The following is a 72,089-nucleotide window of genomic DNA, read 5'->3' as shown; positions in this document are numbered from 1 at the left end:
TTATGTGGGGTAGAGCAAGAAAGAAAGAGGTAAAGCATCCTAGTAGTTACAGTTACATGACACAGAATCCAAACAGTCCTGCAGCTGGATCCAGCTTTGAATATTATTGAATCTTCAGTAAACAAGAAAACAAATAAAAGCCATTCTAGTTTAATCAGAACTTGTACCCCCATGCAATACCTCCTACAGGACCATTAAAAGACTTTTATTACTTCTTTTCCCAGCCTCTCAAATTACTCCTGCTACATCAAGCTCATGTTCCACTCCTGTAAAATTTTGCACTTAACAGCTGCAAACACTTCAAGCAAACTGAAAAACATTTGACTAGGAAGGAGCAATACAACACATGTGATAGGTCTCAGATTTCTCTTCTACTAGTTTCTGTTACTGGCAGCATTTGCATGAGAACAGATTTTGTTTGTTTGTTTGTTTGTTTGTTTGTTTGTTTTTGTGAACATCACAAAACTAATTATTGCTGAAAGGCTGGAGTTTCTCACAATTCGATGAGGTCCAAGCCGTACTTCCAGCAAGTAGCTGCAGTGAGGTTGGGAGCAGGCTAGAATCTCAACCTAGATCTGGATCTGAGGCATCTCTCTTGGTCTCATCTCCAGTTACCCTCTCTCCATCAGAGGACCATGAAAAATGGATAGTCATCCCCAAATCTAGCAAAGTGGCATGTACATTCCTTTTGAAATAATGAAGTGTTAACTGGAGTTTTTTAACCTGTGCCTGCCAGAGAGGCAGACCCTCTCTGTGCTTTTTCCAACCATTTGTCTGTAGTCTAATCTTCTGCTGCGTAGATATCACTCTGACAGATCCAACATGCAAAATATGGCTCGTATAAAGCACAAAGTACAACTGACTCTGTTTGGTTACTGCCATATTTGGATGAAAAATACTTAATTTACCTTCGTCCATCTTCCAAATGATTTCATATTTTCCCTGAACTGCATTCAGTCATCTCAGCTGGGAAGCAGGGACCTGGATGGTATGAATGGAAATCACAAGCTCAATTAGGATCATTCCATCTGGGAAATCATACTATTTAGGATTACAAAGCTAAATACTTTTGTTTGGCTCATCCAGAACATGTTTTAATACATTTGGATAGCTTATACTAGCATTTTATGGACAGAAGCTGGCAGTCCTTAATTAAGTAGAGTATCCCTCTGCCTCCAGAAGTGGATTTGCCTGAACGGGGACTGTGATAGATTGTCTAAGGGAAGAGTTGTTATATCCACTTTCCAGGCAGCACAACAGAGGAATAAAGAGACTAAGTCTGTTAAGACTTCGGAAACTGCATAAGTTACTAGCACATTTAGAAGACTCAAATATCCTGACATCTAATCCCTTGCTAGAACATATGTATAGTACAAAAGTTTTGTTTCCTTCCAGAAATGAAAAGTGTCACTAAATAACACTGTATTGTCAAATCTGACAAGCTCTGGAGACAAGATGTGGGTTTTTAGACTCCTCCTCCATAGATCTTTTCCATGTAAGTATTTATTCCCTGCACAACCAACTGTCTACCCATACGCCTCCTGGGCTTGCAGTGCTCACCTATAAGCACAGATTATTTGGCCTCCTCCTCTTTTCAGCATCACTGAGTAATTTCACAGAAGCAGTAAGGGAATTTCCCCATCCAGAAGTAGCCATCATTCTCCAGATCCTTCTCTGGCCCTTGCTGTTGTGTGAGCAGGGCCAGGCAGATACCCCAGCAGAAGGGAGGCAAGAAAGAGACAGCAAAGCCAAGCGAGAAAGGGACAGGAGTGCTCTGCTGTCCATCTGCACCAAGAAGAGAAAACCCAGGCCTTCTGCAAACCCTGAGGAAAAGCTTTCCCTGCAGAGTGAACTGGGCAGTGATGAGTTGTTCAGTTTTGTTTCCCCCCGCCAGATGGCATTTTATCAATGGTTGTCTAGAAGTCTTGCATCTCTAGATATAAAAAGGAAGAGTAAAGCACTGAAAGGAGTGTGTGAGAGACATGCTGCTTCAGTGATTAATGTGCTCATCCAAGCTGGTGGCTCACCACCCAGTCAATTAATCACTCTCTAGTGTTTTGGAAATCATTAAGTTCTATACCATATTAACGTATTTTTACCATTAGGCAGGTTTTCCTTTGAAGTGTGATATCACCAATTCTGAGTTCTTTCCTGCCTCATTTTATTTCTTCATTGCCTGCTAAAACATATTTCATTGTGACTACTGCTGTGCCTGGTGGGTAATTTCATTTTCTCACTATGACCTCTCTAAGGATGCACTCTGGCAAATGCTAAATATGTGGAGGACATTTTCTCCTTCATTTCAATTGTAGTTCCTGGGAGTTACTTACTCTTGCACAAGAGGTCCAGCTCCAACACACTGAAGTCTATCTCCATCCAGCTGTTGCTGGGAGAGAAGGAGTTGGTGACCAGCATCTTGCTATCCTGCCAGAGCAATGTTAAGGTGGAAGCTATATTTTCTTTATGCATGAGTGGAAACAGAGGTCTACGGTTTGATCCTGAAAGAGCTCCAGCAAAAGGGAATTCATGTCCATTTCTCTATCTGACTGCGAAGGAGGCCATATGAAAGAGGTGGACTGAAGGACCCCGCAAAACACCTTAGTAGGCAAGAGAGTTATAACAAAACTCAATAATCTGACCTGTTAATTTTCAGCTTTCCAGAGGACTTTACACAGCTTTTCTCTGACCTCACTTTTCCTTCTCTAAGTTTCTGCATTTGGCAAGCTTCCTACAAAAAAATAAATCTTCAGCTTGGTTACTCTTATTAATGATGTCAGGCAGGGCATTTTGCAATCGGAGACTCTCTGTGCTAGAAAAGGTTTTCAGCAGATTTGATAAGAAACACCAGGCAACAAGCTTTATTTTGAGAAGGAAATGATCAATCATTACCTCTGCAGAAAGAGAAACAGAAGGTTACTTATTTAAGTGAAGGCTATGAATAAAATAAGTACAGCACTTTAGCTGAGCAACCTTCTAGAAATGGGAGAAAACAAAATCAGTACAGGGTCATAAAAGGTGGATTTAGCAGGAAGCAACCAGGGCAAACATCACCTGGCAGAGGTGACAAGATTCATGAGACAAGTCTTGGGAACAGTGTACTTCATGTGCAGGTGAGATAAAATGGGGAAGACTCCTACCTCATCCTCTTCACAGAACCCCACCAGTCTCATGTAAACTTTAAATTAATATACATATGGGTATGCACACAAATGCATACATGCAAATGTATATGGTGAGTACACTCACCATTCTACCTTGTAATGCATCTGTAACTGGAATGCAAAGCAGAAGGAAAAGCACAATACTGCTATTGTTTATTCATGTTTTGCTCTCGTCTGTCTCTAATGTGAATGACTGAAGAAGTAGGAAAATGAAGCTTAGACCCGTGGTCTTAATCTCATCACATTCTGAACAATAACATTTTCACTGTCTTCAGCATCAGAGAACCTGTCCTTTCAAGCACAAAGAAGTAAATTCAAACAGCAATATCTTGCCCTTGGGATGCATAATTGTTCAAACGACTAGGTTATAAAGATTAAGTTAATGCTTTATGAAAGTATGTTGTGATTTAGAGTCAAAATGCCAAGCAAAATTTCTTATGGCTTAAAGTTAGTCTTTTTTCTCTTGTGTCAAGGAATTAAGCTATGTACGGGACTTTCTTCAGCACAGCTAGTTGGAACTCATCCCGAAACTTGAACACTTAACAAGCTCAGCATCAGGCACAGTAGTTCCACAGTGCAGGTAACAAGTGTTTAATCCACAAATTAGTAAACTATAGATAAAGATAGAAAGTGCTTTGATTTGATCATCAGATGCTTAGTTGTCCTCAATGTTAAGTACCATGAAAAAGACAACAGCTCCCCAGTGAATCATCAGAGAATTCAGGTAACAGTTAAAAAAAAAAAAAAAAAAAGATGCCATTCAAGTGGGAGAAGGGAGACCTGATCCAAAATCTCATGGAAGGCTTGAACCCAGGTGTTTAAAGAACATGAATTCAAAGTGAAAGTGGTTCAGAAAAGGGTAAGCAGAGAGTTTTCCATACAAAAGCACACAAAATAAGCTTTGGCTTCTACTCAAATCTAGCAGTATAAAGACTGAGAGATAACCTGATTGATGTCTGCATCTAGTCTAGGGGAGTACACAGAGAAGAGCAGGAAGGTGAAGGTGTCAAGAACAAATACAGATGCACCTTTGGGCAAGAATTTGAAAGTTTCTAAATACAGAAGCACTGAGGTTCTAAACCCACCTTCCAACAGAACCAAGGGCAGAAAAAAAACCCTTACCAGTTTTAATATAGACCCTGAGAAACTAATTAATGGGATTAACATTGCCGTCCTTCATTTCTCAGGGTCTGGTCTAGATGGTGAAGGCCAAATCTTCCAGGTTTGTAAAACCTAAAACCAACCTTTCCTTTTTCTGCACTACTCCTTCTCACACTTCTGGCACATAAGGGTGCAAAGCAGACCTTTAATTCTTAGGGCAGTATTTGTAACATTTCATCTTATTTGTCCAAGTGTGGTTTCCCTACACAGAGCCATGTTTTAAGAGAGATTGATTATATCAAGTTTCATTTGAAGCCAGCTCAGAGCAGCTGCGTGGTGGCTGGGACACAGGCTTGCCTTGCACTGACCTCTAGTTAAATAGCAACGTGGCAGCAAATTTGGAGTAGGTCACAGTCTACCTATGCTGTACCTACCCTGTGGCTACTACAGCCAGCTGTTTAGAATATGCTGGTTCGTTTTGTAAAAGTGTCTCCTTTTTTCACACTAGAGAGGTTTTTAGTGAAAGTGGTGTAGTCTATCTCTGAAGAAAAGGAACGTAATTACTGTGAAATGCTCTGTAATCCATACAAATGTGGTGTCCACACTGGTTTATATACAAATGCAAAGTAGTGGATAAAAATGGTTAGAAAGAAAAAAGCAGGAAGTCAGTAAAATTGAGATCAAAAGAGATACAGCTGTGGACTCCATTGAAATTAAATTGCTTCATTTGGACCTGTTATTTACATTATTTCATGTGTACCAGCACTTAGAACCAATGACCCATAGTTTTCTTCCAGGCCCAAGCAGCAGCCACCATGAGAGGAGAGCTCTCATAATCAGTGTCCTAGCATAAAACTGTTTAGATTCATCAGCTCTGAATAGAAGAAACCCCTAGAAAGAGATGGATTTCTGCTGCTGTTATTATCCCATTTTCTGGGTATTTTTAGCAATCCTGTGCTTACATCCATCATAGCTTGCCATGAGAGGAAAAGGTACAAGATTACCTCTCTTAGCACCTTCATTTTTAGACCCCTTGGACAGGGAAGCATCTGAGAGCAGATAGTCCCCACAAGAATACCTCTTGATGAGAAGTTGACAGGACATTGCTGGAAAGATGACTGTGTTACACATGTACTTGAAAATACCTCACTAACATGTCCCGCAGAATTTCTTGGTGCAAAGGAAGCATCCAAAAGAATTACATGAGAAAAAGTCCATACATCCTTAAGAATATAGAGACTGTCCAAGGGCCTCCATTGAGTTACAATTCACTGCTGCCATGAGTGGTGTAATTACCATTGTAGGCCGGGCCAGTAAGCGCCTCTTGGAGCTCAGGGTATCCTGGGTAGCCCAAACCTGTTGACTTTGCAGAGCTTTAGTTCAATACCTCCAAAGCTGCTAGAAATGGACAGGATTGGAGTCTGTAGTTCATAAAATCACTTTTGTGATTATCACACTGTTGTGCTAATAATCAGCATAGCACTTGGAGAAAAAACCCAAAAACCAAAATCAAAACCAATGAAACAAAACCCCTACAACTTAAAAAAAAAAAAAATCACTTAAAAGAATCACAGTAATGTATTTCAGTTTGAAGGAACTTGAAAGGGTCATGTAAGAAGATGTGGAAGTTCATGGCCACTTCCATATTTTACCCATTGTGCCCAGCCTTGCTCACATAGTCACCTGCAGGTAAAAGCTAGGGTGACATTACCTTGCTTTAAAAGTACACGGCTAAGATTTGAATGGAAAAGCCAGCCTCTGGCTAGCTCAAGCTGGTGCTTATTCAAAATCCTTTTAAGTCATTGCAAATCTTTCTGTTGACTTGAACAGGAGATGAATCAGACTCTTCAGCACTGAAGCGAATCACAGACTAAAACAAAAATACTTGTATGACTTTTATGACAATCGTATTAAAATGAGTCCCTTCTGGGTATCAGGATACTGAGGTACTGTTGAGGCAGTACCATTTCTGTCTGAGAAGTGGCTGGACTGTCTTCATGTATTTCCTAAATTACATTCACTTGGACTCATTCCTTCAGTCATTACCTATAGGTTCATCAGAGACGCAAACTGCAGCGTTACTATTTAAATAACTGAGGACCTGACTTTGATTTTCAGCTGAAGCTGCTTGGAAGAGTCAAAAATCTGTATCAGTTCAACGCATCTTGGGTCCCTGTAGGAGAGAAGCAAAATCACACTATCAGACATAGTCAAATATATGAAGCAAAGTGTCCCAGTGCTTGCTGAGAAAGTGCAAACTTGCTGGAAATACAAATAGGGACTTGTTTTTTTCCTTCCCCAAAATACTCTAACATGGCAGAAAGAATAAGGCTGACTTCACATCCCAACAGCACCTTTGGGCTGCCCCATGTTCTGCTGTTGGAGTCTGTTTATGGCCACTCTAGTGGGAAGAGTCATGGAGCACCTCAACAGACAGCACTCTTGAAACTATACATGATAATATACTCTATGCGCCAGTAATAACAATAAACAAATAATATTGTGACTTCAGAAGAAGTATTTTAAAGGTTGATAAAGTAACAATATAATCACAGCTAAAATATATTCAAATACTAAGAAGTGCAAGCAATTAAGGTTATCACTGCAATAAGGTGCAATAATAATACTTCCAGGCTCTATTTTTCAGAATATTTAGCACTTTTTTATTGCTCAAAGCTTAGCTTCTGTGACTGCTATACTAGCTATGGGCACTCAGGACTTTTCCTCTCTCACCACAGCTGTGTGAGGGCAGGCAAACAGAAACAAGGAACAAGGAAGAAAGCACCTGTGAAAAAAAGGCCATGTCCAATATCAGAGAACATCAGGTAGGACCAAGTCTAATTTCCCAGGAAGTCACGTAGTATATCTATCTTCTCTGAAACCATTTTGAGAAAGACTTTTCTATTTTTTCTGAAACATTCTGTGATCAGCAGATTATAAGGAATTATTGAGGGGTTTAAGAAATCATATACTTCATCCCTAGAGCTCCCAGGATCTACCATACCTAGGTCTATAGCTAGGTGTACCACCAACATCTTTAAAAGTTCAACAGGTTTTAGGCCATTAAAGAGTCCTAGAAAAAAAGCTCATCAAATTCAGCTTGTCTGAAAACATCTGACTTAAGGACAGAAAATCACAGAACTATAGGAAAAAATAGGACGGAGGGGACCACCAAAGATCTAGTACCTAGACCTAGACCTAGGTACTAAGATCTAGTACAACCCATTGCTCAGAGCAGGACTCAGAGTTAGATCAGAGTGGTCATGACCTTGCCCTTACAGTTGTTTAAAATCCCCAAAGACAGAGATTACTCAACCACTCCAGGTAATCTCTTATGGTGAATTATTTCTTCCTTATGTGCAACTACAATTTCTCGTATTTAATCTTTTGACCCTTGGGGTTTATCCTCTCCCTGTGCCCCCTGAGGAGAATCTGGCTCCACCTTCTCTATAAGACTGTAGTTAGATCCCCTCTTATTCTTTTCTTCTCCAGGTTAAACACACTCAAGGCCCTCCACTGGGTCAAACTCTCTCTCACACTCAAATGCTGAGATCTTTCTCTTTGTCAAAGATCAGTATGATAATCGCTTGATTGCATGCTGAACAGGCATTAAACAGTTCAGCCTTCTTAACATCATCTATTTATAGCTAATCTCCTTTAATAAGTAGTAGAGAATTTTTTCTGGTTTGGATTTCTTCTTGATCCCAGTATCCTTCTACACCATTTCTTGTTGCAGTTGGTGTCCCTTCTAGGTGAATCATTCCATTGGCTAATTTTTATGAGTTTGCCTTTATATGCTTTTGCGCTCATCCTTAATGTCCAATCCAGTTTCCACTTCCTAGATACTGTTTTTAAATCATTGACTTCAGCTGAATTATTCTTTTATTGCATTTCCAATATTTCCTCCATAATCAGAAAGAATTTGTGCCATTGTCAGTATGACTTTAGAGGGCTGCCAGGTTGTTTTAACTACTTTCTCCCCTTCAGTCAGCTTCCCAAAGGATCTTACAAAGCAATAAGCTGAGTTAATTGCAGTTCATCTACTTGAAATCTGTGGTTTTATTAACAATTATTCTGCATTCCTACTCTAAGGAGCGTGAGTAAATAAACATATGCTGATGCAAACACTTACCCTGGAAAAAGATGAAGTCCATCCATTATAAAAAAATAAAAGCACCTTAATTTAAACAAATAGGTAATCAAGTCAAAGCTGAAAGTGAGTCCTATCACACTCACTAGCATCTTGGTCCTTTACTTGTACAGATAAACAACAAGAGGCTGCAACCTGTGATTAAGGCAGCCTAAAAAGACAAGTAAAAGGCAATGAAGATTTACTGTTCTCAACAGAGAAAACTGAGGCACAGAGTAATAGAAGTAATCTGCACAAAAATGCGGACTATTTTTTGCAATAAAGTCAACACAGAACTGACAATCAGGAGTTCCCTGAATTGTATTCTCAGATACTTATTTGATATCTTCTATTGTTTGGGGAAATCACTTTCATTCATTTGAAAGGGAATTTGGCACTAAAATATCTTTAAAGTCTCCTGTGTCAGAATACTAAAAATCAGGTAGGCATCCATTTGGAAAGCACTGAGAAGATTTGAAAAGGCAGAAGAAGACAATGGTTAGATCATGTAAACAAGAAAATACCACCAATATTATATTTCAATTGTGCATGTGTATGTGTATTAAAAATAGCTCTGTATTACTTACAGTAACAGTCACTGTTATTAGCTGTGATGGATTCCTTCTAAAATTACTTCCTTTGTCTATCAAAAAAAGTTATTGACTGAAGAAAACTGAAGAAAAGTTCATGCCATTAAAAAAGCAAATGCAAATACTTTAGAAGAGAAATTAAATATTCTAATAAAAATATGCTTAAAGCATAAAAGATTCAAGGATGAAATTTAGTAAATAGACTTACTATAAGAATAAGCTTCAGGTTTGGAATTAGAATGATCTGAAAACACTGAACACATTAAACATGACCTTTAAGCTTCAATTTCGTGTGTGGGAGTGTGAGGTTAATGAAATAGCTGAAAGATCATATTTGTAAGAAATCTGCCTGCTGGTGGAAGTAATGTTAGTCTAGCCAATGCTGTTAACATTCTCCACAGTCAGTGGACTCTAAGGTCTGACATGTTATTTATTTGATGAAGTGTTTTATTCTTGAGTCCCATTTTTTATATTTCCTTTGTTTTCTTCATGCTTTCCATGATTTCAAGTGCAAAAATAAAAAGGTGACCTTTTGGCTAGGCCAAAACTGTACATTCAAAACCTGGAGAGCATTTGGACTGAAAGAAGTTGGTGCTTAACAACCTACATTGTTGGGTCTGTTTTTGTTTGTACCTGAACTGCAAGACAGGTATTAAACTTTCTATATTTGTGTACATAAAAAAATTAGTTTGTCCTTTCTTTCATCACTCAGTGTGTCCTATACATAATCTTTGCTCTATAGCTTTTAGATTTGTTTCTTCCTGGCAAATAAGTCTCTGGCCTCAAAGTCCAACAAGTAATTTGCTTCACTAGTGAATCTGTATGGTTAAATAACACCCCCAAAAAAGGAAGATGGGTGAAATACCAAAGCCATTGAAAAAAAATTTAAAATCTTATTGTGAAGATTGATACAGAAGTTGATGATTCAGATTGGGTTTCACAATATTTCCTCAATAGCATTCACTTATATATTATTGCCTCCAACAGGAGGACAAGTTGGCCAGAGATTTGAAGAAGGTCCAATTAGATCTTTTCCTTACATCAAACACTCCCAAAATGCCAAAAGGGGGTGAAAGACAGATTCCTCTGTGCTCACTGCATCCCTGCTGGCCAGGTCCTTTACTGGGCAGAGGTTTGTTGTGTACAGTCCCACTTGAGCCCTGCAAAAGTCATCCCATCCCAGCTGAGGCCTGGGAGTGCATTGGCTCTCTTTGCTCAGCGGACCTCCAGGCTCTGCAGTGCATCATCCTCCAAGCTTGCTGGCTTGTTTGTTTGCTTCTTTTCCATATTGCCTACTGCACCTCATTCACTGCTTTCTGCTCTCTGTACTCTGTCTCTTACCATACCTCACTGATCCCAAAGAGAAGAGCATTTTCCCCTTTCTGCCCCACTCAGCAGCAAGCACACATGAATCGGGAGTCTCCCTCTCCATTACCCATATGCTGTGATGCACAATATATCACATGCAAACAAGCATATCAAACATCACTACCTGAGCCATCATAAAAAAGCAATCAAGTAATACTAAGCATTTTACTGATTTTAGGGGTTTTACTGATTTAACTGAATGTCATGCTTTCTATTGGAACTGAGGTTGTTCATAGTAGAAGGTGAGAAAGACATACTATATACAGAGTACCTTCCAGTTATTTAGCAACTAACAGTGTAAAGTTCTTGTTTCCTTTTCCTTGTCTGTCCTGTATCTTATTGTTGTCTTGTACATCATAATCTTTTTTTAGCAGGAACTTTTCAATGTGCCATTTACCCCCCAGTGCTTTTTTTACACACATAGAAATACGTTAAAAGAAGATTAAGGATGTGCCAAAGACTTAAGACTGTCAGCATTAGCATTGCTTCTGCAGTTTTAATTTAGTCTCTCGTGTATACATGCTATGATGCAGCTGTTAATATTTTCCACAGAACCTCTGTCTCAGGCAATTCACAGGATGGACAGAGCTTACCAAATGAGAAGCTATACGATATCTCATTGTCTTTATTTATGGCACACAATTAAACTTTGGGTTTTATGCAAAAATATCCATTTTTTCTTGGTCATTTCTAGAATATTCATCATTACAGTGATTCTCTTGCACAGACATTCACAGACTTAGTGTTTGTAGGACAGAAAGCCTATTATTGGATTTTTTCCATAGGGTGATGAAAACTTGGGGGATCAAGTCTTTTAAAGAGTAGACTCAGTTGCTGCCTGGATAACAAAAGGAGTCTGGCATCTTCAGCTGGATTGGATGAGCCACTGAACGGCTTTTCTGATGAATTCTTATACCGTACATGGCTGTTCCCATAAATATATGACCATTGCTATTGATCATGTTCAACTACATACAATACATCTCCACCCTATGTGACCATGAGTGCAGCTGCAGGGACAGTTTCTCCTGACCATCTGTAAGTAACTTATCCATGTTTGAGTTTGACTTTCATCAATTCTGCAGCAGGAACTGCCTGGGGGATTCTCAATGACGGGCAGACTCTCAACCTAGGATAGTCATCAGCACACTGAAGCACACAAGTCATGCCCATTAGTTGGATTTAGACACAGCAAGAGCAGTCTGGGGAAAATATCCAGGATTGTCCAAAATTCCCACCTGGAGAGCTCCCGTGACAATTAGTCAAACGCTTCATTGTGAAGGCAGTTACTAGTTCAGACAATTACCTGATATCAGTGTGGCCTATATTCTCATTCTAGTCCATTGTCTCAGATATGCAAGAGATGAGCTGGGGACCATACAGCAAATTAATGGTTTCAGGTTGCTGGGTTTTGGGTTTCAGCCCTGATACTCAGCTCCACCAGCTCCACCACCGTTATTCATCTATGTATCTCACTTATAACTTAAGTCTCATAGCTAAGGTCACAACTCACAAACATTAGTTGCTTTCTCTTCTGCATTAGAAAACAGGTATGTTTTGGTAGGCATAGTCTCTCCTCATTCCTGCTGCCCCATCTCCTGCAGGCTATCCTTGGCCCAAGCCAGTCCTTGATTTAGCTCTTTCACTTCATTCTTCTTATATATTCCCTTGCTCTGACCCCTTCTCTTTGTGTTGTTCCAATCTGGGTGTCTAAGGTGTTCATATCAATCCACATCTGTTTGCATTACCACTCCAAATCTGTTTTTCAGGGATCCTCATTGCAGCCCCCAATTTCCTTTTATTTAAGTTTTTCTTTCTAGTTTCTCCACAGGCTCAGCACCCAACCTCCTCATGTTTATGTGGTTCACCTGAGACTAAGGAAGGGGTATTTTACCCCTTCCTCTGCCTGAAGCTAGCCTCTTTGTCCATCAGTGCATGGTATCCTACTTTTCCCTTAGCTCTTCATTAGGTTTTGGTCTCCTACCTCCCAATTCCATTTCTCATTTTCATCCCTTGCTTCTAATCTGTTTGTCCTTGAATCTCCTGCACCTTCTTAAGCTCCTGACATGGACTACTATTCCCAAACTCCTTATCCTAATCTACTCCCTCTGCCATCTCAGACATTTCCAGCGTTTTTCTGGTTTTTAGTCAAATATCTCGCTCCTTCCTACTGAAGGGGGCAGCAGTAGGAGAAGCACAGTTCATTCATGGAGGAGAGGCCCCCATGCCCTCCCAGGAGACCCAAGCAGCAGCAACAGGTCAGTTGGGTTCAGCCCACACAGCTGTGGTAGAGACATACACAGATGGGAGCTGCAGCATCGATATCCACCAGAGCCACTGCTGAGAACATGCAAGGGAAGATTTTTCAAAGGCCTGTAAATTTGCCAAGTTTAGGCAGTTTCTCTCAGGGATAGTGCAAGCCTCATCCTTGACAGAAGAACTGGACCTGACCAGCTTTTCAGCTCATGTGCCAAGACTCAGATCATCTTATTAAAAAGGTACCAAAGTTTCTTACCACAATGAAAATCTCCCCCTCTTCCCCTTCCTTTCATTCTAAGAAGCTGCAGAAAACGCTAATGTTAAAATTTTATAAACAAAAGCAAACATTCTGGTCCCAGCAGCTGGTAAGGAAAGTTCAGTCTTCACAGTCTAAGTCTGGCAAAGTTAAAAGAAAATGAAAAGAGAGAGCTGCGATAGGAAATATCAAGAAATGTGAATTATGGGCAGTCTTACTGACACCTCCTGTATGAAAAAAAACACAGTAATTGGCCTAGATTTCTACTCAGTTTTGATTTATGTTATTTTTTAGCGCTTTTCTTTACGCCCAAAACTCATAGATGCAGCAAAACTCACTTTGTACAGCTATCTATCTGTATGATTCTATTGAGAAAGAGGGACTGTGGCAGTGGACCTGGGCAGGAGCTGATGCTATAAAGTAACACTAACTATTGGATAGAGTAGAAATACAGAAAAACAGTTGTACAGAAAGCTGCACAGAGGTCTAAAAGAAAGTAAGTAAAATACCACCTTTTCTTTCTATTCTCTCTCTGTGCATGCTGTGCTGCTGCCTTAAGACTGAGTCACTCCTTGCTCCAGACAGGCCTATTGCCTCTTTAGTACAATTCATTGCCTGTGAAATGCAGGTGTTATTTCTAGAACAGTAGGAACTTTCATTCTACTATGGGTTTTATAAAAGCTGCTAACAGGGACAAATTCAAATGACTTCTTTGTCATCTATTGCTATCTTTCTCCTTTTTTTTCCCATTCATGATGGAAGTTTTCCACCTTTAAGGTAGGACTTGCTGCTACCACAGACATTGAGCTAAATTTGTTAAGCTGACTGTCCAGGCATAAATAAAGATCCTCCCTTTCTTGCTCTTATTTCCTAGATACATCTTGCCTTCTCTAATCCTCCTGCACTGGGTTTTTCTTTCTTCCCTTCCTCAAGCATCCCCAGATGCCAAAAAATTGTTGCCTTTGTATAACATCTTTGAAATCTCTTTGCAGTCATTTCCACTGTGGTCCCACTGGTGCCCACTCTCTCTGCTCACATGATACTTTCAATCAGTGAGCAAATTCTCCAGCTGTGCTGTTTAGCATGATGCAAAACAAGCTGATTAGTAACAGCAGCAACAGGAGTAATTAAAAAAGAAACAAGAAAGAATTACAAAAAAACCTCCTTCTGCACAGTTTTGCCGTAACACTTAGTCCTTCTTCTTTTTAGGAAGAAAATCAACATTTTTAAACTAAATATTTGCCTACAGACTTCCAGTGAATCCAAAATTCATCTTCTATGTAAAAAGCACTAGAAAAGAATAACAGTTACTGGATCTACTACATCTAAACAGCTGACAGATATGTGATGCTACCATTAATGTATAAATGTATTTTTTTTTATATTTCTGTAGCCTTTTTTGAAGACCTTGGCTTATTGCATGAAATATATTGAGTAATCAGTCTTTATTTATAAAGCTGTTTTCATGCATAGCACATCTTAAAGGACTGTAGAATAAAACAGATAAAAATATCAGTGACAGATAAAACAGAACTAACTATATTAAAAAAAATGTTTCCAGAAGAGTGAAGCTCATATAAATTATGAAAACAACATTTGATCAAACAGAGAGAGAACTTAAACTTTAATTTAAATGCATGAGCAGATGTGGCTGACCTAAAGCCATTGGAAACAACAACAACCAAAAAAGCCAGTCTCCAAAATATGCAGTAAGAGAGCAGAAATTTTTGCCATTTTCAGTGAGTCTGACTGAATTCCCTCAATTTGAAACAAAAGCCAAGGGAAGTCAATGAAAATATTTCTATGAAGAATACTGAGATTTGGACTGGGCACTAAGTGAAGAAGTGGGCTGTTAGGAGAAATGATACAAAATCTTGTCCAGAATACATATATAGAAGACCTTGTAAAAACTATTCATTCTTTCCAGATTCTAAAGATCTAATGTCTGGATTCCTTATGATCATGTATTTATTTCTGAAGATGCTCTGTACCGTATTAACTATGTACTCTTGCTATACTTTCTGAGAGGAAAAGTAAAAGGAGTGACAGAATGCAGTGAGACATAAAATGCAATATGCCCTTCAGGGGAAGGGTCCTCTTATTTCCGAAAATAAAGGTAGACATGCAAGAAAGAACTGAAATGTGGCTGGAGCAATGGGGAAACCTGAGGTCCTAATTCCTGAAACCTTGATTTTTGCAATGTTTTTAACCGGGAAATGTCTGAATTAAAAAAACATGAACAGTGCTTAGAGAGGGGCAGCTACCTTACAGCTGAGTGCTCTAGTCAGAGGGTTTGACCCTCTTTCTTCCAGGTCTCCTTTTTTCTCTCTGTACTTACATATTTCGCACTGTTTTGTATGCAGCATCAAGCACCAAACACAAGAAAGCCTGACTGCCTTTTACCTAACACCCCCTTGATGAGTTTTGAACAGAGCTCAAATCACTGCAGACCAAGTATTTCCCAACACCAGATCTTCTCCTCTCTTGCCAAGTCTTTTAGATATATCTACACTAATAAATGAAACAGGTCTAGGATGCAGACTTGAGCATTTGACCTAATTATCCATACCAGTTAGCTGCTAACATGTTCCCTGACACCTTTTGACCAAGCCGAGATTTCTCAGGTTTAGGGCTGGCATGGTCCAGATGTGGTTTCCAATAGTCAAAATAAATGACACCACCTTTTTTTCTGCAGGGAGAAAAAAAAAAAAAAAAAAAAAAAGAGAAGTTAGCCAAATAAATGCATGTTGTGACATGCCACATGCTCTTCTGGGCAAACGGTTGTTCTGGGCCGTTTTACTTAGTAGTACAGACATAGACAAAATCCCTCCATTATCACAGTCAGTTTAACAGAAATAGGCCCTGGCTTCCTAAGCCTATTTCTCAGTTCCAGCTTCACAGAGATACTGAATCTTACACAAGTATCTCAGTTCACATCGAGACAGGATTTTACATATACCTGTCTTTCTGGGGCTTCCTGTCGGGAATTACAATCCAGGCATTTCATTTCTCTTATTGAGCATGTAGGACACCTGGGCACTTACTCCCACATTTTGAACACCACTCCCTAAAGAGACGGGTGACAAACCTTCAGGTTGTACATTGCCAAGCTTTCTGAAATGCACACATCCCTTTTTAATTCTCAGCCAACGTATGCTGCTAGCCAAGCCTGAGTACTTGTAGCTTTGCTTCATTTCTCATCTGCTGTCATTCCTCCTCTTCTAGGTTAATTCCTTCCACCTCTCATTTCACATGCTAGTAGAAGCAGAATATCATCAGGCAGACATCACTGAGTATTTGTTTTTATCTCTTCACTTTGGTTGGTTGCTGTTAACAAAATCCGCTCAGGGTAATTTGAGAAGTGTCCTTTTACATCACCTTTATGCTATCACACTCTGGAAATGAACTGTAAGAGAATAATAAATAAATTCAGACAATCTCCACCCCACCCCACTCCCCGCCAGGTTGTGTAACTGCTTGTTTGGCTTGGGGTAATATATACAAAACACCCCAAGAAATACTTACATAACAGAAAAAAAAGGACATATTCTAAAATCATCTGTTAAGGACAAGGAAAATGTGGAGCTGCCTTGGCCTACTTAGTGACTATGTATTTCTGCATGTGGGAGCTGAGAAACGATGGGAGCAGGAAGTTAGATATGACAGCCCTGTCCCTATCCTGAGCTGACTATCCAGTAAGATCAGCCTGAGTTGCCAGTTTGGGAACAGAATCTGCCCTGCTTGTTAAGGCTGAGCTACTGGCTGTGCTTTGAGGGGGTATGTTTTGGTACTTGGCCAAAATAAATCACACCTTCTTTCCTTGCATCGAGTCTTCTTGCTCTACAGATCACCTTGCAAAGCAGACCTGTCATTTTCAGCACTTGCCTGTCTTCTTAATATTTGTGCCAACTGCTACTTTTGTCTGTGAGGACTTCATAGAATCATAGAATGTCCTGAGTTGGAAAGGACCCACAAGGATCATCGAGTCTAACTCCTGTCCCTGCATAGGACAACCCCAAAATTCGCACCATATATCTGAGGGTGTTGTCCAAATGCTTCTTGAATAGTCAGGCTTGGCACCATGACTACCTCCCGGGGGAGCCTGTTCCAGTACTCCACCACTCTCTGGGTGAAGAACCTTTTCCTAATATCCAACCTAAAGCTCCCCTGGCATATCTTCCTGCCATTCCCTCGGATTCTAAGTTTCCTTCAGAGTCCCACAGGACCCCACCTACGTCATTGATGATTACTTATTTGCAACTGTGGTTGCAAAAACTGTAGTCTCATTTATCAAATGTTTAACCTTTTAAATCTGTTCCAGTAACTGTAATATGTGGACTTTTTAATTGATCTCAAAACACTTCATAAGGAAGGTCATCTGGCATTTGTTCTATTTCTTTACAGACACTTGCCCAAGGTCACCTAGAAGGATAGTGGCAGAACTGGGAAAAAATACAGTTCTCCTGAGTTCTCCATCTTCTAGGCATTCCCCAGGAAAGGAAGAAATTAAGAAAAACTGAGAGATCTTTAATCTCTACCTGAAAAGTCACTCAGAGACATGCAAAAAGAAGCTGTATTTTAATAATGCCGGGGAAGGGTAAAGGCTCTAATTATAAATGATGCTTCTTTCAGAACCACAGAGCTCTGACTAAGGCCTGTTACTATACAGCCGGTGAAAATATTTCAGGTTTATGAGCTAGAGCTGAGACTGCTTGCTGTTCAGAATAACATTTATTTTTCAGCTAAAATATTTTGCAGCCGCATAGGTAAAAATCTATGCAGAAACTTTATGTCTTCATACTTTGATGATATGTAAAGGACATTAGAGATACTTTATGTCTTCAGTTAGATGCAGTCCAGAATGGCAATAGGTCCCTTAAGCATATAACATTAATGCAAATTGTACAGTCCTTTCTGGAAATGCATCCTGTGGACTATAGCCAGATAACTGAAAACTTGTCGTATTAGCTAGCATAGAGTTCCAGTCAAAGGGCTTGCCACCCAAATGCTCCCTTTCTTCCCCATAATAATTATCTCCCCAGCCATGAATGTGTTGTTATCTCCAGTGTATTGCTAGTCATCAGACACAAAGTTCCTGACTTGAGAAAGTGGGGTGGGACTGAGGGGGTGAAGAAGCCCATGAATAAGAAATGGGGACTCTGGACCTTCTGTTGTTAAAAGGGAAGACAGATACCTTGAGGTTTATGCAGGATAATTTTAAGCCCCATCTCTAAATTGTGCTTGATGCTTCGTATTGTTAAGAAAAGACTCGTCCTCCTGCATGCAGTTAACGTCCTTAATTTATTTTGGGGATTACACTGTTTCAGAATTGCTAAGTGACTCACAGTCAGCAGATGATGGAAATTGCATCAGTCTATGCTGTCCTCAAAACAGTGAAGTCACTGCTCCATTTTCTCACACCATTATAAAATACCTGAACTGTAATTAGGACTTGGGCTTGAGGAGCTCTCAAATGGGTGGAAAAAGATAGATTTCATAATTTTCCATGTAATGCTGGGCATCATTTTACCATTCTTATTACACACATACAGGTGTATGTCAGTCTGTCTCCACTGAAGCACGAGAAATCCTGGAACATATAAATGCACGAATACTAAAATACTCTAGTCCATTCTTGGTTTTCTTTCCAAGTAATAGGGTTACTTTACATTTTATTGATTGATGGATTTTTTTCACCACTTCAAAAAAATGAAGTAATACATTCCTTTCTCCATTTGTGATTTTTGGAGCAATGGTAGCCTCTGGCCACTTTCCTGTACCATCTACTGTGTATCCTGGGGACGTGTTGGGACCACTACAGACACACAGAATTTCAAAATACCTCAGGGATGCTCTCTATACACCCAGTATAGTCCTCTGTATTGCTCAGATATTTCCTCCAACAGGGCAGCCAGAATAACATAGGTTTGAAATGGCAGCTCCAAATTGTTCAACAAAAATGTTCCCCCATGTTAAAGGAAACCATTGTCAGTCTCTGAAGATTTCAAACCCACTCTGAGCCACCAGAAGGATGACAAAGTGACTTGTTAGAAAGAGAGATGAATTCCTGTACTGACTTACCAGCACAATGTATTAATGTGCAAGTTGCTTTACATGGTGAAAAACAGGAAAGATTTCTGTTCCGATTTAATTATCCTACAAACCAAGTGGTAATATTTGTATCAGAATTCCTACCAAAAGTTAGCATTTCTGAAATAGGAACCTTATGAACGATACTCAAGTTAGCTAATTTCAAGTATATAGGAATATATAAACTGTGCACATATGCATATATGCATGTGTGCATGTATGTGCTCTGTGATTAACAGAGTTGAAAATTGCCAAGCAAATTGTATTCACTAAACTAGAATTGACCAAATGCATGCAACATTTTTGAGTGCCAAGTAAGACTAATTACAATACTCAGCTGGTCTCCAACAAATGAATGATCTTAACTGTTTGTTTTTCAGCTGCCAGATGGAGTGAAGCAGAATAGTCTGTGCCATGCATCTAGGGATGAGAAAAATCTCTAAAAATTCAGATTTATGTTTGATTGTTTCTGACAAGAACATTTTGTACCTCCAAACCATGTACGTTTGTAATTCCAACTTTCAACTAAAGAAACAATTGTTCATTTCCCCAGCACTATCCTAAGGTAAGGCTGCATTATATCCGTTTCCCTAAAGGACACACTGGACCAGAGATTTTAACTGATTGAATTCTAGGTCACGCTACCTTGTATTTAAGTGGTGGTATCTAAGAGTCTCTGAGCTTTGCCTTAGCTTCACAAATAGCCCTGTTGATTTTCACTGATACCAGGAAGGGCAATATGGTGTGAATAAGGTACTGACGGCTCCATGCGGGATTTGAGAACCGCTCACGGTGCGGGGAGGGCTCGCAGTGCTACCTACCGTGCTTTGATCAGAAAATAGCAGGACCCAAAAGAGTTTATAAAAGGCTGTTTTGAAATTAGTGTTCTTAAGTTTGGAAGGAAATGCGGGGTTTAAATAAGCCCAGCTGGCAGCGCTGCTGAAGTGCCTTTTACGTCTGGCTGGCACCAGGGAGCCAGATCGTGATCCCCTGCCACAGCTGGACACCAAGCTCTCTTTGCGTGGGGGCGGTGGCACCACATGGGGACTGAAGTGCAAATGAAGTTACTGCAGTCTGACCCTTTTGCGTGTATAATTAGGGTGATCAGAGGGGAACAATACATTTGAAGTTGCAACTGCTGCTCCAGCCACATCCAGCTGATAGTTTGACACATCCACGAAAACAGCATGTGTTGTGACATTTGAAGACTAATAAGCAATCCCAGGAAACTCTTCAGAACAAGCTGTGTACATCTGTGTGTACGTGTGTGTATCCACTTTTAATTTGCATTTAAATAATTCTGCTTGTTATTTACTGATGCTTCCAATCCCTTTCCCCTCCCTCCACGTACCAGCAGGAGCTTGTTATGTAAGAGAAGTAAAAAAATCTGGTTTTCACTGCTGGAGGGTGAGATGTATACAAAATTCTTCTATTTACATCCTTATTGCTAGATAAGGACATCTGTAGAATTTACACAACCAACAAACATGAAGGATTTAATCTACCAAGTGTTTCACTGTGGTAGAGAACAATAAGCCCAATGAGAATAAATGAATAATAATTATCCTGATATAGGTAGAGCCAGAGAGTATCCTAATTTCTTTGCATAGTAAGACCAAATGTTTCCCAGCAATTCAAACAGAAAAATAAACCCCATGATGTTAAGGATCCCTGGATAGATGTGGGGTTGCTAAGTTTTGAGTGTTTCAAGCACAGATTTAAGGGCAAAGGTTAGTTGGCTTTGTAATTAAAGTGAGGGGAAAGGTAGAAAGACCCGTCAAAAGAGTTCTCATATGTATTTTACATTTTTTCCTATGACATCCAGTGTTAATATTTTAGCTCCAGATGACTGATTTCATTTCTCCTAGTGTAATGTAAACTTTCTTTCCATCTAGTTTGAATCAGGGTGTATACACTTACTAAATACAGACTACCTGAAAACCTAGATCAAAACCACCCCAAACCAAAGAAATTTCTGAGAATTTTCTTCTCCCTTCACTTGTGGATAAATGGCTTATAATGTCTGCCTTCAGCAATTTTTTGAAATAAGAGTAATTTTCTATACCTATGAACTCTGAGCATCCTATACCTACAGTTTTCCTTTTGTTTATCCCTACCCCCACCCCTGTGTGGTAATACCGCAAGTTTATGCTAAGCTTGACTGAAATTTGTTTCCTTGTGCCATCTGGTGGATATTATTTGTAAATGCGCAATACCATGTGTTCGAAGTATTTCGTCCACTGTTGCATGGTCAGGATTTTTTTGCAAGACAGTAATGCCTCTGGAAGAACTAATGCTAGCTAATGTAAATAGTTATGTATGCCTCACTTTAATAGCATGCTACATTTTTATTTCCTGTGAGAACAGAGGAAGACAAACGTTAATTTTTCACCTTGAAAAAACTATTCTAAAGCAGAGTGAAAAATCGTTCTGTAGTTTACAGACAATTCTGTATTTTGAGAGCTGTTACATTTACTTAAAGGATTTTTTTGTAATATTACTCCAGTGAAACAACCTTATAATAAACCAAAAATAGCTGATGATTTCAGGAAAACTTTGCAAAAATCACCAAAATGATAGAGTTGGTCCTTTGGTAAAAGCAAAACTCATTTGTTTTTTCTTAGTTGCTTCAGAAACTTCCATGTAGTAAAATGTCAGACAACTAAGTAAATGAATACTTTATTATAAAGTATTTTAAATGTATCTTATTTTCTTTAAAGTCACTAATACCGATATGGAAACAGTTATTCTTTAGACTACAGTTTGGGTTTTTTTCATTTACTGTTATATTTATATTTTTATATAGATAATGCAACTTGCTCCACTTAAACTAGTCACATATTATTTGTTCATCCCTAAGGCTCCCCACAAAACTACCATTCCATTATTTTTATTCATGGAAGTTATTTTTATTAGTCATAAAGTCCATGAAACTTATTTTCTAATAAGAGAAGAGAAAGGGTTAAAATGACTTGCTTACACTACAAGAAAATAATCCTTCAGGATTTTAATTATTCCTGTGGAATTTTCCCCTTGTTGGTCACTTGGGTGACAGCCCCAAGTAACATTGATACAGAAATTCAAGTTTATCCTGTAAGTAAAGTGATACCAAGCCAATTTACATTATGGTACTTCCAATTTTAAAATTAAAGAAAGATGAGAGACCTTAGAATTCAGTTCTCATTGAAACTACTTATTTTCCAATAAAATTTATAATTTTCAACTAAAGTTAGATGAAAACATCTCTGTTCAGAATATAAGCCTGCTGTGGATCAAACCCTGGTTTCTTTCTACATGTCATGAGTCTATTGTGAGAAAAAGTTGTATTTAGTTAGGATTTAACTTTGGCTTTCAAAGCTTAGATAAGTGTTACACTGAAAGTCTCCCATTTCTGTGCATTCACGTCTGCTTAACAATTAACCAAGAATTACTTTACCAACTGTGTCTAATTTAGCTTTTGTGCTTAATTTCTAGGATTAAATTAAAAACAGATGGCCCCTGAGTGGTAAAATGATCACATATTAGTCTTATATATTGAAATTAACATGGCAAAATATTAAAATGAAACTGAAGTACATTTTTTGCTGTGCCTTGCTTTTTATAAAAGTTAGCATGATGGTGCGTGTAATTGAGCAATCTTGCGCTACAGATCTGGAGCTCTAAAACTCTATCTGTCCAGACAGTCACTTCCTACAACGTGGGGTACTTTTCCACAAAATTACACAGAAGAATTTTCTGTTCTTAATTGCATACTCCATTAAATAAGACAGGATGAATATTAAGATTTAGAGACCTGCTTAAGCTCACAATGCAGTTTAGGGGTCTAGGCCCTATGAATTCAATGACATTTAAGCACTCTTTTTCTTTCTGCGCCCTATATGCTCTCATGCTCTCATCTCCGTCAGCTCCACACATAGTCAGCAAAAAGCTGTTTATCTCAGCATGCAAAAACAATCAGACCTTAAGAATTTAATTTAAGGAAAACCTCTTTTAATTTTCATTATTTGTCCTAGAAAGTCTCTTCAAGGGGAAGGTTCCCCTCTCGGACTTTCTTCCTAAGTTTTTGGCACAAGATAGAGAGATCTCCTTACTCTACATGTACTTCTTATGAACAAGAGTTGGGACAGACAAGAACACGACTTGTTTTTATGAATTAGTGAGACTTGCTTAAATATGGAGGCATGGACACAACATAGAAAACCTTCTGCTTGTTTAAACCACATTAAAGGCATAACCTAGCCTAAGTGAGACACATTAATTAATTAATTAATTAATAAGATGGGTAGGAAAGAAGGCTTAAAGGATTAGGCCAGCAGTATGAAACTTCTGTTATCATTTTGTAACAGGTGGGTAGCCCATTGATATTTCTTTTCTGAGGAACATCAAACACCTTTGAGTGTTTCTGGTTTAGCTCTTCCATTTGGAAGGGCTGAGAAGTACCTTCCATCTCCTTCATCTCATCAGTCCTATTTCTCCTCCCCTGATACAGTAACCACCAAACCATTCTTCAAAAAAGCTGTACCTGCAAGCACAAAGCAAAGTATGCACACAAATGAAGTCAACACAATTGGAGCTGATTTATTGCTGTCCTCAAGGCTTTTGTTCAAAGGACTCCTGCTGACGGTGGGGATAATAAAATAGCATTAGGCCCCTGGAATTGTGTCAGAATTAACCCTCTGACCCCAAGTTCTGTTTGTCCTCCTGCCTGACCCACACAATAAAAATGTTTTCCTAATGAAAAGTTATTCTCTTTTTATGTATGAAAATCAAATGGCATTGCTGAGCATTACACTGATACCTCAGCTGTGTGTCAGGAGAAAACCTATGCCACAGCACACAAAATCAGGGGGCACTAATGCATGTTTACCCTTGATTATCCCAGATTTTTATGTCAGTCTACACATACACCTCCTGTCCCCGTGTGACCAAGCTCTGAGCCACCTTGCCCAGCTGTGTTTCTGTTTGATCTCCCTCACCTGGCTCCTTCACCACAGCTGGTGCTACTTGCCTGGGCTCTGCTTTACAGAAGGGTGATATCTTCCTTCCCTTCCTTTGCCCACCAAAACCCCAGAGAAAGGGGTGCCCCACTCACTAGGCTGCAGCCTCCTCCTGACATCCTCCAGGGCCAAGCCTTGTCCCTATACTAAAATGAGATGGTCTTGGGAGTAGGAAGGTTGTAGTGGAGATGATTGTAAGGAAAGAGTGTCCTGCCCCAAGCCACAGTTTGTAGGTACCTCAACAACTGCTCATCTGATAGTGTCACCTTGTTCAGTTGTGTCATGACTTTAGTATCAGCACTGTGCACCAATAGTTTCTAGGATGGTGAGGTGTTTACAGCAAACAGGAGCACCTGAATATGAGTAAAAGTAAGAAAATTTTGCATTTGGTTGTGCATTGTGGTAAGTAGAGGCAATTTGTTTTCCTTTATATTCCCAGATTTTCTATATTTCAGAAAAAGAGGGAAAAGAGTAAAATTGCCCTTTTGCCACAGCACAGCTTCCACCATCCACAGTAGTCTTCTTCTGTTGTACTGATTTCTGCATTTGCCTCTTCTACCACTGCAAATCTAGGAATTTTGGTAATTGAACAGAATTCAAAAGACCATTTGTGCTGGCACACAGGGACCTCACTGGCACAGTGTTATCTTCTCTACTCTTTGCCCCCATTTCCCTTTACACCTGGCTTTACATAATTTGAAACCAGAGGGCCCAGCACTAACATAAGAACATCACAGCCTGCTGTGTTGGTTTTGCTTAGCATGTCCCGGTTTTGCTCAGCATGTCCTGTATGCCAGGCCAGGGGAATGGGAAGCTGACCCTGGCCTTCTGAGACCAGGGTCCCAATTCTACCAAGAGGAAGCTCAAATTTACAGAAAAACAAGGGAAGGAATGTAAGAAAGTGGGAAGTCTACAAAAATTCTACAAATGCTGATTTCTCTCCAAAATCAGCAGTCAATAACTTTGCCTGACCTGGAAATAATATTTTTAAGCAGAGCACGGATTACACATGGGCTCTGAGCACACTTTGTATTCCTCTAATACATCTGAACTTCCTTTCATATTTAACAAAACAGTATGCACTGCATATAGTACTCCATATTATGATGCATATACTATAACTATAGCTAAAGCTTACTGTTGAAAATTTAGTTTTTTGACATCTTTTAGTAATCATAAACCTCTGGTGTACTTGAACTATACCCCATTAGGCCTGAAGGGATCTTTATGATTAACTGCTGTGATGAAGAGGAATCACATTAATTAAAAAAGAAAAAAAGACCATCACTTAATTGCGAAAACCTTCCCAAATTAGGGATAAAGCCACAGAAGCAGATTAAAAGAAACAAGTCCCACATCCTTCTGGTGAACCTGGCTTGAACATGGCTCTTTTCTATGGTTTGATATATATTTTTCTGTGAACTTTTTCCACATTTCTTTTTTGGGGGGTGTTGTGTTTCGTTTTGTTTGTTCTTTTTTTTTTTTTTTTTAATTCTTGTGCATGTCTGGTCGGCCTACATCCAACATGTAATATGCTATGGTCCAAAGATCACAAGTTTGAGGCAGGTGCGTCTCTTGAGCTTGCTGAAAAGCTCCCTTGAGATGTGCTGTAGTGTCAGAGGTGAGCTCTCCTAAGAGGAGACCACTGAAATATTAGCAGGACCTAATCCATCCAGCTAGATTGAAAACAGCAGAAGAAAAGTAGTTATCTCCTTGTCAAATCAAGAAGCATAGAATAAAAGGAGAGAGAGAAAATAATTATAGTGTTTTTCAGGTTATACAAGCCCTTCACTTAGTGAAGAAATTCCAGGGTCTCCAAGAAAGATTCAGTAAGTGTGAAGTATCAACAAGTGCTTTGCCAGCAATCTTAAGTAGGCTTTGCTGGAAAACAGAAATTCTGTTTTCTGAAAGCTTTCAAGGACTTTTTCAAGGAATTTTTTTTTAGAGGCATCAGAATGTCACTTGAAAGGTACTAAAAATAAATGCAAATCAGTTAACAAATGGGGAAAAAAAATCCAAACATTTAAAAACCCTAGGGCAAGGACCAACAAGATCAGTTGCTTACTTCCAGTGACTGGTAGCACTGAATATATTCTTGAGACACACTGTGAAATATTTAGAGCATTTTAAGCAAGTGAGATAAAGTGATTTCACATGGCAAAATAGAGTGCCACATTTGAATATTTTGCCTTGAAAGTTATGCAATTTTCCAAGACAATGACTGTTTTCATTTAGTTCTGCTAAGATATCACCACTAACAAGCAATTATGAAAACCAGGTTTTATTTGCTATAATATCAGTGATACAGTACAGTCTGCCAAAGGGCAGATGACAACAGGCAGCTTTTGAAAAACCAGTGCTTTAGTCAGGTAGGAAATTTTTTTGCACTATCTAATTTTAGTCAACTTATTCAGGTACAGAGTGGCATTAGACAAGCTATTCAAGCCCTCTGGGGACATATTCTAGCACCTAGCTCAAGAGGGACTGAGGCAGCCACTTTGCTCGAGCAGGCAGTAACGAGATGGGGTGAAAGAGCTGAGCCCCGTAGCAGAGCACTGTAGGGACTGAAGGACCTGCTGGCACCAGACAGCAGGAGGGCCTGCGCCTCAGAAGGTTGCCCTTCCCAGGAAAATCACAAAAGGCTCTGTGAGGAGGTGTGCAGCCACATGCATGTCCATCTGAGCTGGCCATGTTTGAGTGGGTTGGGAAGAGAGGGGTGTCATATTTTCATATTTTTCAGATGCTTTGGCTGGAAGCTCTTGCTAGTCAAAGAGAAACCAGGACAGAAGCATGCAGACTCTGATCAACTCCTCAGCTCCAAGTGATCTCTGACTACACGTCCTTCACAAAGTACTTTTGCTTTCCCGTGTACCTCAGTTAATTTAGGAAGATAAATGATCTAAAGGATGCAGCTCCCAAACCTCTTCAAAGCAAGTATTTCCAGGAGAAAGAAACCAGGCCACGGGTCTTCTGCATGACTGAAGAACTGTGCTGCAGGCTGTCAGCATCCTTCCCGGCACCAGAAATGGTTCATTTCCTTCTGAACAATCTCACCACCACAGCAGGAGTGGTGATGCTTCCCCCTGCGTCCTGCCCACCTGGTCTGCCCACACAAATGCAGCTCGCTCTTTGGCATTTCTCAGCTACCTGCAGAAGAAAAATGACAGATTTGAACTCCATCTGTGAGAGACAGACCCAGACCTCAAGACCTAGGCTATTGATATGAAAAGAGAGTCCTCACTGCTGCAGCATGTGAGAGAAATCCTGCTCAGCTTTCTCAGGAAACAGGGTGTACGACTTCAGTTGGGGTTAGGTTCAGGTCTGCAGCAGTAGCCCTGGCCCAGGTGCCTGTGCTCTGGAGACACAGAATTTCAGACAAACCCCTGTGCATGGTGCTTATCTCTGCCTGTACCCCTTCTCAGCATGCAGTTTTAGCTTGACAGCCTAAAAAGTGTGGCTTCTGAGGCCATCCATGCATTTTATGCAAAGTACATGCTTATATATATCTACATATATATGCAATTTATATGCATACACACAAGTCAGTACTCAGTTTCCATCCCCTCAACCTCTCACTAAGAAAATAAAACCAAATAAAACCAGCCTCTCTCCCATCCTTCTGGGAACTTCCTGATTTCCACTTCTAAATCTGACAGCAAAACAGATGGTGGAGAAATTGCATCCCCACAAGTTTCCTGAAAACAGGAGGTTGGTATATTGGACAAGCTAAGGGAAAAGCTACCAACCCAGCTCTCCATAGAGTATCAGCTAACGAGAACACCGATGGAAGGCTCAAACAGTAAGAAAGTCTTAAGTGGACTTTGTGTCCTATTAGACATAGAGAACTCATCTAGAAGTCAGGAAGACACTGGGACATAGGTGCTGCTATTTCCTCTGCTAACAGAGCAGTTTGTTCAAGGTTGCTCTGCATAGGTGCATGGCAAGTCCTGCTCGCTCTGCAGGAAGCTCTTTGGCCTGCCTGGGTCTTGGATCACATGCCAGAGCTCAACTTGGCCCTCATTAGTAGATCTTGTACTGGAGACCTTATTGCCAAGGGACTATTGATGGTTCCAGATGTGAAGCCATAATTGTATTCAGTCTTCAGCAGGAAAAAGAATTAGTATTGCCTTTATCTACAACATAAATGGCATGGAACAATTCAGAATGTTTGAAAGCCTGAATCATGTAAGGACAGTCTTAATGAAAACTCTGTGTATCAATATTTTACACTTGAAATGTGTGAACAGTAAATGACTCTTAATTCATGAATCTTCATAAATATTAGATTATTCTAAATGAATTCATCATGCAACGCATCTATCATTTGTGCACAGCTTAAAGGTGAAGTGTTTCTCAAGATCCTCTTCATTTGCCAAAATTAGACTTTGATTTTGTTCTGACTTCTGACTCACACATCTTTCCTTCTCCTGCAGTTCTCACAAAAAAAAATCCTTGTCAAACCTCACTAATTCACACAACACAGAGAGCAACCATTGCAGAATAATGAATTTTACAAATTCATCCTTTGATGAAAAGAAGCAAGTATCATGCATTGTTAAGTGTACTAATACACACACAAGAGTGCTTTTCCATTTTCATTTTTCCTGGTGAAACTGTAAATTTAATTAGCAAATTTAGTATTTTCTGTAATTTACCAGAAAAACCTGTCTAATATGTGTTTTCTTCACACTCTTTCATGGGAATACCCAAATAACAGATCTTTGCTAAAAAGCAGGGATAGAGTTGTATTTTTTCCACAAATTATACAGAAAACCCTTTACCTGCTGTTTTGAAATAAACAGTTTTTGACTGTAAAGCAAAAGGCTTAAGTGCTTTTCTGTCTGAAAATAAGACTTATTTTGGCACATAAAAATGTCAGACCTTGATCCAAATAGCAGATGTCTACATTTGTTGAAAAAGCTTGGGTAAGTTTTTGTTGACCTCTGGATATCAGAAAATTTATGAAAGAGTGGCTACGTCAGAGCTGTTTCAACTCACATTAAGTCTGTGGAAAGAAGTAGGCATTTCTGGGACATAATCACAGGTCTGATGAATCACTTTTCTGTCTGTTTCTTTCCATTGACTCTAAAGGTTGGATAGTGTGAATGTGACAGGCTCTGGTATAAATATCTACACTGGAGGCAGCAAAGAAATATATAAAATTAAAAATTCTGGATCCAGCTCTTCCCCAGCTCCTGCCTACTTCTGCATCATGTTGACTGAGTGGCCTGTATCATCTTAACACAAGAAAACGCATTTGTGCTGTGAGAGTGGTCAAACACTGGCACAGGTTGCCCAGAGAAGTTGAAGTTGTGGAGTCTCCATTCTTGGAGACACTCGAAACCTGACTAGACTCAGTCCCGGGCAACCTGCTCTAGCTGACCTTGCTTGAGCAGAGGGGTTAGAGTAGGTGACCTCAAGAGGCTCCTTCCAACTTCAACCATTTTGTGATTCTGGGATCCTCTTCCAAGAGTATCCATATGGAAAAGAGATTTTGGATGTAGCGTTAGAAGTGCTCCGTAATGCATTAATGCCAGTGCTGGGTGACAGGAAAGGACTGTGTGTGCTTGAGAAGTGTTTGTGCTGTGGAAGCAGGCAGTGAGTACTGCTGTGCTGCAGAGGGAGGCTGAGAGGGGCTTTCTGTCTGCAGCATGAATGTGGCAAGCCTGAGGCATGCTGTGTGGTGCAGGGGTTTGGGAAGGGGGAGATTGTGCTGTGTGGTTTGTGCTTGTTACTCGTGGAAGAGCACTGCACTGTGACTGTTCTACAACAACAAGGGTACAGGAGTACAGCTGGCAACAAGCTTTCATGTGGATCTGGAAGTCTTTTGGGACTAACAGCAAACAAAATTGTCCCTGCCTATGACCCACTGGAACAATATAGGATCTAAGCTATCTACGCTTTGAGTGAGGATCTACCCTGTGAGCTCAGACTGTGTATTTAGGTTAAATTGTATAATGATATCTTTGTATGATTGAAGGGGAAGGGGAGAAGTATGGCCTTCTAAAAATAGGCATGCTCCAGATGGAGAGAAGGACAGGGCAGGAGCTGCAGCTAGCCTAGCATCTGTCACTGCACCTGGGGCTCTCTCCAAAATCCTGTTTTCATCATTTTCTCCTCTTTGAAAATCCCTTGAAGAGGAGCCCACAGGATGAGGCCATCCCAGAAAGGAGACATGAGTCTGTGAAGAGGCATTGCATGACATGCATGAATGGACCAGCAGCTGCATTCATGAGATTTAGGCAAGGACTGCCTGGATCAGAGGGTTGGACTCTGTAACCTGAACAGCAAAGCCAGCCCAGCTGGCTTCACAGGGTTCTTTACTCACTGAGTGGTGGGACAAGCTGGGTCACAGGAGTGGGACCAGAACTGCTATGCTACTTTTTCCTTTCAAATCTGGACTTACATACAGAAGAATTGCTCTTGCCATGCTTGTTCATCCTTTCTTCTTTTGTCTATCATGCTGCAAACTTTTGGAGGTAGAAGGGGGATATATTGTTGCTCCTGAGTACTAATTCGCTGAGTACAAATGAATCAGATGGGAACTATGTGAGATGCCTTATAAATAGAGATGAGTAGAGTCTGAAATAGCTCATCTGACAAAGTACACACAGATACCATCAAAATACTCATGGGTGAATGAATAATACAATCTGCTTGACATCTTAAAAATGGTATGTTGGGTGTATGCCCTCTAATGCTTGCAAAAAGCCATCCTGTGGGGCCATCAATGGAAAAAAGAGATCAAGAAAGTGGAAGTGAGCTTGTATATGAGAAAGCCTCTCTAACTTCAGAACAAGGCATTCAATACTTACACATAAATACTGCACTGCTCAAGACTTTCACCCACATTGAGAGAGAAATGTTGCCAAGCTGCTGTCTGATGTTAAATGAGTTGCACACAATAGATGTAAGAAGCAAATAATTCAATGGAGTGCTTGTAGATTACACAGAAGTTTGCTTTCAATGTCATCTTCCCTAATAAAAGTGCAACTATAAAGCTAATTCAGTTACATAAGCACTCAATAAACCTTAGTAAGACCAAAACAGAAGTGTTGGACTGTTCTTCTAGTACATTATAGTCACATCTGATTCCTTCACTAATGTTATTTTAGGAGTCACTTGCTTCTATCATTTGAAAATGTCACAATTCATATGCCAAACGGTTCTGTACTGTTCCAAGTCTAGTTTCAAACCAGATGAATAACTTAGTGACCTCTGGGAGCTGTTGTCTTTATAATACGTGGCTTGTTAGAACATTTTCTACGTGAGGTGCAATTAAATAAATAGCAAAGTCAGCAACCCCTTGAGAGAGAGCCATTCATCTCACCTCACTTTAGCCACCTAAGTTAGTCATCAGACCACTCTGTGTAGTTGATGGAGCTCTCTTGGATAGTTCCTGAAGGTGATTCATCTCATCCTGAAATAAGCAACAAAGAGAGGTGAGATGAATTGTCCTTTGGAGGTACTCGTCTCTCTCCATCGGCTACAGAGAGAGCTGACATAACTGCCTTAGGATATCTTGGATGATTAGCTTTAAGATCGCTAGTTACTTTTAGCTGTCCAGCTGATCAATGGGACACTATGATTTGTATGCACAACAGCTTTTAGAGATCCTGTTTCTGTATCTTCATAAGTAACAAATGCTCTGATTTATGGGCAGACCATATATGCATACATATATATACATAAATGTTCATATTTACATTTCATAGAAACATAGAATCACAGAATCATAGAATGATTTGGGTTGGAGGGACCTTAAAGATCATCTAGTTCCAGCCTCCCTGCCATGAGGAGGGACACCTTCCACTAGACCAGGTTGCTCAAAGCCCTGTCCAACCTGGTCTTGAACACTTCCAGGGATGGGGCATCTACAACGTCTCTGGGCAACCAGTGCCTCACCACCCTCATAGTGAAGAATTTCTTCCGTATATTTATATGTATATTTAAAGGATAGGTCAAGATATAGTGCTTTATACTTCTTTGGGTATTCTGCTATTCTTTGCTTTCATTTTTTGAGACTGGGTAATGATCTCTTTCAGTCAGTTTTAATTATATCAGCTGTCCGTTTTCCTTCTGATAACCTGAAAATAAGATCATTCTGCTCTTATCTTTTGGAAATTTACAGGGATAGTGAACAGGATTAATGTTTCCACAGCTCCTAATTCCTGAAGAGCACCTTGATATTTCAACTGAACTGAAAGGCATGCCACCAGGTAGACCATCAGGGACAGGGAGAGAAAACTGAAGTATTCAGTTACCAGGACTGACAATTCACAGTGATTTACCTTTAAATCTTATTTGTCCAGCTCTTAGTAAGTAATGTTAGTGTGCATACAGAAAAAAGCTTAGTGATAATGGTCATGACCAATAATTGAATAAGTTTGGGCTTGTTAACACACAGCAAACTAAAAGAAGGACTTGTTACAGCAGATGTTAGCGGTGTAACAATTTTGTTAATGACACAGTACCACGTTCTTCACTGACAGCACTTCACCCATTTCCTACTGACTTTGTCTACTAATGCTGCTGCTTCATGGAGTCAACATCTTTTTTTGTTTGTATTAGCAAAAGTTGGAACCATGAGCCAGGGACCCATGTTAGGCCTGAAACGTAAGGAAAAATGCAGCCCCTCACTGGTATGTGCATAGAGGTGGGAACCCTTAAGACCTCTGTACAAATGCCGTATTTGCATCTACTGAAGAGTGAGGCACCCAGGTTAGAAGGAGCCAAAGAACACATCTGCCCAAGCCTAATACATAAGAATGTTTCTTAGGGTATAGGAGATTATGTGTCTATATATACATACACAGACATGGATAGGTATCAGAGAACAGAGAAGGTATAAAGTCAGGGAGAATATATTAGTTACCAGAGTGCTAGATAAAAAACATGGGAAATTCATCTGTGCCCAATGTGTGGAAGTTACTGCACTCAAATGCTACATTGTGGTGAAGGAGCTCAGGTCAAAGAGATTTATGAATGGATATTTATAGTCAAAAAAGAAACCAAAAATTGCCTCCAGCTTTCCTATTTTACTGAATGTTGGTGGTTTTTTATTTTGTTTTTTTATTTAATGGATTGCTGTAAGTGTCTAGTTGTCAGTGCTGAGCTATGTAAAACACACAGCAGGAGCTCTGAACTGCAAGAAAAGCCAGGAAAAATAAATGGCAGTGACCACATTCAGTAAAAGTAAATAACATCAGTGTCTGGTAGAAAGATGTAGATAGTAAAAATAATCACTGTTTTAAGTAGAAACATTCATCCTTCAAAAATAGTACATCAAATAACCAGACTGGTCTGAAAATTTTTATTTTTAAATTCATTTCAGTAAACATCTTTCATTAAAAGTACTCCCTAGAGTCACAAATATTCTCTAAATAATGTATACAGACAATAAGAAGATTTTGGAGGAAACAATGATGACTTTATCTATGGAATCTTTTTTCAAGTCCTGATCACGTGGGGTCTAACACCATGAAAGTAATGACTTCCATGACATGATACTTGGTCAAATTCAACATGAACCATTTCTTGGCAGTTGACTTCTCAGTGACAAAATTGTCATTCTGAAGTTACACTAGAGAGCTGGTATCTTGCTGCAGATGCATCTTTCCCTGTAATTAATGTGTGTTCAACATACATTGAGTTCCTCTGGGAAATACGTGTTTGTAACGGAAATTCTGACAGAATATGGTTGACTTTACCACAGCCCTCATGTTCTGTTTATGAGTGACGGAAGTTGTATACATGGATCAGGATGTTTTCCACAACAGATAAGGATGAAAGTGCAAATAAATATGCAAAATTAATACAATTTATTATGGTCATTTTGCCTTGTCTTGAGTTAAAGGTAGGGGTTATTTTCAGTTTGGTGCTTGAAGGGTAGTATATCATACACCTACAATTTTGTTTACTGGTTTTTTGTTTGCTGATTTTGTAAAATGAACTATTGGGTCAATTAAGTGTACTCTTAGGAAACCTCCACTTTCCCCCATCGACCCCAGCCATGATAAACATCATCCTTGGGCCTTAATCTTGTCCCCTTAAGAATACAGCTCTAAGAATCTCAATTTAGCTTTATGATTATATCTGAGTTTATTTTATATTTTCTCAAGAAGACATATCTAAATATTAACAGTTGAAGATTTTACTTTGCACCCAGTCTTTAGTAAGTGGTTGTTATTGTGAACCAAGGATGAAGTCCTGTACTTTGTATTCTTTGCAACAGTGTGATTAAAAGGAAGTTACAAAGTAATGTCATTTCTTTCTGCTTAAGGTGTGTAAAGATAGTATTTTTTTCCTAGAATCCCAGAAATTCTGTATAATGTGCAATAGTTTAGAGACTGTTTAAGACTGTAAAACCTTTTTCTTCTTCCTGTTAACACAACAGACAGTTTTATACACACATGCACCACAGGCATCTGTGCACACAAATTTCTAAATGTATTCATATGAAAACAGATTCATTTTATAAGCACGTCAAACGCTTTACTGAACTTTAAGCCACAGCCAAGTGGCTGTATTTTGGTTATGGCTCATTTCACAGCTCCTCCCGGAGATGGATTGGGGAGCTGATGCAGGGTTCAGTGGTTCGGCAGAAATTAACCATTTTGTGGAGGCAGCAGAAAGCCACGCTAGTTCTGAGGCAACACTGTCTTGGCAGCAGACAGACAGACAGGTTGCCCCAGACTCTGGATAACCAAGGAATGGACTAGGCAGCAACTGCACTTCAAGCCCTTAAGTTTCTCAGGAAAATCAAAAAGGCATTTTGTCTGCTGAGCTCTGGGTCCACTTTATCCTTTAATATCTAAGATGAAAAAAAACCCTTTTGTAAAGGTCATGCATAAATATTTTCCAACAAAATATGAGGAATTACTACAACAATTTCCTGAGCATAACTATTATTTGTTCCTTCCATTATTAATATCTTACAAATGATAGCTATATATCTATAAGGGATCAAATGGCCTTATAATAACTGATCACTAATATATAAGAAGTCAACTTAAACAGAAAATATTTGTATTAATTGAGGAACTATGTGATTTTTTTTAGCAATGTTAAAAAACTTCTTTATTAAACTGAAGAAAACACAATCAGTGCTCTGAACATTTTTAAAGAAATAACATCTTTTATTAGAATTACTTTTATTATGTATATAATTTTAAGAACACTGTAATACTTCTTTTAAGAATGAACAAAAATTTTGTTAATTTGAAATGAAACTTCTATTAAATTCTGATGTAATTAGTGAGATACATTGTAACACTAAATAAATGTAAAAAAAAATGTTGAGACACTTAAAAAAACATTCTCCGTGTGTATAACCATGGAATTGCTGCATACCTTTCTTACACATTTTATCATATCTTACATTGGTTAGCTGTAGATGTTGTTAATATCATCCTGATACTAAACAGGTAAAAAGGTGTTCAGCATCCTGACAGGTCCATAAGTGAATGGAACATGGTCTTTTCTCCAGGAGATCACACAGGAGGCTGTGGGTCAATGAGTCTAAAGGAACTCTGTTTTGCTACATTGTGCTTATGGGGAGTTACTTCATAAATTTTATCTATCTTCTTTTGATCAAAACATTTTAGTAGCAATTGTATTGATCTACTCCAGTATTCCAAAACCTGGTTTAATGCCTATTTTTGTCAAATGCAAGATGAAATAATGACAATGCAAGGGGAAAGACAAACATTTTTGCAAAAACAACAAAATCTGTGGCTTTTCTACAGATGTGGACACTTTTTGCATATCGTTACACTTTTTCCAGTAGTCATATGGCTTTTTGTCATGGGTTTGGTGTGTGTGTGTGCGTGTGTGTGTGTGTGTGTGTGTTTGTTTTCTGACACATTGTTTCTTCATTTAAAGGCAGTGATGATATATTGAAGCATCACTTTTTTTCAGCATCCAGAAATGACTTATTTTGGTCAAAAATTTGCAACAAGAAGAGAAGAAACCGGGTAGTCATTATTGTTTTTGTTGCATCCAGCCTACAAAACAGATACTGGAAATAACCTGTGCATCATTAAAGGACTCAGGCAGTATATCATGCATGCACCTGTCTTCAAAATGAGTAGCAGTGAATGATGTACCACACTTCTCATTTCCATTAGCAGTGGCACCACCCATTCTGTTCAGTGGACTTCGGTGTGCTGACTGCAGCCCAGGATCTCCACAGAAAATATTCAGCAGACGATTTAGGCACACAGTGCTTTCCAGAAGAAAAAAATAAATAATTTTAGTAAGGGGTTTCAGGAGCATGCCATCCTCCTAGTAATCACGTGAGTACTGGTGGTGCCTTGTAGAACATAGTATGGACATGAAGCCCTACTAGCAAGAAGCAATCGTTGAGACATTACTGTGAGGAGACATAAGGAGGTTATATTCAAGCTGGGGCTAAACAAGAAAGAGAAGCAATGTTCTGAGAAAACAAGGTCTTAGGCAGCAGCTTTCTATAATGCATAAATGTTGTGTCTTTGGACCTGTGCAATAGCACCTTTATCTTTCCTTTCACGTCTAATTCAGGCTGTGATTCATCTCATCTAACTTTACTCATTTGAATGTTGGGACCCTGTTTCCCTCTGTAGCTTTTGTAAAAGATTATGAATCTCTGGAGGTTAATTCACCACTCCTGTCTTAGATGATAAGGTACTTGGATGCGCCTCTCTTCCTTCTCACCAACAGAGGAAAAATCCAATGCTACTAGCTTACATTGGATGATGGATGCTTGGCAAGATGAATCTCTCCTCCACGTCTGCCTCTTCCCTAAGGTTAACAGGCGTCAGCCCTAGAGGAGTGCATTGGTTGGCATCCACAAATCATTCCTGACTCAGTTGCCATTGAGTTTACCAGAAGTGATGATATTTTCTACTCAATTTTTGTTTTGTACTCTATTGTTGAAGCATTTCTTAAGGAATTAGTAAAGCCAACTTCTGTGCCCTCCTCAGCCTGTATCTCCCCAAGTCAAAGAGAGTTTCCCAGTCGGAAGGTAACATGAGAACTGGGCAAGGCACTTCCCGTTTCAGACTGAGTCCCTGTGCATGTGAGAGGTGCCATCCATGGGTTAAGATCAATTCCGAGCTCATGTGCGGAGGCATGCACGGGAGAACGAGGTGTCTGATCTGACCCGAGGAGTATTTCAGCTTCCTATCCCCTCACTGCCTCCATCAAGTTACAGAAACAATCCAGGAAAAAAACCTCAGTGCAGGAAGTGGCTTCATGCTCTGAATTTGTAAGATTTTACAAGCTACTTAACTGCTGGCCAGCAAGAGAAACCTGAGCTCATGCAGGCTTTTACAACATATCTCATTTCTGGCATGTCTTACTGGTGAGCTGAAGGATCCCAGGAGTCAGTGCATTAGATACTACAAATGCATTTTCTAACAACTAACCTCTCCCCTGTGCAAAGCACTGAGAATACAAGAGACAAATTCAGCACTGCAAACCCCACTTGCATAGCTGGAATTAATCATACCAACATCCCTTCATGAATATCAGCCTAAACACTCAAATTTCCATATACTTAAGTAAATCTCATTCCCCCTCTTCCCGCTGTGCCATCTGCATTTAACTGGACCTTCTCATTGGTGGTACCACTATGAAGCAATTGATATTCCCATTAGAAGATCTTTACTTCCTTAATTTTCTCCCTGAGGAAATTTATCTAGGCATAAACCTGTTTGTGTTTTCCATGTATCTCTGTCCAGGCTTTTGATTACAGCAGACTTGGGAATTCTTGGCAAACAACTTTGAAAGGTTATTTGCAATTAGCTTTCATAATGTAGCTAATTCTATCAATGGAATCTAATTCACCTTCCTGGCCCTCAAGTGACTTTGAAGAAAAATTCCCTATAAAATTCATATTACCTTTTTAAATGCTTGCTCTAGTCTATTGCTCCCAATGCGATGTTAGGCACCTTTCCAAACTTTTTTTTTTATTTTTTTTTTTTAATATTAATTTCTGTTCGATGAATAATTTCTGAAGAAGAAATAATGGAACTGTGATTACCAAAAGCATAATGAAAAAAAGTAGTTATGCAAAACTTAATAGGTTCTTCTAGTGTCTACATCACTCTACTGGAGCAAAGGATAAGTCCATTAGGACTATGTCTGCATTAAGAGATACTGAGGATCAATATGAAAAGAGCTCTAATGTGAAATAGGTGATGCTGAGGATTGGATGTCAAACAGCTGTGTATATTTAAGCTCCTAGATGTAAATGGAAATACCTATTACTTCCATACCAAATATTTTCATTTACATGTAGGCACTGAAATAGATATAGACATAGACATAGATAGATATAGATATAGTTATAAATTATATAGATAGATATAGATATAGATATAGATATAGATATAGATATAGATATAGATATAGATATAGATATAGATATAGATGATATAGCAGTAGAGATATAGATATTGATATAGATATGGAAATATCCACATTTCAGCTCCATGTTTTACTCCTGTGGTGATCACATTGCTCAAATTCTTAAGTAAAACCATGTGTCTGGTTGTGCCATCAGAGTGTTACAAAATACTTGTATTCTGTTCTTTGTCATGATACTTTAATACACTTCTACTTCCATTCAAGTAAAGCTAATATGAATTATGTCCTGATTAGTCAATTTTTAATTTGCAGATTTATAGTCTCTATTTTGGCTACAAACTCTAGGATGTGAACCAAAGCCCAGTAAATAGGAATGATCAAGAAAATCACTACAGAAGGACCCGTTTGATTCAAACTAGTTTATTAATGTGCATGTGTGCTCCTTGGGAGCACTGAAGTCCACAAAGCACAGATTAGTGGTACCCAATGCAGAGATCATTGTAGTATATTGATTTCACTGTCATTGCCCTGTTTCTTGGTTATAGACCTTGTGCTTGTGTGGAGAGGGTATTGTGGAGCTCTTATACCAGCATTTCTCTGGCCTTTAGGAAACTTTTTCACCACAGCAGGCATATGCCAGGCTAGACAGATACAAGTGTGCCCCAAGAGCTTTGACAAATCATGCTGCCTTAGCACGATCTGTGAAGAACCACTGTCTTCCTGAAATAGGAAGTCAGGTTCTCCCCCAGCTAAACAGAGATGCTGACATTTCAAACTCTGCCGTCTTTTCCAACCTTTCATCCGACACAAGTAAGTCCAAAGATAAGACTGACAAACACTGAGCACTTCTTTATAACAGCAGTGAGTGTTTCTTGATTGGAGATATGAATCAAATACATGGAAAATGCTAGAAACATAGTTCTTTGTTATCCTGTTTGCCCAGGCACAAGTTTACTTTGAGTGCTTCTTACAACACTACAAGACATACAGTAACTGATGCAAAGATTGCCTTGGTGCTTAAAAGAGTGAAAAAGCAGCCATATGTCAGAATAAGCCCTGACAGTTTTCAATATTTGTGTGAAGGAAAAATCTAGTGCGAGTAAAAGCATGTGGACAGAGCAGCCAGCAAACCTTTAACTTGAACATGTATCATTCTTCCTTCCTTTGTTTTGCCTGACTATTGCCTTGATGTCAGTCAATTCCTTTTAAAATATCTGGATAAATATTATGGCAAGAGTAAGCTCAAGCAAATACAGTGTGAAATATACTGATGTTAAAAATCACCTAATAATCTATTCACATATCAGGTTTAAAAATGTTCACAGAAAAGCAATATTTTGTTCATGGTCGGTTATTTATCTATGTCTCTCAGTCACTCTATATGACTTATTTTCAGTCAAACAATGAGATGTCTAAAGTCAGCAGTTCTAAACAGCCTTAATTTGATTCTTCTTTCTTCTAGCTCAGCAAAGACCTTTAATTTGCTTTCAGTGCCCACGATATAAAACTTAAAATACTAATATTTATCTACTGTATGTGCCTGCCTCTGCGCACACTAAGGCTATATCCATATTACCAAATAGTGCAGCCCAGTGGGAGCACATTTGTGCAGCACAACATTTGGTGCTGAGGGCTGATGCCCATGCCAAATGCATTTCAAAGGGTTTCACTGCAGACCACCTCTAGTCCAGTGCCACAGCCTGGATGCTTGTTAGCAGCTGGAGCTCATTAGATGAACCCCTGGGATGCATTTTCCATCTTAGTTTCATCCAAAAAGAATCCAGTTAACATGCTTCAAGACAGTTTTGCAAAGTGAACTAAAGCAGGGTATGTGAGGCCCATCATGGGATTGCTTTCAAAAGTGCACTCCTGATCCAAACTCAGATGCTAATGTGAAGGCATCTATTGAATTTAGCTGAAGCACTTATCCAGCAATGGCTACTGTGGGAAAGAAACATTTGGGAGGCAATGTGTCACACAAAGAAGAGGGGTATTATGCTTTTTATCTAAAAAGGACAAACATTAATATGACAAAGCTGGTTTGGTTGGTTGGTTTTTTTTGGGGGGGGGGTGTTGGTGCTTTGTTGTGTTTTGTTTTTTTTTTTTTTTTCTGAAAAAGAAGCCTGTTTTTCACTTATTTTAATCACTATCAGTAACAGGATCTTCCAGGTTTTCTTTTGTGTTTCCCAATTACCTCTGAGTCCTGGGTGCCCTGTGAATTTAATTAAGTGACCTTTAGCCTGCTGCTTTGTAAGTCAGTATCATCCCTTTGAGTTTTGTAAATCATATTGCTTTGACCTACAGTGCATGACAGCTATCCAAGTGAGACTGTTCTTAACATCTTTTGTTAAAGGACTCCTTTTCCTGCCAGTTCTCCTCAGGTGAAGGACAAATTAACAGTGGACTTCTTTTTCACAAAGTAATTTTACCATTCACCACAACTTTCATTGTACTTCGAGCTCTCCTTGTGAACTGTTTTATCTGATTTCTATTTCAGTTGTCAGCTGTTTGCTTTTTTCTTTTCTTTGCCTCTCTCCTCATTAATCAGACATGCTTCTCTTTTGTAATGCCTTTCTGTCGCTGTGGTTTCCCAGATGTAACTGCCTGAGTATGTCTGCTTTTACCTTCCTCAGGCTCTGACTTTCCGCATTTCATCTCCTTATAAATGCTAAGAGAAAGGCAATGTTAGACTCAAGCTTACCGAGGCTGGTAGTGCTCTCCATCAATTACCTTCTGTGGTAGCTTATCCAATGCCACTGTCTTCACTTTGTATCAGGGTCCCAGACCCTTCCATCTGTATATCAGGTCTGTGGAATCCAAACCATCTGCTCCTTGGGAAGACAACATAATTAGTATCTTAAAATCCTCTTTTTGAAAATGCAACTTTATGAATTGCTAATGGTACTTCCTACTGCACATTTGTAACTACATTCGACTTTTATCTGTTTAGAGGTTAAGTCTTTTCTGTTTAACTGTGAATAAGAAAAGTAGAAATTATATCTGGACAAACATGCACTTAATAATTTATTAAAATTCAATGTATATTTTTTTCTCTTAAAACCCTGAAACAAGGAAGCACTTGGAATCATTCCCATGAGATTCTCCCACATGCAATGTTCATTGCAGGTTATGAATCTCTTCCTGATCAATTTAATTTCTGAAAGCAGTCTTCAAAAGAAGACAACATGTTTTATAAAGCAAAGTCTGTTATCTCCCCTTTTCAAGACTACTTTGAATGTTCCTTATTGTTGGTAAACACAAATAAAACAACTGTATTTATTGGTTTTGGGAAACTGGAAAGCACATTATGGTATTCAAGGCAACCGACAAAAACACAATGAAAAACTTCTACCTGAAGTTTATTTAAGTTAATATTAAATTCTTTTGTGGTGTTTCAGCTATGTGTGCACATGATAAAGTTTGATTACCTTATGACAAAACAAAGAAAAGTTCTTCCTTCCTAAATAGGCCAAACTCAGTCTTAATGGCTTTTCACTTTAGAATATAAAAAGGTTTGGAAAAAATTGAACATAACTGAAAGTGACTAAGGAAAGTGATAAATTGCTTAGTGATCATCATGGTTTGTATTCAATCTTGAACAAAGGAATTAAGGTCTATTTTGCTTGGATAACTTATAATTTCTTAACTTGAATGCATTTCCTTGTTTCTACTTTTTACCCTATGTTATGTAATATGTTTTACAAAACCAGCGCACTTTGTAGATTCATTGCATGTGTTATAAAATATGTTTAATTTTTAATATATAGAAGATCTGGGTTTTAAAACCTATTAAGATCATCACTTTCCAGGACATGTTGTGCTTCTGTAACCATGATATATGGTCTGTATAAACATAACTGCAGAGTTAATAAGAATTCTTCCAAAATTCTAAACCAAATGCAGAAAAAAATAAGAATAAAGACCAAGTCTTCCACATATGTAGATGCAAACATGTGAGCAGGACAGAACTGGGGAGAAACAGGATGATTGTTTAGAAGTTAATAGTTGTATCCAAACAGAACCCAGACAAGCAGCCCGTGTGCTCCGTTATTACTCAATACAGAAATTACAAAAAGAGATGCCATCAAACATGTAATGCAGTATCTAATATTTGTCCAGTGAAAAACTCCTTTTAGATATGCAACAATTGCAAATTATAGGTTATTTACTGTAGAAATGTCAATGTTATATTCCTTAGCAATGAATAACAAACAATAAATACTTTCTGAATTTTATTGAGCAGTCTGTCATAGAAAAATTGTTCATAGCTTTTTTTCTTTCCACATCAATGGCAGCTAACTTTAGCTTCATGAATCTCAAAATGTCACTGTTATGTGTACTTATTCTGAATTTTTCTTTGGGTTGTAACAAACCACTATGGTTCAGATTATACAATATATAAAGCATGCTTTTTCTTGAAGTGCAGCATGCAATTTGAATACCTGCACTTCTTCATGCAAAACAGTAAAATGACTATGGATAGTACAGGAGTAGATACCAGACTAGGTATAAGGAAGAAATCTTTTTACAATGAGGGTGGTGAACCACTGGAACAGGTTTGCCAGAGAGGTGGTAGATGTGTTTCCCATCCTGCAAACATTCAAGGTCAGGTTGGACGAGGCTCTGAGCAACCTGATCTTGTTGAAGATGTCTCTGCTTATTGCAAGGGGGTTGGACTAGATGACCTTTAAAGGTCCCTTCCAACCAAAACCGTTGTATGATTCTATGATAGGACTATGTAAGTCTCAGGATGGACCATGAAGAAAGCTTCAGCAGGAAGCCCTTAATGTATCAGGTAGAAATCGGTACAGTTCTATGCAGTTTCCCCTGCTCTTTGTCCAGATTCAGAGGGTAGGCTCAGATCATGAAATTTTAAAACAAAGTATGCTCTTCATTTTTTTCCCCATAATAAATACATGTTTCAATCTGGTTTAGTCTGATGCTATTCCTGGCAACCTGTAGCTCTGTGCTTGTAGTAGCCATGATCACTTGCTGCCCCATGATGCACATCCTGTCTGACATTTGATTCACTCTCATTTTCCTACTCTGCACTGAGCACTTGGATGCCATTTGGATCTGATTCACTCGAGGAAGCAAAGAAGTACGCTGGCAACTTTCTCTGTCCGCAAAAAGGCCACTTGTTGAAGAATCATCCTTAGAAAATTTATATCACACCCAGGCAGCAGACAACTACTTCTCAGAGGAGCTAATGTTTTTTTCTGAAAATACTACTGCATACTTGCATAGCTGCCCAATGATTTCAGCACTGTACTGGCTTATTACAAATCCTAAATATTATTGCAATTGGTTTTGATCTCAAGCCCAAGGTTGCCTCTCTGTGAAGCAAGCAGCAGATTTGAGGACTAAGCAGGTATATGACATATTGCACTGCTGAAGTTGAAATGAGATTTTGGACATTTTGAGACTTGTTCAGCCTTAAGAAGAAAAGGCTAAGGGGAAATGTTATTGTTGTCTTCAGATACTGAATGAAAGACTATAGTGAAGACAGAGACAGACCGTTCTTGGGGATTCACAGTGGAAGGACAAGAGGCAATAGACACAAGCTGCCACAAGGGAAATCCCAGACAGACATAAGGAAAAATTATCACTGTGGCAGTGCCAAAACTCTGGAATAGCTTGCCCAGAAATGTTGAGGAGTCTCTATCCTTGTGGGTCTTCAAGACTTGACTGAAGAAGATTCTGAGCAGCAGACCTACCTTGAGAGGGGGGTTGGCCCAAATGACATTGAAAAGTCCCTTCCAACCTGCTTTATTATTCTCCAATTCTATAAAACAGAGCTCCTATAACTGCTGTTGCTGATGAATATTGTTTTAATCCTGCAATTGTGAAATACAGTGATGTTTAGCAAATACAGTGGAAGAAAATATGTAGCCCTAGTCATTCACTGCTAGACTCTTTCCTGCTTCTCAAGGAATCATCCACCACACAGCCTTTTTTTATACAGGCAGGTGCAAGCTTCACCCTCAGCAGCTTAATTCCTGAACTGTGCATAGGTTAGTTGCTCAGCAAAATAGATACTGTATTTTCTAACTTTTATTTATATGTTCATAACCACTTTAATAGAAAAAAGTGACAGCATCTTATTACACAGTGTTCCACAGTACAGATAATATCTAGACACGTGCTTTATAAAAAGGCTTGCAAGAACAAATCCTATTCACTGTGAATAATGATGCATCAGGGTTTTAACTGCAGACTGGTTGTAAAATATTTTTCCTTTCAGCTCTGTGCTAGCATGCTTTTGATGCTGACACAGGCTAGATATTAAAAATTCCACATGAGACAATGTTTCATCTACTGCAAGAACAGTGCAGAAGAATAATACAGAAGTTTAAGACAGCTGAGAGGCTTGGTTTTCTGTATTGTAGAGTGTTATGATGTAGTGAGCATCATGGATCCTGATGGCCACGCTGTAACAGAATCAAAAAGGTACACTTAATCGACCTGGACAATACTATACAGCAGCTTGTAAGGGCACTTTTTCCCAGACGGCATTACTTCCTAACTTGGGCTGAAAATCTGGAAAAGTGCACAGATACTGTGGAATATTCATAAGCACTTTCTGAAGATGTGGACCATTGTTTCACTTTGTTAGCTAGTCAAACTAACTAACAATTCCCTGATTGAAAATCTTTAATTTTTTAAATCTTTCCTGTGATTAAAAGCCCATCTCCACAAATACAATGAAGCACAGAGGAATAATGACAATAGCCTAATCAGAGAAAGGGATACCCTGCCCTGGTCCCTCCCAGGGCTACCACAGGAAAGGGATCAGCCCCATGGTCTGGGGGCTAGACCCATCACCACAAGTCAACTGAGGAGGCTCTCTGGATCCACTTACAAACTGAAGGGGTCACTGTCTGGAATATGGGACTGTCCTGGTTTCAGCTGGGATAGAGTTAATTTTCTTCTTAGTAGCTGGTACAGTGCTATGTTTTGGATTTACTATGAGAATAATGTTGATAACACACTGATGTTTTGGTTCTTGCTAAGTAGTGCTAAGCTGTTGCTAAATAGTTGCTAAGTAGTGCTCACACTGGTCAAGGACTTTTCAGCTTCCCATGCTCTGCCGGGTGCACGGCGGGGGCAGGGGCGGGCAGGGCTGGGAGGGGGCACAGCCGGGGGGCTGACCCAGACTGGCCAAAGGGCTATTCCATACCATATGATGTCATGCTCAGTATATAAACTAGGGGAAGAAGAAGGAAGGGGGGGATATTCGGCGTGATGACATTTGTCTTCCCAAGTAACCGTTACGCGTGATGGAGCCCTGCTTTCCTGGGGGTGGCTGAACACCTGCCGGCCGATGGGAAGGAGTGAATGAACTCCTTGTTTGGCTTTGTTTGCGTGCGCAGCTTTTGCTTTACCTGTTTAACTGTGCTATTTTATTTTACTTCAATTTTTAAACTGTTCTTATCTCAACCCACGAGTTTTCCTCTTTTACGCTTCTGATTCTCTCCCCCATCCCGCCGGAGGGGGAGTGAGCGAGCGGCTGCGTGGTGCTTAGTTGCTAGCTGGGGTTAAACCACGACAGGGACTCATTATGGAATGTAGAGGAAGAGCAGTTCAGGATTACACAAGATATTTGATGAGGATTTCAGGGGACAAACCACAGGCAGGAAAAGGAGGGATTCATGGTGATCTGTGGAGGAACAAGTGCAGGGAAATAGAGGGACAGGGGAGTAAAAGGTCACAAGCAAACAGGTTGCTGGTCTGGCCATGCCGTGCAGCTGTTCAACAGTCTGTCATCCTATTAAACTCCAATTCTAATTAATTTTGTGGGCGTGGGGACTCTCTGTTCTGTGTGCATGTGTGAGTATGGAGGTCTAAGTACAGCAGTTGGAAGACAGACCACAGACCATACAGGTGAGGGTGCCAGCAACTAGAGAGACCAGAGTGCACGTTGTGTGAGTGTGAATGATAGTGCATAATCACTGGGAAGCATCAAGCATAACTCTCTGGTGAGTAGGATAAGTGGCTTAGGAGCCAGGTATTGGAGCAGCCATAAGTTTGGGTTGGATACTGGAGAGACCAGAGTGGTCTGCAAGTTGGTTACTGGAGAGACCATGAGGTCCACACCAGCAACTGGAGATACCATGGTGCCTGGGAGTCGACTACTCTAAGGTTGTAAGACTTGGACCCATTATTAGACCTATTTACATGTGTGTCTCTGTGTGCAAGGCAATTGGGTGTCCAGGGGATCCAGGGGTCTGGACTGTGGGTAGACTGGGCATCTAAGTCCAGTTACTGAAGGTATCCAGGGTGCGTGCATGTGCAGATTTGAGCTTCAGAAGCTGAGCGTGGCCAGGCGTTACAGGGGCTCTCATGTCCAGGTGCCAGCAGCTAGGGAGACTGGGATCCAGGGGCAGTTACTGGATGGAGTGTGTGTCTAAGCCCAGCTGCCAGAGGGATCCACATTGTACATATATGTTATATATGTATATATACGTGTGTGTGTATATATATACATATATGTTATATATGTATATATATGTGTGTGTGTATATATATATATTTATACATATTTCCCACAACAGGCCTTTATCCCAATCAGACAGAGAAGGGAACAGGATGAGGTTGTTGGCACTGTTTGTGTTTGTGTGAGTATGTTTTTTTCTGTCTGTGTTAATCCATGTGGCTGGCCATGAGTATATATACATGTATACTATGTGTATATGTGCATGCATGCTTACTGGGAACATATGCTCAGCCTCGGTACTGACTGAGCACTGTGGACTTGGAGCTGCAGTAACCTCACTTCTATTGAGCTACCGTATTTGGCAGCTCCTAGAATTCCTTCTCAGAGTCTAAACATTTTTTGCTTCTTCAAGTAGTGTTTGCTAAGGAGGTTATTCATCTGTAACTAGAATTATCTGAAAGAATTACCTGTACTGATGAATGTTGTTGTCCTTGGTCATATGTCCAGATTTCATTTATGACCCAGAGCCTGAAGCTATGACCCATATGCACCATTGGTATAGCATCTCCTGACAATATGACCATACAACCTCACATCCTCTGTACTCTGAGAAATTGGAAACATGCTGTAAGTGTTGCTAATGATGTATAAGTACCTGATAAAAGCTGTTAGTGTCTGCCATGGGGTAATTACCTCACACATTATTTCATGGTGCTTCAGCTAATTGCAGTAATAATAGACTTCTGATTGCATTCAAAAGAGAAGAAAAAAGAGGTGGGTAAAGGGAGGCAGGAGGGAAGGTGCACAATGAGCAACCTTTATACCAGTCATGAAGAAGATGAACAGGAAGTAAATTTGGGGATTACACTGCATGACATCGCATCACATTGTTTTTTAATGATTACTGACAAATCCCTGATTAGTGTTGTCAGCTTTCATAGCAATCAGGAAAGTGTCAATTCCCAAATCCTGTTGCATAGCCAGTGATAGATATATTTCAGTTAATTTTCACTTAGTAAATGATACAAAAGCACTGGAGACCTTGTGAGTTTATTTTTAATGCTTATGTAGTCACTTGACAACATGTAGAGTGTCAGTACTGGTGAAATTATAAATCCTGTTGGCCAAAGGCTAACAGAAAGCCTATAATGGGAAAGCAGAAAAAACTCCCAAGGGTTGTATTAAGGAGAAGAGCATCTGAAACACTCTACAGAATGAAATGTTGACAATGGCTGAGTTTTTAAACCCAGGATTAGCAGAAAAATGTTTCAGCTTGAGAATTTAGCAGTTTAAAGCAAGGCCAGCTGCTGAAGCACGTGCCCCAGATTCTGACCTGGTTATAACACATAGCATGAATTACAGAGGCCTAGGTTCCTAGCTATTGGTTGTTGAGCTGACTGGAAGCTAAGTTCAGCAGATCTGGGTTTTGCTCCCTTTATGTGCTCAAACACAAATATTTCTGAACCTGAAGGAGTACAAGTTCAGACTCAATGGTGAGTGCTTCCTAGAGTCCTTAAATGAAGCTGTAGAGCTGTCTTTCATACAAAAAATGGAGTCTGTGCACATAACCATTCTTCAGGAGTCCTGGACCTATATAAATAATCCACAATGCCTGAAAAATATATTTTAATTTTTGATAGCAGAGTCCTTTTATGTGGACATCAGAATATTGATTTAAGTGGCTATCTGTTGACATTTAAGTTTGAAAACACCAGCATATCCTGAATAAGCTCCATATCAACACGAAATACATGGAAAATAAAAATCACAAGGGTCACATGATCTACAGCTTCCTTTTTATTTGTAATTTTTTTGATGCTTTGGACTCAGAACAACACAGTAAAGTCAGTTGAATGAACTGGTCCACTATGAATGTTAAAGTAGGTTCACATCCTATATTGTACTGTGATAGTATCTAAATTTGTGGTGTTTGATAGGTATCAGAGAGTTACAGAGGTTAATGATCTAGCATTTCAAGCATATTTGATGATCATCAAGAGTTTCAGCATTTGCTTAATTTTTCTTTGGAAGGGAGTATGGGGACATGTTTATGCACTGCCTAGAATGATTTCTGCAATCATGGCCTTAAAGAGCACTCCTAGCAAGGAAATTTAGAGCAAGAGGCAAACACATTGGAAGAAAGAGTTTGATTCAGTGCTCATTAAAGCCAATGGAAAGACTCCCAGCAACTCCAGGGAGCTTTGGGTAAGTTCCAAGGGTTTCTGTTTCTACAGTTACATTTGATTCATACCATTTATGCTTCTTTCTTCTTTCTTTTTTCAGTGAAGCCACTGCCATCATGCCCACTGAATCAGACTAAGAATACTGTCTATGTTTGTCATGCATGAAAGGCTCCTCTAACATCTGAAGCGTTTTGATATTTCACACAGTGTAGCTCCCACTGTCACAGGCAGAGCAGCAAGTGAATTTCTGTGACATAAAGAGATGTTGCACCAGAGTCAATTAGCGACACACTGCAGGAAATATCCTAATCCTTGCTGGAAGCAGTTTTGTTACCTACAGCAATAGAGCTTCCAGGCAGATAATATGGAGGTCTTTTCAACTGAGAGCCCTCTGACCCCTCTCTGCCCTTCCTGTCTGTCCTCTGTGCTGCTACTGTGTGAATGACATGTCCACAATAGAAATGCAGAAGGTGTACTTAGCTGTTAAGAATTCAGCTTTCCCAGGTATGCCACAGCTACATTATGCGTCAGAGCATCATTATTTTTGGCTTTGGGCCTCCTTTGCCATGAGTAGAGGATATTGAAACATTTTATAATAGCTACACAATCAATTCTCATTAGTAAAAATAGCAGAATGATTGCTCACAATTTTGTTCACCTAGGTGAACCCAGGATTTCTTTAGTGGACCAATGTAGCCTTTGTTTAGCAAACCTAAAGGGCTGGGATTTATTTTTTATTTATATTAATGTATATGCAATCTGGAATTCTTTTAAGCACTGCTGTTTACTAAGAACTGCTACTTCTGGAAGAAACGTGCATGAATTTCTTGTTTGAATTTTATAGCTCTCTTTATCAGAAACAAATTCATGGAAATGCAGGGGTCTAATCCCAATGTTGCTACCATATCTATATGCAAAAGATTAACTGATTTTCCTAAGTCACCATAAAAAGACTGAGCACCTGAAACCTGTACTGTGCTTAAACAAATAAGTAAATATAATGCCAGTATATAAACAGTTCAAATGACTATATTTTCCCTGATTTCTTACTCCATTGGGAATCCAACCATCCATGCCTACTTCCATCTCTGATTTTTCTTCAATCATCCAGGAGCTTTTCGCTGAGCCATCATCCTGTCACTTGTACTAACTGTCTTTTCCTACTGTGCTTGGTCATTTATAAAAGCTACCCTGTCCCAGCTATCAGTTAGCACAGCTCCCCTGTACTAGGAGTCCTGCCAGGGACAAAGCCGAAACTCAAAGTAAGGAAATCTGAGCAGAAGCTTGAGGCACACACGCTAGCAATCATTACAGCTGGGGATCGAACGTGGACTTCATGTTAGCAAAAACAGAGCAACCACTGATGTTTTTCATGTGACCTTCAAATGAAATCAGTCTACAGATATTCCCAATGTCCCTGTATTATGACAAAGCAGACTGCACAATTTAAGCTATTTGTTTTATGGGCTCCATCCCCACCTGGTAGTTTGAGAACTGCTCCAAAGAGTATTAGCAAAGGTCACAGGGAAAGTACATTTCAGACTAATGCCTGTGGAACATAATAGGTTCTTCAGAGTAACTCACATGTCCTTCCTGAAAAGTCAAGTCCCATAACATATGTACTCATAAATATGAATGCATTAAATCCTATTAATAGTTTTTAACAACATTCATCATCCCACTAGAGCATACCACTTTATTACCACTTCCTAAGTCCTTCAGAGCTGATATGGACAGTATTAAGAAGTCAAAATGAAACAAAAGAGATTTTAATATGGTGGGGTACTCAATGGGGAAAAAACTCTATTCCTTCAAAACAGATTCTGAAAAGATCTAATTGACAGCTGAGGTTATGTCAGAGAAAGGCAGACTGTGCTGGGGACAAGCAGGAGCTTGTGCTCAGGCTGGAGCACAAATGAACAACCTCCTTGAAAAGAGGAGTGGACCTTAGAGGGAAGAAAGGATTTTCCCTACAGGTGTGTGAGACCACAGTACATTACTTTGTGAGTAGCTTTTGCTGAAGTCAGCAGGAATAACAGATTGGCAATATGATAAAGTTTAAGGTTGGTGACACAGACACCTTTAAGAATAAATATTTGAAAAATCGTAAAGCAAAGGGCTCCCCTCATCATTGTGACTTCCATCTGAGGAAACCAGAGTCCTTGCAGTGAGATTAGAGAAATACGTGTTTTGGAGGGACAAAACCTGAATACTTCATTTTCATCAAACAACTTTAAATGCTTCAATATGCCAGTGGAATCTAACCCTCTTTGTCTGGGCCAATGCGCACAAGAACCTGGCAGCACATACTGCCAGACCATGCTCAGTTGATTTTCTGCCACTGTAGATTTGGCAACTGGACTAATTCAGGGAGCCATACAGTCCAGAGTTTGTGCAGTCTTATCTCAGTCGTTATCAAAAAGCCTCTGAAAGTTCCCCTTCTATCCTCATAAGCGTGCACTATGTAAACAATGAAATGAAAAAACAGGAGCAAGGGAAATTCTGACTTTTGAGCTGTCTACATTCTGAAATACTTTGGAAGTACTGAGAGAAGAGACAGAATCATTTCGCCCACACTGCAGATCTTGCATGTAAAAAGACCCCTTGAGCACCCAAGCATTCCCCTTGTCTTAAGCGGGAAGGCTATTCAGCTGAGTAAGGATTGCAGATGTCACTAGGAGGCTCAAGACAGGGACCATTATTTCTGCACTACCTGAGCTGTTCTGGCTGGTAATAAGTGCAGAAAGCCAGCCAAATGGAAAAGACCAACTCTAAAGCATGGATTGTTTTATGGCTTGCTCTGTGTGCTCACTCCGGCTCCAGCAATAAAAGAAAGATATTACTTTGGTGCTCATTAATTATTTATTACCATCTATCTGCACCTCTGAACTATTCCTGCTGCAGGAGCCACTGTGCATTTATGGTAATTCATCAGACACAGATGTTTTCAAATTCCCTCTTAAGCCATAAACAGGGATGCCAGCTGCCCAGCTAAGTTAGAGAAGCCTTGATTTATTGTAACAGATTTTGCTATTTAAAAGGCCTAATGTACAAACTCTAGGTAAAATAAGCAAACACACTCTGATATATTAAACAAAAGAAGAGAACGAAAAAAGAGTCAGAAGTTAGTTTGGTGCCCAACCATGTGGTTAGTGAAATAAAGACAGATGGAAACACATAAACACCAACTTTTTTATAGCAATTCTGCTATTGCAAATTCTCACTAGAGCTTCCCCAGCTTAACTTGCTGTGCAGTTTGCAGTCATATGCTTGCATCCTAAAGAGCCAAGCAGCTTTCACTACCCTTCATGCGGAACCAGTTCTGCAAAATAACATGTTCCTAATCTTTTTCCTTTCCATCATTTGTTTTCTATAGGACTTAATCCCTCAGAATATTGTGTATACCTACTCAACCCACTGCAATCACTGGGGCTTGCATTCCAGAAGAGAAAAATGCCACGAGTCTCCCTACAGATGTAGGATTTCTTCATTCTTGTGCTTGCTCTCACTTTCTTTCAAAGTATATTTTTATTTCTAGGTCATGGGGTTGATGCTATTAAAAGTTGTTCAAGCTTGAAATGTTCAAACTCCCTAGAAGTACAGGTTCAGGTTAGAGGTCTAACCTGAGACCAGCTGATATAAATCAAAATATATCTACTGAGCTTTGAATTAGGTGATACATTATATGTGAGTACTTCAGTTGTCACCTGAAAACCCTTCTATGTGGCTCAGGTGGGAGAAGTTCCTATAGTTGTTTTTCTAAGTACCAAACCCTTTCTCTTCTGCTAAGACTAAAAGCATGATTTTAACTAGATAATTGAATTGTAGCATGAGGGACTTTTATTTTGTCCCGTATAGATTCCCTTCTGAAGGCAAGTAAATGAAATGAAACAGAATACAGAACACAGTTTATTTTAAGATACTGATCAGTCTCTCTCATTTGTTAGATGTCTGTATATATGAAACAAAGTACAGAGACATCCCAAGTAGCAAATACTCCACACTGGCTAATTGATCCTACTGAGAAGCATACACTTAACCAGGCAGAGTCCCAGTTTGACAGAGCTGATTGATAGTTCATTTAGCGCAAGCTCAGGTGAGTGTGTACAGCACACCATTGCACCTTGCAGATATATTACACATCAAATAACAAACCTGTGATGCACGTGCACAGAGGAGAAATAAAAAAAAAAATAAACAGAGAGGGAAAAAAAGGAATGTATTCACTGTACCAAGCTGTCAGTGAAACACTTTTATTCTCCTTATTTCCTTTCCCTCGCTTGCTGAGGCATACTGACAGTGCAAGTGTCCTATTGACCCTCCTGAAAATGTGTTGTACCACAATCCATATTAGTCCATTGTAGTTGTTAGTGTATCTCAGCATTGTAAAGCTCAAAAGGGACACCATAATGGAGCAATGAGATTAAAAGATTGTGTTCCTTATTAAAACAAATAAATAACTAAAAAAGAATTGTCAACAATTCAGTAAAAAGCAAAGAAACTCAGACTATAAAGTAAGGAAGGAAAAATCAGAAACAAGTTTTCATCCAAAGCTTTGCAGAATATGTATGTTCTAAAACAAATTTCATTGGTCTGAGGCAAAAAGACTCCTTGAAAATATCCCTGAGTCATAGATTTGGGGAGGGTGCTCAAAAGAGTATCATATTCTCTTTCCTTGTTCTTCTGCCCTTCACTTTGCATTCATCCTTGGAGGCTTGTCAGAGACTGGGTACTGAAGTAGATGGATCTATAATCTAACTCCATGCAGCTTCTCTTATGTTCTCCCAATGTCCTGCTTATGCGTGCACAATACAAGAGTTACACGACATGTATCTGTAACTTCCGATAACATAGGCTGTGGGAGTAATATGAAATCATTCCCTGGACTAGAATTAGTAGGTTGGGAACTTTTCAAAGCTTGAAACATCATTCCAAAATGTGTAGCTTTCATTAACAACTTTCTTCATTACACAGCCAGTTCTACATTAAGTCTCTACATTTATAGTGATACAAATAATTCACGCTTCAGTAGTGTATTACCTAATTTTAATCAAAGTCTACTTTAATCAGTAAACTTCTCACATATTAATTTTCAGATGCTATTCTGAGCCAAACAAGCTTTGATTTCAGCTACCTTCCAGATAATTAGTTCACCTAGGTATACGTACCTAAGTTCCTAGAGCCATGCTTTCAATGTACGCCACTCAAAGACTGAATAACGTCCAAGCCTACTAACGACTGTGCCTGGAGTAGGACTCTTCATAAAGATCTGATACTAAGACTCCCCTGTACCTGATCAAATTGGGTCCCCATCAGGCCAAGCATCCTGTATGCAGTCCACATTTCATAATGGGGAGTCAGTGACTCTATAGCATTCCTTAAATTACATCAGAGATATTAAAGAAGTCACAGCACCATAGGCATGTGTTCATATCCTTTCAAAACACTGTTTGTCTCCATCTGCAGGACTTTATCCATTCCATGTCTACATGCAGGAATTATTTAATACCAGATACCATGTAAACAGGAAGTGAATTAAATAGCCAGATCTTCAAATAGAAGATATAAATAACCCATTCAGGTGAGGCACTAAATTTAGGTGCAATTTTTTCATGGGTTTGGGTAAGGAACAATCTGTTAAATTTCAGGTAAATAAGTCTTTTAAGGAAGATACAAAGATGATTAATGTGAAAGTTGTGAACCACTTTCCACAGAGTGTGTCGTTGCATCAAATGTAAGGACATATTCCACGAATTCTTTGAAGCCTTTTGAATCAATCCAAATATAAAGATTTTTCATCAGCAAACAAGACATTTAAAATAATTTAAAATTAAAGTTACTGAGTTTGAAAAGAAATATTGGAGCTTTACGTGGTATTAAACTAGGTTTTATAACAATAAAATATGCCTCAGGCTTGTCACATTAGATATAAATCTTTTTATCTGAAAGGACAGATTTAGAAAGATAGATTTAACCATTCTAGAGAGCTCATTTTGTACTATTATGTGTAATACTGTAGTGCAATACAGTATTTTAAAGTTATTGGAACACATAATAAGAAACAGCAAGATAAACATTTCTTTCTATCATTGTATTTCTCCAAAATTATAAAGGTCTAGTCTTGCTGATCAAGTAAAGAGACACTATGTGTATGAAAAAGAATGAGCTGGATATGAACATAAATGCATTCAAGATTAACCATAAAAGCACAAAACACTGTCCCAAAATATTTTTGACTGAATCCCAAATTCTCAACATTAGCTTTTAAGTCCCCTCCAAAAATACATAGCTTTTATTTTTAAATTGTCACAGACATACAATGAAATGTCCTGAAATAAAATGCATAGTGCTGTGCTTCTGCCAAATTACACTGTGTCCTATTCTGTGTCAAACATTGATGCAAACTTATTCCAACAAAGCCAGATTTCTGGAGTTTTCTTCCAAATCTAATCCCTCAGGCACCATAACTGCCCAAGGCTTTTTTGTGAAGCTACTGTTAACAGCCTGCAAAGAACCTAGCATGCAGCCAAACGTTTGTTTCGTTCCTATACTATTCAGATATAGCTACTAAATTTTTAGATTACTGAAATGTTTGATTTTTCCTAAGCTTGCTGTTGGAGAAACATGCCTATACTTGATATGGACCAATATTACAATGGTCTACAGTCCAGAGATTTCTGTAACAGTCTTCTCTTTAAACTTGGGGGAGCTAGATGTGCCCTCGTATGCAGGGGTATTTTGAAATGGTTTGTCTTTAGAGCAGCGGCTTTAGAGTCTTCCACCAGCTTGATCAGAGTATCATTCCCTGCCCCTGACACCATCTGACACCATCCTGCACCCTTCTGTACTGATGAATGAACCAGAATAGTCCTTCCTCCACCATTTCTTCACCTGTTTCCTCTGCATCCAGGACCCCCCCTCTTTGTGAGGGATTCAGGTTTTCCTTCATAGAAAATCCTTTATATATTAATTCCTACCTATCTATAAACTCTAAATGTTGTAGGGCTCATCACTGCAAGAGGACAGATAAGGATGTGGTAAGTGCTTGGAGGTTACCCTTGGAGTCTCACAAGATCTTGAAGTCCCTCACGCTTAGCCCAAAACTACTTCTGTGTAGCCACCCTCACTGATTTAGAAATGAAGCAGAGCCCAAATGAGACACAAAAGTGAAAGTGCACCTCTGATACTTGGGGCAGGAGGGGAAGAGCAAACAAGAAAAGAGGTAATGTTGAGAGAGATTTTGCCTGCCACTGGGCTGAGATTGGGCTGAAGCTTTGGGCTGGAGAAGGACACTCTCCCAGGGAGGGTGCTTCCTGGAGTCAGTTAAACTATGGCAGGTTGGAGCACATAAAAAAGATAACCCATGTACCTCAGTAGGAGGAGAAACAGATTTTGCATACCTGTATGTATGTTAGGCAAAGACTGGTCTCTCTAGGGAGCCTCTGAGCAACAGGACATCACAAAAGAGGTGAGGAAGGACAGTGGTGTCGTATCTACTGTCATCAGCCAAGTGCTGCTCATCATGGAGCACAATGTCCAGGAGTTGCCCTCTCCATGCTCCCTGCGAGGGGATTCAGCTCTGTATTTCACTGGTACAGAGCAGTTGCTTGGAAGTGCAGTATCTGGGAAATAAGAATGTTTCCTTATGTTATAAATACCTTTTCTGGCTTGTGCTTGTGCATGTTTGCGATGCAGCATAAGCTCTGCATAGAAGGAAGGAATATAAGTCCTCAAGGTCATTTCAAACCCTTCATACTTTTACACTTTCATATGCAGAAAACAAAGGTGGTTATTACAAATGTATAAAAATTCTTGGCCAGATTCTTTTTCATTACTGTGTAAATCAGGAGCAAGCCCACTGACTCAATAAAGTCACAATAGCCTAAGGAGGAGAATGCCTGCCAATATGTCGTTATTTTTTTATGAAATCAGAATGTCCTGTTCTTTAATTTAAAAGGTAGTCTATTTTTATTGTAGGCAGTACAATGGAAACTGTAGTGCTATCCTTTGAGGTGTTGTGAGTCATGAAATCATAAGTTATCCATATGAGTGTTCATCATTCATCAAACACTAATAGCTACTCTTTGATGTCTGAAAGAAATACAAAAATACAGAATATTACCCTTTAAAATTCTGAGTATTTCTCTTTTTCGGTGATGCTTCACAAGCTATGGAGTTTCCATTGCATATGAGAACTGCTATGTGAGCTGTAAAAAAAGTATCTGTGTAAAGGATTTACAATAATTCAATAGTGGATAGAAAACAGTGGATCTAAACTGGCAGTGAGTATACCTCCTATTTAAGAATAGACATACTACCAGATGTCAAAGCTGGAAAAATACAGGGGTTAGTCCATAGCAGCCTGTCTTTTGTTTAAAAATGGGCCTTGATTAATGATGAGGAAACTCACATATTGGCTTAACAGGAAACCTGACTTCTGTGACTTCTTAAGTCCTTTGCTGTACTACCATCAGGAGTCTGTGACATTGATTTAGAAATACTATCAAAGCATTGACCCATCCTCAACAGATCCTACTGTTCTCTCATTTTCTCCGGGCTATTTTAAGCATCGGCTGACATTGTTCCTCCTGCCTTTCATCTGCTTATCAGTCACGTTTAGGCATCAGTCAGAATTTCCCACATCAGCTTTCTACTTGAGTATCACTTATGCTTTCTCTTCATGCTGTCCTGTCGGGTGTTCTCAAAGGCTGTTTCTGCTTTGCAGCACTGGACTACGGTTTGTAGTTTCAGCAAAGAAACAATATACCTCAAAAATGGTAGGAAGAAGCTGATATTTGAAAGCTGCTGTATGATCTTTACTATTGTTGAGAGAAACTGATTTTTTAGGCTTTGAACTTAAAAGTTCATTTGTCTGTTAGTGTGGTCCCAGTTTGAGAAGGGCATAAGGGAGGACTGAGAAGCAGAACTGCAGGTCAATTTTGATATAATTAATTACAATTATGTAACTTAGAGTTTAGGCTAGTGATCATTCAATTACACTTGCAGGAGATGGAGCACAAATTGACTTTGTCCCAAATAGTTAAGCAGAAAGGTCATTGTGTCTTTCTTTCTGTTATGACAAGAAACTGTCTCTAAAAGAAACTGGCGAAATTAAATTTGAAGATGTTTTTAAAGCTGATAAAATGTCAGTAATTTAAGCTTTTTAAAGTAAAACTAGTGTAGAGTTTGTGTTATGTAAAATCAAAGGGCAGTCAGGTTTTCCTGTCTTCCAGTCAGCTGCTTTGGAAAAGCAATAACTATAGCCTTAATTATCATAAACAAAGGAACTTCTGAGGAATAATGTATTAAATTTGACATTGACCATTCACCAAGGGATGGCTTGCTATTCCACATGGCTAGTTACTCACTAACGTCTGAAAATTAGTTCTCTGTCATTTGAACAAAACACTTTGCTATATCTGCTCAGGAGTCCTTATACCATCTTGCTTATTGGTGCAATCATTTGAACTTGGAAAAATGCAGAATAATACAAAATTAGGAGACTTAAAGATAGCTTTTGTGTTTATAGAACTCAAAATCCCACTTGATAGCTCTAGACAGCAATGTGCACCATGACAATTTCCTATTTTAATACATCATCCTCTCATTGTATTGGTTGATTCACTCAGGTGCCAGCTCACAGGTGTCAGTCATCATGAAAAAGATTGTAACAAATATTGCTAATGGTGCTGATTGGTCAAAATCTTCAACTCTCTCTCCAATGAATTTTTTAAGTAGTCACCATATATAGATTGGCAAAGCAGATATAGCGGCTGAAACTCATTGCCTCTTTCTCCTGTCATCAAGTGGCTATAGATAACAGCAGGTTGCTGAGTCACAGTAGGTCAAATGGAATAAACTATATGTGTGTTAACAAAAGGTAAGCCTTGAAGGCACTACAGTGCTAAGACTAATTTCTTCCATCTCTGCTCTCTACAAGTTCAGCATTTAAAGTTGGCCATCCTGGTTCCCTCAACAGAGCAAGGTTGGTATCTTCAGCAGATAGTTTCACTGGCCTATCTAGGACATATGTCTTAGAATGGAGGCAGTCATGCTTGGGGTTTTCACTGCACTGATTGCAGAAGGATTCTGGAAGATTGGTTCAGATCAAAAAAATGGCTTTAGATGCTTTAACTAGGGAAGGTGAATTCATCTTTTGTGACTCCAGGCATATCACAGAAAGCAGCACTAAACAATTTCATATTCTGGGGAAACACCCAACATCTAGAGAGACAATTTTTTCTGACTTTGGAAGAACTTCTTAAGACATTGTAATGTACTTCTAAGGTATCACCAACATTATCCATTAAACTGCTATTAAATGATACAAGACTTTTAGCCCTTGGGATTTCCCCCTGAATTTTTTGCTGTGCTTTCCTTCAGCCCTACTTATCAGCAATTAAAGAAGCTCCTGTGGAGGTTGCCCATTATTCCTGTGAAGCATATATAGCATAACACTGTTTCTACTGATGAAATTCATAGAAGGATGCTTAAATGGCAAGGTGAAATTGTAAATTATACAAATTATTTTAAATTCGTAAAACATCATCTTTTCCATGTGATAGATCACCATAAACTCATCAGTTACTGTGCTAGTTTATATGGAAACTTTGAGTTACTTGGCAATTAATAGCTATTGAACATAAATATTAAAATATTTAATTAAAAATTGAATAGTAAACATCAAGTTATCTGTATCTGTAGATGACAGACTTATAAAAAAGATTAAATTTATAATAGACAAATTTGCAGCTATAGGAATTGCAGACCAATGGAATGGAAAAACACAAATTCCCACAAGGAGGAGATAGATACTTGCTGGTGATCAGCCACTGAATGTCGTTATGTTGCCAATGGAAATATACAGTTCAGTCTTTGGACAAGGAAATATGAGCTCTGTGTTTTGAATCTAGATCTCCTGATCACATTCACTGTTTTTGTTTTTTTTTTTTTTTTTAGCTGGATAATTTGTGTCATTTTGCTCTTGACCAATACGCTTATTTCCAGATAATATGTGTCAGGTTTGTGGGAGTTTGCAAAACTTGAAACTTTCTTAGGTCCAGCAAGACATAAATACCAAAAGACTCACAAGTATTGAAGAAATAAAGTATATCACAGTCACCAAGCTTGCAAGATTTGACTTTTGGGGTACAGACCCTGTCTATGACCAATATGCTTCCTCAAGGAAAAACCCAGCTCATTTCGAGGACTAAAATTTTATAAAAAGAATCTTCTGGTGTCTCCTTGCATGTGTAAGAAGGGCAGATTTGTTGGAAACCAAGCCACGTGGCTTGTGAATTTGCAGTGAGATTCCTTGTACCATTCCTTGTAAGTCTGTTCCTTGTATTTTAAGATTAAATTTAAGACTGAACTAGAACATGCATAGGCTTAAGTTATTAATGTTCCACATAGAGGTGGCACTACAAGGAATATTCTAGTAATAAAGTATGTCAATCCACATGGAAAAAATAGTAAGCGCTCACAAGTCCTATGTACACTTGAGCAAAGTGCTTCAGCTTTCTAAGTGTGACAGTTCAGACACTGAAGATCCTGACTTTGATTCAAAGAAGTACATCTTCAGAAGTGGCATTTTAGAAGGCTTGTTCCTTATATCTCACATTTATTACTCATTATTGTTTCTTTCCTTAGTTCCCCTCCTCATCACCATCAGCAAAACAGCTTCTTTCAAGAAACATGTACAACACACAAATAAGAAGATTTGGAACACACACTGCTTTTTAAGGTAAAAGGATCAAAAGAGTAGTTCAACTTTAGATACTTTGAGAAAACTATAAATTATCATTTTCCCTCTCTGTCACATGCACACACATACATACAACTGTACCCTCCTCAAAAAAGGAATAGTGTTGCTTTAAGGCAGAAGACAGAAGGTTGGACTCTTTTTTCCCATGACTTTTACCTCAGGAGGGACTTTCTAGAAACAAGCTGCAGAGTTTCAGCTTGACTTTAGAATGAATGTGGGATCTCAGCTGGTCACCAGCTGGTTGAAGTGCCCACAGCAACGTTTAAATCATCCATTCTTCCAGGACTTTTCTTTCTCAGGGTTTGTTTCCTCATTGTTCTTTCTCAGAGACAACATTTGTGGCTGCAGATCCATGTACATGCAAACACAGGCTCTACAAGATCATCATGGAGCAAACAACCCACAGGCTTCAGGCCTTAGTCTGTGGTAAAAAGTCCAATCATTGAACAGATTTCTACTTTTTATAGTGGATAATTGAAGATTAAATGTTTTACCCACAACTCCAGGACCATGATAAGTAATTGGTCTGTGTAAGGAAAACAGAATACAGGTTTTTACTTATGATAACGAGTATAAAATTTATCATGAGTAAAGATTATCTTTTATAAAGATATGAAGTATCCTAATGAATGCTTCTCTAGATGCATTCCCTAATAGTAATTGCCCTCAACACTCTGCTCATAGCTTAAACCATATAAAACTTAGCAAAGGAAACTAGTATTACCATTTAATTTGTTTCATTGAATTTGATTTAAATTAAAACCCCAAGATATTTTCATACTTATCAGAATAATTTATACTCACACTAAAATAACTGCAGTTCCCACGCTCAGCTTGGATTTGAGTTCCTGTAACATTCTGCATCATGCACTGGAAGCTTATCCCCTTCTTACATGGTCATGCAGAGCTGGCCATGCAGTGCTGAAGCTGGCATCGGACCCTAATGATCACTTATAATTAGTTTATTTAAAGATGCCAAATTACATGAAGTATGTGCCACAGACTAAAGGAAGACACACAGTAGTTTAGGAGGCTGGACAACCATTAAGTCTATTTTTCTATAATGAACAATCTGATCCAGAAAATAAAATCAGGGGTAAAAAAAGGCATCTGATCAAGAATAAAGTTTTGTCATTTGAGCTCCCACTTCTCCATAGATACTTCACCAAGGGCAAATGCATATGTTATTCAAAGTTTCTCAGTTGCAAATAGTTCCCATCTTCTAGCAATCTTAACAGTAAACATTTTTTCAGCAAGACTACCTTTAAAAGTGAAAAAAATTACACAAAGAGAAAATAAGGGTTTGGTTTGGTTTGTTTTTAATAAAATCAGCCAAAACCAGAAGGAACTAGAACATTGTGGGAGTAGCAGGATAAATGTGAGACCTGGCAGAAACTGAGAGACCCTAATTCCTAGCCTCCCCCCTTTAGGTTCACATCCAGTTTTTTATTTCTGTTGGACAAGTGCATATAAGTCCCACTTGGGATCAGCCCTGTATTGTGCAAGGAGCATACTAAGAAAAGTACACAGCAAGAAATACATCCTATCCCAAATCCAGTTCAAATAAAGTTGAAATGGAAAGCTTTTTGTGCTCTCTAGGGCTTCTCTGTCTTTGGCCTGACATCATCCATCAAACAGAAAAATAACTTCAAGATCAAAAATCTGAAACTGGAAATATTTTGCTACTGTGAAACTAATGGAGTTTGGGCTATTGTACAAATAAGAAGCTTTTATACTTATTCCTAGCAGTTTTTTTTTTTTTTTAAAGAAGCTGATATTGGAAACTGATACTGTCCCAGAAATGAATAATACTATTTTAAACATTGTTGGTCTCCATCTCACAGTGATTTCAAACTTTAATTTAACTGCAAAGAAGGACAGGAAAAGTAAGAAGTACAAAGACTGTGTCAAAGGAATCTAACTTATTGTAAGATGGAAGCTAGAGTGTTTGGGAAATCTCCATTCTGCATTACCAAGATCAATAAATGGAGTCCAAACTAGGAATAACTTAGAAGTTTATCTTTCTTGTTCATTCATTACTAAGTAAGAGCTTCTAGACTAGATCACACCCATCTCCACCACTCAACCTCTTACCTCACCCTGTGTACTTTACATGGGCTTCTATTAATGATGTTTAGTAAGTCATTAGCTGTGCTGGCCACAGATGATCATGGGAGTTTTGTGAAATTCTTGCAATATTTCTATAGTTCTGAATCTGAATTCTCTCAGTGTCAGAAGGCACACAAGGCGCGAACATCATTCTTCCACTTCGATCGGTCTGCGGCTGCGTGCTCTGGAGTCCCAAGGGCCACAGTGCAGTCTTCTGTTGTTTTTTTCCTCAAGACATGACCGATCCAGTTTCATCTCCTCCTCCTCACTTCATTACTGATTTTCTCCATCTCCGAGTTGATGCTCGTCGTTTCTGTAACTTTTTTTTTTTTTTCCCCTGGGAGGAGGTAGTTGGCCTCCTGCCCAACCCCCATGACTTGGAGGGCCAGTGGTTTTTCTGTCAGGGTGGCCTTCCCTTAGGCTGCGTTGGTTCACGGCACCTTCTTCAGTTTTATCCGGTGCACCCTCCAGAGAGGGATCCCCTATCCACCACCCAGGGGACGCGCCCTCTAGCCGTGCAGCCCCAGTCGAAGGATATTTCTATAGTTACTAGGTAGCAATACACCTATGCAATACATATGTAGTAGCATAAGTTTTGGGAATATAATTTAGATAGATACCTTCTAAGATTGTGTCTATATTTAAATTTAGGGCTTATTACAATTTTGTGACAATACTGTTTTCTACAATGTCAACAGTTTTGTAATCTTGCACAGTTTGTCCTGTATATAAAGATGTGCTCTTGTACGTATGCCACCCTGAAAGTTCTTTTCAAACACACTTCTAAAAATAGAAAATAAATTCAGTACTTTAACTAGTACTCTGAAAGGCACATAAAAGTCCACAAAGTAAGTGCTGAGGTGTAAACACAAAAAAACATCACTGCTGACTGAGATAATACAGTCATAGCCTTAACTTTGGCTCATTTCAGTTAATCAAGAACCTAATATTAAGTGTAAGTGTGGAAGAATGGAGCCTAAAATACTCTAATCCCATCCATCGAATGCGAGTTTGCAGAATCACACAGAATGCTTTAGTTGTCCAGTCAAGTAACGCGATCAGCGTAAGATGCTGTTATTTCTCTATCTCTGATCTGTGCCAAAACTCACACATAAGGATACTTTGCATTAAGACCCTGATGTTAGGTTGTGGTGCAACCATCTTACCACGGCACTGCGAGAACTGTAGAACCAGTCACCACCCAAGACCGCTGGAAAATCAAGCAGCTATTCAGGGCCCCACCAGTGACTTTGAGTTCAGGCTGATGTGGGGTCCTTGATGGGGAATTTGATGTGTTTAACAAGTATCTGTGTTTCTCTGGTCTTTTGATGTGTTTATTTTCTCTTGGGATCATGGGCACCAACCCTGGGTAGACCTGTGGCTGCTCTGGGCTGCAGTGTGGAGCGGGAGCCACGTGCAGGCAGTGAACGACTGTCCTCCAAAGGCTGTGCTGTCCTGATGAGGAACTACATATCTGTGACTATGAATCTGGAATTGTTTAAATAAAAAATGCAAACAAGAAGTGCTCTATTTTGCCCTTTTCCTGATGTCTAAAAGGAGCTAAACTGATTACACTGCCAGGAGGCTTATACTGAGCAACAGGATGACACAGGCTGGCTCATCAGGTGCATTGTTATTCCATGAAAGCATATATTGAAATAATTAACAAGTCTGAGAAAAAAAAATGGTTATTCTATATTTGCATGCTATGCTTATTAAAAATGATTGCCTTTGGCTAGGGTGATTTTCTGTCCCCCTGTTTCTGAGAAAAATACTGTAGACACAAAAAGTGAATGGCAATTAAGTTCTGAAGAGTCACTCAGTCTCCCCATGGTCTCCACACTTGGTCTGGTTGGTTTGTCTGGTAGAGGGATGCATTTGTACCTACTTACACAAGTTGAGTTATACATGCAAAAGGATGGAATCGTTGATTAAACTGCTACAAGTGACAGGAATAGTTGGTGGCAGGGGACAGCAGAATCATTTTTCTGCCTGAAGCACTGAATAGTAATTTCAAATTGACTTTCTACCCATTATACCAACTAGGAGCTATATTTTCAGCTTTCTAGTTTTTACCTTGGACAATCAGTAACATTGAATACCACAGTCAGACTAACAAACAGGTGGACAGACAAATGCCAGCAAACTGCAAGTAAAGGCTTGCTTTACTTGGGGGTAAAAAATGATAAATAAAATCCATCTCTGCTGTTTGTATTTTCCTGTACTGACATCTGTCTTGCTAGTTGGCTGTACTTCAGCTGGTAACACACGAGGTCAATCCCCAGTGCCTCCACAAAGGACCACAGCCCACTGCATTCATGTGGACATACATTTCAGCAACTGAGCTTGAGCTTTGGGGTCAAGTAACACAACATGTTGTGCAAATCTTAATGTATGTTTTACCTGTCTGTAGAGCAAGTGTTATTCTAGTTGCAAACAGAACACTAGTGCTCTACCTCTTATTAACAGGGATAACTGATGGTCTTTCAAGAGAAGAAATTCAAAGCTTGAAAAATACTAGAGAGAGAGATAATAGACAGACAAACACACATTTATATGCCTCTATGTGTGTTCTAAAATAACAAGTCTTCATTAAAAAAAAGTATTTTTGGAGGACAGGGATTCACCCAGTGTGAAATTATGTTATTTACCAGTAGTGTTACTCATTGCTTGACAGGGTCCCAGCTTTAGCAGGCAAAAAGCAAGCCAGGACAGAGTGCTGAATGACAACAGTTATCTGCTCTGAGTGGTTTAGGCTCTGGGCAGCGGGAAAGGCCAACTGCAAGTAGTTTAATACAGCAGAATGAATGGCCTTTGCCTCACTGATTTTGTGTGGACTAACCATGATCTCTGAGCTGCTTTTTACATTGACTCAGAGCAATGAGGAATATCAGGACACTCCAAGCAACTGAGCCAACTTGGAGCTGCCAGAATACTGGAGTCAGGCAGAGACTCAGGTTTTAGGGCCAGAGGGCTTTGCCTGTAGTTGCAGGCGTTCAACACACTCTGCAGAAACTGCAGAGAGAATGAGGCTGGGCATGTGAGTAATGCAACACATGGGGACAGGCACAGTGATTGTGATCATTACAACAGAGCATTAAATGGTAACAGGAACAAAGAATTAGGCATGTATTTCAGAAATAACTACAATAAATTGAAACAGCTGATCCACTCAATTTTCTCACATTTTTAGTAATGAGCTTTTTAACTTAAAGACATCCTAGTTCATAAATATATATTAAAATTTTATGGTGACCTGATATCCCAGATGAAAAATGGAGCATCTAAAGATGGGTAGGCTTTGTAACAGGCAATGTTGAAACATTGAAATCTAAGTAGTTGCTTAGGTTTACCTTTTTCTCCTCAATAGCCCGCTCTTCGAAAAAAACAGACTTTCTTCCCCATAATTGTCCAAACTGAGACTGTTGGAACAAGCTTTACTTAAGCCCTTGTATAGATGCATCATCATGCAGTCTTTAAGGAACAAGATGACCAAGTATTTTTCCACAGATCCCGCTACACAGTACTCAGAGGAACAGTATTTGTGTTGTGAGGTTTCCACTTCAATGGTTTGTTTCCTCCCTGTTCTTTCACCCTGTGACTTATTTACCACACAGTACTCAAACTTTATTTCTGAAGGCAGAAGTAGTAACTTCCTCATGAGTTTTTCTGTTGCACTTGTTATTATAGTTATTAAATGCTCCAATAAACATTGCTGTAATTAATTTACCTTCATAAAGTGCAAGCTAGGTGAGAGCTGATATTAGCTCAGCAGACTGGAATGCAAAGTTCTGAGGTAGAGTATGTCCTTTTCCTGTCAGACACATGTATCTGAAATTCTTGAGAATAATTTTTAAGCACCTACCTTTCCTGCATAAATTGAAAGGATGGGGTTTGGGGTTTTGTTTGTTTGCTTGCTTGTTTGTTTGCTTATTTGTTTGTTTAACCCTTTTCATAGTCAAAGGAAAGGTCAACTCAGCAGCTGATTCACAGAAATCTATTTCAAGGACTCTTAACTGGCCCCTGTGAAACCCAGAATTGTCTCCTGATTTTAGGCCTCTGAGATAGTAGGGATACTGAGATATGTTCTCCCTTCTTTTCCTTCTTCTGTCATGATCAGGCACGATTTTTATAGTATTTAATAGTATATAATATTGTCTGTAGCTTAAAAAGCAACATCATTGATTCAGTTGCAGCTCTGAACAATACCTCCACAAATTAGGATCTGGGACTTAAAGCTAGGAAAAAATTAATGGGGAAAAAAATTACACCGCCCCCCCCCAAAAAAGCGCCAAAAACCAAAACCAAGACCACAAAACCTAAATACTCTTAGCACTTAGTGAAAAGCTTGGTGTCAAAGACTCATTTGTTATTATAAAAAGCATAATTAGGGATGAAGACTCAACTCCTTGGACTGTGCTGGCTATGAAACTAGAACTGGACAAAGGAAAAAAAAGAAATGGGATTTCCACTATGGAGAATATTTTGTTTTCTACATCTAACTCAGCTGGAGAGGGAAACTGAACAGACTGTTCGTTCATGTTGTCACAGACATGAGTCAGTATGAAACGTGGCTCCCCAGCAGCTTCTGTGAATCCATCCAGCTCTGTAAACATAGCCTTTAATGCCTGTTTTAGTCTAGGCTAGATTTCTGGGTTAGGTGTCTGAACTCAAGAAGACCAATTAAAAAATAAGTCTCCTTAATACATATTCTGAAACAGGCTGTATGGATAACTCTTAGACAATTAAAATCAATCAGGATGAATTTCAGTGACAGCAGAGAAGCTTCATAGTTTTCTGAAGAAATAAAATTAATCTGCTTAGAAATCAAAGAAATTTTATCCAAGAAAAGAATCAAGGACTTTCTCCCACAAAACTGTGCTCGGATCATTGACAGAGGCTAAAGGGAGAATTCACTGTGGAGAGATCCTGACTGTATAATCTGAAGAAAACATCCACTGGGACAACTACTTTCACTTACAACAAACTGCTGTCAAGGGCAAAGACTTACCCCATCTCCATGTCTACTGCCTACATATCTACCTCCTACCCCAACACACAGTTTCTTGTCCAAACTCAATGTTATTACCCACTCAAACAGACCATCTCCGCAGCTTTCTATCCTCACCATCCCATTGTAATCTCTTTCTTTAGACGCATACTATCTTCCATCTATTTCTACACCCAACATTTCCTGCTTTCTGGTCCAAATTTCTCTCCTGCACTTCTACCATCACCTCCCTTGTCTCAGCTTACTCTTTACCCCAGCAAAGCTTCAGAGCATCTCTTCCCAAATAGGGCCAGAGAGATAAGCTTTCTATAGAAAAGAAAAAAAGAAGAGAAAAAAAAGGCAAAAATAAAGCAGGAGAAAAGTCACTAAGGACCTACATAAACAGGATCTTGTTTCCAATTTCCATACCTGCACAACTGAGGACAAAGGGGATAGGAAATTCTTACCTTTAATCATGGGTTTGTCACATGTTCAGTCACTGTGTGTGGAGCGCACAAGTACAGTTTGATCACCACTGGTAGTGTCTGAAGTTAAGCCTGTCTAATCAGCAGAAAATCTTCAAGGACACAAGCCAAGCTTTGTTAAACCTGTGCTTTGAGCACAGTGTGATTCTGTAAAGATTATGTCTTGCCCATATATTTATGAAAATGGCCAAAGATATATTAGTGCAAATGGATATTCATTCCAAATTTCAACCTCCTGCTCCACAGTCAAAAGAAACTACTGAAGGAAAAAGACACAGGATTTGGATTGTTTTGGATTGTTGCCTTTTGACAATTTAAAAAAAAACAAAAGTAAATTTTTAACACGTGTAGAATATTTTAGTATGGTTTAAAGTATGTGGTACTTTGGGGGCAGGCTTTTGGAGAAATTAGTTCACTGATCTAAACCATCCAGGAGCCAAAGGTCATTATCACCTATTAGTAGTTATGGCAACCTATATGAAACACTTGTTAGTTTTACTGTACAAAATAAAAAACTTGCACACTTCACAAAATGATGTTGTCCCACAGCAAACGGGGATATATTTGCATAAAAATGTTTGAATAATACAAAAATAGCCTTTACAGTGAATATACAATTTACAGCAGAATAAAGAATTAATTAGTTGTATTCACACACTTTCTGGCGAAATTCTTATTGTTTTGTAAAGAAACATAAGAAAGAAACATTGAAGTGCAACATTGCTCTGTAAAGCATGAACTGTTTCTAAACACTGAGGCAATAAAACAACCAACAACACTGGCAATTTGCTGTATAAACCCATACAGATAATCCAGGACAACGTCTGCTGTCCAGGACAGCAGATGATTCTACGTGACTGATACACAGCAAAAATGTTCACAGCAGATCCTGAAAATAGAAGAACAAATAACATAATTAAAATGCAAAAAAGCTCACTCCAATTTCACTAGAAACAATGAGAACTTTATTATTGACTGTTGTGGCCAGGCTGGAGCTCACAGTAAGTCTCAGCATTTCCAGAACTTACTAACTTTGAAGCATCTTGGCTAATGACTGGGTCAATGATGCAGACTGTGTTATTGCCATTCCCTGATTATCTGAGCAAACAAGCTCTGTTAGCAGACATATATATGTATATTAGCAAGGGGGAATGCAAAAGTACTCACTGAAAGTCCCAATTTGAAAGCAGTCAGGCAGATTCAGTTGTTTGCTCAGTGTTTATTGAAAGTGAACATAAAAAGCAAGCAAATAAAACCAGATGGAATTCATTTTTGATGACACTCAATAGTACAAAATTTGATAGTCTAAAATGCATAGTCATGCTCTTGAGAACCAATAATATGAAATTCTGCTATAAACTCATCTGAGAATCCATCAGCTAGAAAGAATGAGGAAGAGAAAGAACCTGTGTAACTTAGTTAATCACAGGAGATGACTGTGAGTCACCAGGGTATCGCAGTCATTAAAAAGGCAAATGTGATCCAAGGATGCTTCTGATGAGGCATTTCCAGTAGAGGGAGAGAATATTATTTCCATTCTATAGGGTACCGATGAGCCTTCATATGAAATATCTCAAGCTGTGTACAATTCTGGCCATACATATCCACGAAAGATTAAGTGAAGCTGGAATAAGTGCTGAGAAGTGTTCATGGCCTGATCTGTAGGTGGAAAGACTGTCTTATAGGAACTGACAAAAATAATTTGGCTAGTTTAATCTAGCCAAGTTATAGCTGGGATAGAACACAACAGCATTCCATCAAAGTGCTAGGGACTACTTAAAGGGAAGTAAAAAGGAGTCTTAATGGTAGAGGAACAAATCAGTATTACAGGAACATGAATGCAGATAGGTTGGAAATCTGAATAAAAAAAATCCCACCATTTGAGCAGCAAGGCTCTCAGAGAGTGTTCATTTTCCTAATGGTTACAGAAGACCTAACCACTTCTAAAATGGATCATGATAAGTTTTAAAAAGTAACTGTAAAATGAGATCTCTGTGATAAGCTTGTTTAGGACTTGCTGGATTATCACACATTTGCCAGTAATACACTTAAAAACCATGTCTGGATATTGTTCACACTTATTCTTCATTGCTTCTCTTGTCTAGCTATTTAGACTTCTATGGTACACTTAACTCCCATGACAGATCCTTATTATATATTTGGAGCATTCAGTAAGATTTTCTCTGTTCCAGCAGGACAATTGAAGGAAGTTTCTGAAGCCCCCCACTCCCTTAATGTGGGAAATACCAATCATTTGTTTCCAGATTAAAATTTCAGTTGAAAGAGGTTCAGCAGTTTCTTCCACTGAAGGAGCCATTGATAATTCTGTCTTATAGCAAGCGGAACAGCATTAAGGAACAGCAAAGTTAAATGAATTCCAAGACACAGACATATAAACATCTGTATTTCTAATGGCCATAATAAATCTTAACTCTTGAAAAAAAAAAAAAAAAACCAGCACATTTTGGCTAGCTTGATAATTGGATCAATTTTTCACTTATGGGTTGTCAATCGCTTGACATTTTAATACATGAACAACAGATCTCAAAAGTATTTCAATTAGCACAGTAGGGCTCAAACCTAACCCTAGTCTTCTAATTGCAGTGCTAAACCATGTCTGAATATCTATTTACTAAACAGAAGTTAATTAAAAGCATGGATCCATACTATACACATAGCATTAAACTGAAAGCTGAAAGGGTATGCCATCTGCAGAAAAATAGAACTAAAGTGACAATTAAGGATCTTTATAGGCTCATGAACTCCCTTCTCTCCCTGTACCACTTTGGCTGGTTTCATTGTAATCAAAACACAGAAAAAAGGAGATGTCCTATTTTATATTTTGTTCTGGATGGATTTTTAAAAGAAATGAGCTTCTAAACAAAACCTAGGAGGGAATAGTGTACAATTTAAGGTTACATTTTCTCCCCTCATTCCTTTCAGTCATTTATTTGCTCCTGAAATTATGCCAATGCTACTATTTGTAGAGGTCTGCTAAACCAGAGCAGTTAAGTGATCCATGTTCAGAAAACCAAGGAACAAACTTTTGAAGTGATCAGTTTAGAGTACAGACTTGCAGTGGTCTTACTGGCACAGCCAAGGAATGCAGTAGGTTGCAACATAGGTAGGGAAGAACAATCCACAACAAGAAGAGGTGCAACTTCTGTAAGCCAGGTTTAACACCAGAAGAATTACAACCTTGAACTGACTTCTAAGGTCAAGAAAATCTGAAACTGGTTTCCTCGAGAGACAAAGGCTTGGTTGGTTTGGTTGGTTTTTTGTCTATTGGTCTGTAACACTCCTGTCATTGATTATTTTTGTACATGTTGACCACTCCCAGCCAAGAGGTAGGCATCTCAAAGGATTTGGTCGCACAAAATGTGTGACTCCAGGAAGCTAGGAAAGTTTGGACAAACACGTATATGTCCAAAATTGCACCAGTAACTTAAGGTGTCTTTATTTAAACAGAAATGTTCAAGCACGTGGCAGAACCATTCTCAGCAGGAAGAGCAGGAATCCAGGAGGACCTCGTCATTATGGAGATCATTAGGTCAGCTCAGCTTCTCATAAAATCATTGCCTCAGTGCTCATCAAAGTGTTAATTCTTGTTCTTATAGGCAGAAGGAGTAGCTCTGCTGCTAATCTTCAATTCCTTGTCAATAGCTGCATTAACACTCTACAGACATTTTGTTCCTGTAGTGCTCACAACTTGTGAAGTGGCAAGAATGAGAATTAGGTGTGGTCCAAAGGTAAACTGGAAAGATAAGGATCAAAAGCAGCCTCTAAGGAGCTAAGAGTAAGGATGCTGGAAACAGTTTAAT

The sequence above is a fragment of the Platalea leucorodia genome (genome assembly GCF_965183815.1).
Source record: "Platalea leucorodia genome assembly, chromosome: 4".
Taxonomy (NCBI): Eukaryota; Metazoa; Chordata; class Aves; order Pelecaniformes; family Threskiornithidae; genus Platalea; species Platalea leucorodia.
This window is presented reverse-complemented; position numbering follows the sequence as displayed.